Below are 72,089 nucleotides of genomic sequence, written 5' to 3'. Positions count from 1 at the left end.
TTTATAATGCATTATAAATATAGTTATAATGTGTTATAATTGGCTTATAAACGTGTATAACTATCATTATAAACACTCATAAATCACATAAGACTTTATAACAATAAGCATAACACATTATAGTGCATTATAACTCTATTATAATACTAAGACCTTATAAGTCATTATAAAATGCTCTATGATGTCGTATGCTTATTGTTATAAAGCCTTATGATTTATAATGCCCAATGACTATTTGAACATGAACAAACCTTTACATTTGATTAGCATTATTAATGTTAGAAAAAAGAAACATCTATAATAAATGAAACATCGCTGACAGCCCTGCTCTTAATCATTCAGCAGTAACATCAGGGGTGACAGTGTGTTTGTCCCTGTGTGAAATATTAAGAGCAATTTGATTGGTCCTCTGCAGCCTGTTGATCAGGATGTCGGCCACGAAGCTGAACTGTCACTTGAGCTGCTCTCTCTCCAGCAGCGCCACATCACGTCTGTTTTATTCAGCAGGCACTAAGTGAGCACTGGTTTTAACCACAGGTCTCTGAATGAGAAATCATTTCTTTACTCTCCTTTTAATGCAATTTTCGGCAGCTGGGGAATTTAACAAATTTGATTTCAAGTGTAATGTGTTGAGGTGTTTATTGTCTCTTTATTGAGGGCTGGCATCTTTTGTTGCTTCCCTTGAGTATTTGCTTCCTCATTCATTCATGCAGGAAGCCAAAGGAGCCCACACACTGCTGATGATTACCTGCATATTTCATCAGGGTGAGTGGGTTTGTGTTCTGTCTGTTTTTATGCACATTTACAATAAAAAGGTTCAAATATTGTTGAACAGTCTTTGCAAAAAGTTGGAGAGTTGATAAAATCCAAATTGAAAAAGTGTTTGTTTGAAGCGTTTGATTGGAGCTTCTTCATCTCATTGTGACCTTTGCTTCCTTCCTGTCGTGGTTTAACGCTGCCGACTAAATTAGCGCTACCTGCTAATTTCGATGCCCCGATGTTCAAGTGTGTCCATGAGAACTGGACGGATGGACGGACATCTTGAAGACAACACAACTCCAGCTCCAACTGTGGCCCGTGTACAGGCATCAAAGCCCAAAACATAATCAATAAAGAATGGTTCAGATGCTGAACAAAAGCAGGATCACTAAACAGACGTGTCAATATTGAGGCTCACCCTAACCCTAAAAACACAAAGTTGTTTATACTGTACACTATATGAGTTCAGTGGTGTGTCATAAGGATTTGAGTCATGTACCATAGATATCTGATTGTTTTTTGAGTGTTTGTTGTGGTTGAAAGAATTGCCCCCATGGATTAGTGTTGTCGCTATCCCTAGCGCCGTCTAGCCATGGTGTAACTCGGGTTTGCCTGCATCAATTTTAGTTGTGTTTTTTGCTCCAACCAACACTGGGGGACCATCAGGAAAATGATTTACACAGCAAAAACTCAAACTCTTACCAAGAACATTTGTCTTATTTCCAGTGAAAACAAATCTCATTATACTTAAAATAAGACTCATCACATTAAAAGTAGCTTGTTTTTAGACACTTTTTACTTCTTTCATGCATATATGCACTTGAAATAAGTAGAAAAATCTGATAGTGGAGCAAGTTTTTCTTCCTTATTACAAGCACAAAAAACTTCACTGGCAGATTTTTCTACTTATTTCAAGTGAAAATTTGTTTGAAACAAGTGAAAAGTATCTTAAAACAATATCATTTTTAGGTGATGAGTCTTATTTTAAGTGGAAAGAGGTTTGTATGGAGTAGAAATTAGACATTTTGACAAGAAATAGGACAAATATTCTTGGAAAGACTTTGGGTTTTTGCAGTGTACTGTAGGTGTCAAAAATGGACGTAATTCTCCTTTAAACCGACTCCCTGCGTGTCTATGTACCAACGACACACCGCTGTGAACCTACACCTGTACAGCTACACCTCCCTGCACAACAGCCAGTTTAAAATCAACCCAACACTAATCAATCCAAAAAAAGAAACACTACCTTTGACATGACAAACTGATACCGACACCATGTGCAGTAAATTAATTCTCCTAGACTAAGACAAATTACACCTCCAAACCTACACACATTCTCCTTTCCCCCCCTCCCTTTCTTTGATAAGTCAAAACTGTGACACTGAGGTAATTGAAAGCTTGAAGATTAACAGCGGGCCGGTGTGTAAGAGTCCACCAGCTCTAAATGAAAACACGCACTGGTTCACATTAGCTGATCCAGTGGCCTATCTCCCACCTCCAGTCGTGGCTGCGACAAACAAAGCCGGGCCGGGCCAGCGAGGAGACAGATTAAACAACTGTTTTTAATTAAACTGAAACAACTTGAAACGACTCGCACCTCGCAGCCCCGAGACTCGTTACGAAGCTGCAGAGGAAAAGAAAACCAAGAGGCCGACTGCAGGACTCTTCTGTGTTCATCATCTATCAACATCAGAGCTGCTTTCAAGTCCAACGCTGAAGAACATACATGTCTGGCGCTGCTGAACAAGACAAAGACAATGCATACACTTTACGTCTTTTGCTTTTGTTCCCCACTTTATGTGTATTTCTTTTAGCCGATAGGACACAGAAGCGATTCAACATCATCGACGCTTTCACTCGTGCCTCTTCCAGCGGCATGCATTGTGCAGTAGATTTGCCTTTGTGTGAGAAATGCTCCATGATGAACACATCTGCTGGTTCGCACCAACTCATCGGCTTTATGTTCCAACTGCACAGGCAGCTGTGGTTTGATTGTAAAGAGCAACACGAGTACTGCAAGTCCTGCTGCAGCTCTATATAGCTCCTATAGAAAGGTTTGTTCTGACACCACCACCACCACTCTTTTCACACACAGCATGGCCTCCTTTCACGCCGACCGAGGGGCTTAACAAACACGCTCCGGCTGCGATGGGGAGCTGTGATACCGGCAGGAAATGAAAGCCATCAGAGCTGACAGCAATCTGCCCCTCGGCCCGGCCGCCGCTCCGACTGAGTGAGAGGCCAGAAAATGTAATGTGCTGTTTAACTGAGCATGAGGTATCAATGGTACACTTCCTTTTCCATCATCTAAGTCCATATTTAATTTATACTCTTACCTGGAACACTGCAGTTTCAGCGTGATGATAAAAAAGAAATACGCACATACGAAAGTCTGGCTCTACTTGTAAGCTGAACAACCGACTTTGGATGGGTACCATTTTTTTATTGGGACTTTAACAGCACTGTAATTTTTTATTGTATTTTTGTGCAGTACAAAATAATCGCAGGAGAGGTTGGATTGACATGTTGAACTCCAAACACCACAACATCCCAGTACCAGGATTACCTAGGATTTTCATATAATGGCGGTGGATAGAGTTCACTTTTGAATCGTCCAAAACACACACTATGAAACATCCGGATACCTCCATACTGCTCGTCTGTACTGACCCAAGTGTCCTGAAGCCGCCACATGAAAAAGTTGTTAGGAAACAATTAATTTGATCTCTGTTTTTATCCTTATTGTAGCAGTAGCTCCCAGTGGCTCTGTTGATGTTTGTGCACATGCGCGAGATGTTGGTTCGTCATTGTAAACCATTGGATGTGTGATGTAAACACAGAACATCTGGCAGCAAATCTTGCGCAGCCACTAGGAGCTACTGCTACAACAAGGCTCAAATAAATTTGTCCCGAACAACTTTTTCATGTGGCGGTGGGTTCAGGACACTTGGGTCAGTACAGACGAGCAGTATGGAGGTATCTGGATGTTTCATAGTGTGTGTTTTGGACGATTCAAAAGTGAACTCTATCCGCCACCATTATATGAAAACCTGTTGCCTTGCAGCCAGACCCCCCCTGGAACTCCTAAAGCGTTTTGATGACTCTGAAAGTTCTCCAAACCCTTCCTTGGCATGACGGTGAGTAGAAATTCAGTGAATTATCGATTTTGGGTGAAGTATCCCTTTAAGTACCAGGCAGGAGCAGAAGCAATAATGCCAGGGAGAATCAACAGCACCAGGTTTGGGTTTCCATCCCTACCTCATTACATGGTCAAAATCACAAGGATAGTTAAGCTTTCTGCAGATGCATTTTAAAAAAATATATATATTTCACCACATTTATTAATCTACAGTATAAACCACATTTGTTGGGTAACAGTTTGAGTTAAGAGTGTGACACCAGGAACACGCTGCCTTGTGTTGCATGTGCATGGAGGTTGTGACATTTCACTGCTGCATCTCGCTCCATATAGAGTTCACTGTAGACGAAGGCCATCAGCATGTTGCTTGAATGTTGGGTTTATTTTTCATTATAAATTAATGTCTGGTTTTTTTTTGACAGAAAACATCTCTGAAGCACCATAAAATGGTATATAATTAATATCTAATATACTGTATACCCTATAATATTCAGATTCAGCCTAGACGTTGAAATTATAGGAGAAGGTACAATGGTAACAACTTGTTACCATGGGAACTGAAATAGAGAACAAGATGTTCTGCAGTGGCCACATCACACATGCAAGCAGCCATGTCTTTTCCCATTTTAAGATTTCAATGACTATAAAAAATATTCAACAAAAGTTAGCAAATCATATCCCATTTTCAGAGCTTCCCATCTGTGTGCAACAATCCTTCTCACCCCCTTTTTAAAATACATCATCACCCCACATATGGGATGCTCTGGCCTTGATGGTGCTTTATACGTGTGGTTCAGTCTGTACCGAGTCCAGTTTTCACACAACCCTCACACATCACTGTTTGAACGCTATGAATCTGTATTTTAGGATATCACACTCACACATCACTGCAGCAGCTGCTGAAACAGTCGGTTCAGTCTTGTGCTGGTGGCTCCAAACAGGCCGTAGAATATTTTATTTTTTATGCCAAAAAAACCATCTTAACTCTTCATGTTTACTATGTTTGTGCTTCCGAACTTTGGAGTTTTCGGCGGAAATGACAAAAAAAATAAAATATAAAAGTTTGCTTTGCTAAATTTATGTAAGAGGTTGAAATTGTGTGGAAACACTGGCTCTAGATGAGATGGTGGATGGCTTGATAGGGGAATCATAAACTCTACAGGCGAAGCTGGAGAAGAATGAAGGTGATAAACGTGGGGTGAACTCGAGGTGAAACACGGCTTCGCACTAAAACCTGGATTATGAAGATAACGGCTCCTCTGCCACTCATCTCCCAGCATGTCAGCTTCTCGTTTCCTTTGAGTTTTGTTGTTGACGCAAGAAGGCCGACATCCTAATCCCCGTCATAAATATCAAAATAAAAGCTCATGTAAATCTTTTTTTCTTTTGTTGTTTTGTGGGGGTTTTCTTCGTTCAAAGGCATCAGGCAAAGTTAGGTTTTACATAAATACACTGCATTAACACTTCACTGCTATTTGAGTGGCAATGAGAAATATAATAGGAGGCTTTTCACACATGTTGAAACCAACTCCACACTTACGCTCTGTATAATGGATCATTAACATAATTCAAGATGCACCTCCCGTATAATGTAAGTGCTTGAGAGAAACCTTGATATTTCTTTGCAGGTTTTCAGTCATGAGTGAATTCCAACAAACACCAAAGAGACAAAGCAACAAAATAAAAGGTTTTAACACCTACTGTGAGGAAGCCCTACAGGGGAAGCACCACCAAGCAGCAGACCAGACCGTGTGAAGCTGCATGGACTTTCTGTGTGTTTCTCATATCATGTGTGTGTTCTTGAGGAAACCACACACACATATACTGTACATGTTGTTGTTCATGTGAAGCTCAACAATCTTCATTAAAGGGATAGTTCAACATTTTGGCAAATTGGCCCATTGCCATAATCCCTATAGTCATAGCAGTAGGTTCGTTACCTTTAATTGTCGGTGCAAGCTGTTTTTAGAACAGTGGAGCAGAGCCATGAGCTGCTCAGAGCTACACTACGGAGGCTCATGGGATTTCTTGGTTACCATCATCAAACTCATCAAATACACAATCCAACAACTCCAAAACGCTCTGGTGGACAAGTTGTGACCTGCACATTCACCACGCTATGAGATAATAACAGAACGTTACCAGACAGAGTTGTTTTAGAGGTTAATTCATGCAAAACCGCTGATGCGTGTTCCCGTCGGGGGCAATTTTCCGGCAAGCAGTCTCTGAATTTACCTCTAAAACAACTCTGTCTGTCTGTCTGTTCTGTTATTATCTCATAGTGTGGTGAATGTGCAGGTCACAACTTGTCCACCAGAGCGTTGTGGAGTTGTTGGATTGTGTATTTGATGAGTTTGATGAGGGAAACCAAGAAATCCCATTAGCCTCCATAGTGTAACTCTGAGCAGCACCGACAATTAAAGGTATAACAAACCTACTGCTATGACTATAGGGATTATGGCAATGGGCCAATTTGCCAAAATGTTGAACTATCCCTTTGAAGGAAGACAAATAAGATCTCTCTATCCAGGTGCCTTGATTCATAGTCCATAATCCGCTGCCTCAACCAGCAATACTTATCTCTTGCCCTCAAACACTTACAATCAATAACACAGATGAAAACTAATTACCTGAAGAGGCTGCACATGCATGACAAGCAGGGCGACAACCCACAGCTTGTTTTCTCTCATGTATATCACAAGTAGAGAACATGAGCTTCTGCCACACTGCATTTATTCAGTTAATTAAGTTTCATCTGTTTTGTCGATCACATCTGTTTAGTCTCAGAGTGCTGGTCCGCTTCTCAGCGGCAAGCCTTTTTCACCGTGCACATTTTAACTTGTCATTAAAGGGAAATTACTGGTGATCTATTCAAGTGTTGCAGCGCGGCAAGGCAACGCAACCGAAGCAGCCACATGGAGCTCAACCATCAACCTTCTCATTAAGTGCTCTTGTGATTTTACTACCAGGAGAAAACCTACCTATATGGTTGTCAATATTATATACAATTTTAGCATGTGTTATCGGTTGTGATGCTGTAATCTTTTGTGCTTACATAAAACTTTTCATCTATTAAGACTTGAACCAATCAACCAACCAATCAACTTAAACCTAGTAACAGATTGTGCAGTCTTTATCTGACTCTGTTGAGTTTATTGATTTTAAAGAGGAAGAAGACTTTTTTTTTTACCTTAATTAACCATCTTCAGAGTAATAGTGATGGTTAATTGACTTGTTACAGGGAGAATGGAGGCTCTCTAGCTTCCATGTAGCGTCTCTTGGCTGAAAACCAACCTTGCAAGGGCGTAAAATGGGACCAAAACAGTGCAAAGTGACCAGACTTGCATAGTTCTCCTTTAAAGAGGAACTATGCAGGATTTTTATCTCAGCTATACTACAATTACACCTTCAGAGTAATTGTGATGGTTTAATAAATGACTTTTAACTTGTTATGGAGAGAATGGAGGCTCTCTGTCTTCCACCTATAGCGTCTCTTGGCTGAAAACCAGCTTTGCAAGATCAGAGCCTCCGACCCGGTGTCCCAGCTGTCTTATGTTTATGGCAGATAAGACTACACAAATATGCAAACATAACATTGTATATGATATATAACGTCAGTGACGGCTGGTATCAATGGGCTAGTGGGGCTAAGCCCTCCCTGCATTACACAACAAAAGATGAGGAAAAAATATTATATATAGCCTATATTATATTCTCTAAATAACATACAAAAGATTGTTCTAAGTCTTAGTAAAATCGGAACTGGCAACAATATTAAATAGCTTCAATAAAAACACAGGATATCTCTAAATGGGCTAATTTTAATCAGCCCCAGCTCACCGAGTCTGCTCTCATTCATTTTCCGACTGTGGATGATTGACAGGTGCCATGTCCCGCCCTCGCCATTGACCGACTGTTTGGGCTAATTTCATTCAGCCCACAGGCCGATCGGTTCTGACCAATCAGCAGCGGGCTGACGCAGGGTCAGTGATTGACAGGCGTCATGTCCCGCCCCCTTGGTTCACTTGTCATTGGGGCTAATTTCATTTAGCCCAACACCGCTGTTTTCAGACCAATGACAGGAACCGGAAGAAAAGTTGTGTTGTTGTGGGAGGGAGAAGACAGAAACAGCGGCGCTAGGCGCTAGCATCACAGGTAGCATTACTTTACTGCTCTAAACTGTCTTTGCTAACATGAACGAAGTGGAGAATCTAGTTTCTAAACTCACTGGGAGCACCAGACTTAATGACATGGCGATAACAGACCAGAAAGGCCGTCGATATGAGCTGCATATATCGTCTTTTTTATTTATTTATTTATTTTTTAATTGAGCAATATCGTCGGGTGTGTGCGTGCGTGTGTGTATAAGTGTTTGTGTGTGTGTGTGCGCGTGCGTAGGCTACGTGTCTGTGTGTGTGCGTGTGTGCGCGCGTGCGTGCGTGAGAGAGGGAGAGAGAGAGAGAGAGACTGTGTGTGTATGTGTGAGATAACCAGGTGAAGTTTTTTTTTTTTTTTGGACTAGACCCTTCTACTTAATGCAGTGTGTAGGCCTAGTTAGTTGCTATACTTTTGTGAGATGGGATAACCCTAACTTTTAGCTGTGTTAACCATTTAATGGGTATAATTTATTTATTAGCCCACCCAACTAATTTGACCACCAGCCGCCACTGTATAACGTTATGTACTACCGCTCTATTGATTGCTTTCTTGTCTGCTACGTTGTAAACAAATGCACATGGCCAGGAGGAGGGTTATAGCAACACAGCAGAAAAGCGAACGGACTTGCACAGTTCCCCTTTTTAAAGGAAGCTGGAAATCACAGGACATGTCTGTTCTGATGATACAGATCAGCAGTGTAAACGTCAAGCATGTGGGAGAGCAGTCGGTCATTATCTGACAGTGAATTCTCAGCTATTATGATGTCAGAATCCGCTTTCTTTCTTCTGTTTCTCCAGTCAACACTCAACTCTGTAATCTTTCTTTCTGAAACTGAATGACCCAAAACATTTCTCTCGAGATAATTTACACAATCTGAGGTCACGGTCTGCGCCTGTGAATATAAATTTAATTCAGAGACAAACACATCCTGGGAAAGTCAGCTGTCTCTTGGCACTTCACTCCTCCAGCAACGACACGTTGGTTGTCCCACATGTCTAGACTAAAAAAAAAATCAAAAGGTGACCGTGACTTTGCCACCAAGACTTCATGAAAGTGCTTCTTAGAAGTCGCATCTTTAAAATGTTTACATTTCTACAGACTGTTCACAGCTTCTTCTTTTGTTGTTGTTATTTTTTTTGCTTGTTCTTTTGTAACCAGATTTATTCAAGACTGACATTTTCATTATTCCCAAAATAAAGTTGGTGTTTGTCGACAGAAATAAAAAGACAGGCTTGTTTCTCTCTTATTATTTTGAGCACATGTGAGGGTCTAATCCGAGCTGCGCCCTGAAGAAGACATTGATGAATAACCCTCCTGCGGGGATCAGAGGTGAGAGAAGCAATAAGGCAAAAGGAAGAAGAGAGGGAGGGGGGTCTTTCCTATGGAACAACCTTTACTTAATAATTGGCCTCCTTGGTTTTATATTGATATTTGCATTTCAAAGCTTGCTAGCAGCTTGTGACTCCTGCTAGATAAACCGAGATCACCTGGATTGCAGCTGTGCAGCCATTAAACAGAAGCACTGCTGCTGCTGCTTTGTTCCTTTGCTCTTCTGGTTGTGAAATGAGCCTGTGTTGTTGTTGTTGTTGTTGTTTTTGCGTCAAAGACAGCAAAGACAGTAGCTGTGCATTTAATCTGTACTGTAGTAGCATATTTTACTTTGTTTACGCTGAATCAAAAATGGCATTGGAGTTATTTCGAGCTTCCTCCTTTCTTGTATCTCCAGATCTGAGAGACGTGTAATACAGACCTCATTGTGCTGCGCTACATTAGGCCTACTGTATCTGCAAGTAAAAGCCTGGTTCATGATGTAGGATTCGTAAAAGCTACAACTCCCACACTACATATTGAAAGCACTGACGTAATACACTATAATCTGAACTGTGTTATTTCCTTTTTGTGCACCTGTTAGTTTCATCTCACAGGAAATATCTTCCTGGCCTTAAGTGAAATGCATGATGAGCAGGTTCTGTGGTTATGGTACTTCTCAGAAACAAATAAGTGCATTAGCAGGTGACTGTTTTATTGATTTAGTAAATTCAATCAAGAAAATTATATTCTCTGTCCAAACCTGTCGACGTTAGGCTAATGTTTACTAAGCTACTTCTGGTTTCCTTGAAATGACCATTGCCATTTAACCTAAACAGACCTCAACCTCCATGACTTGCAGATTCTATAGCATTATTGCTACAGTGCATTTGCACGCGTGTAGCAAAAAATGAGGCGTGGTGTCAGATTTTGTATTAATAATTATATGACCATGAATTAAGAAGCAAAAAACTGATTATTTCAAATTAAAAAAACACATAATACATTAATGTCCCCATATTAAACAATACAGAAAGTAAGGCAGATTTTTCTTCTTTTTCTTCCTTTTCTCATATTCTAGGTCTAACGCTTTTGGCAAATTTATTATTAATATCGACTTAATTTTCCCCTGGGTTTTTATCACCATAGTCTCGAAAATGTATGTGGAAATGGGAAAAAAGTGTCAACTCTCAGGTGACTGTGTATTTTGTCTCTTTAAGCTTGAAGCCCTGAGGATGACTTAAGGAGCGTTCATCCACAAAACTAGTTCCTAGTAAGTTTGGTGCCGTTTCATATTTTTGTTACAGTCAACAAACTGACCAAAGCAAACAACGTATTGATCTTCATGTCAAATGTTGTTTGTGTAGCCGCAGCTCAATATATCTTATTCCCCTGAGTCTTACAGCTCCATTGTTGTGGTTTTAATAGTTTTTGAGCGTCACAGTGTTGCACTGGGTGACATTTCTTCATTACCATGAAAACAGCCACTGTCACTGTACTTTCTTCTCCCTTAATCCCACAGCTCCACATGTGAATCATTCTGCTGCCAAAAATAATCCGTCAAGAAATTCACTATTTCCTGTTTTAGTAAGACTGAAAGTACAATTTAAAAAAAAATCATTTTAGTAAAACGACCTTGATGTGACATGCACAGATAAAGCAGCGATGACATTAAGTACTGAGAATAATATACTGTACTTTTTCAGTGTTTAATACAGATAGAGATAACAATAGGCTGGAAATAGGATAGGCAATTAAAAATAATAATAATGATTGGTATCTTTATTAATAATGATTAACTGCATCCCTAAATACAAGCAATTTTTCTGCAATGACTCTGTAATTGCTGGACTTCTGTAACTATGATGTGAACTATAGTTTTGTTTGTTGATAAAAGACAACTATTGATCTGTCTGTCTAGTCCAGACAAACTTTTCAGCTCGACCCTGACGTCTGCTCCAATCAGGATCCAAGATTTAATCCTGCCGTGGCCTTTTGGTGACCTCACTGACTTGTTACTCTAACATTATGAAAATTATAATATTCTTAGGTTACTGATTGGCATGAACTTCTACAGTAGTTCTTATCTTTTATTTACAGACAGAAATGTTACATATATATAAAAATCTAGTAGGCTACTGTATGTCACCTATAAGTTAGATATGATCACATCTATACAGCCTCTGGATATAACAAGATGTGCATAATATTGGACATATGATGTATTTTTTGTTAAACTATACATTTAATCAGACATACAATTATTTAAAACCAACTCACATAACATGACAATTGTATGTGTTTATGTATAAGATGTTTGTTTTTTTTTTAATTTGGTCGAAAGACTCAAACCAGAAGTTTGAGTTTGTACACTTGAAGGCCTGAAGGCCATGAAGCATTTAATAAAACAACAGCAACAACATATTTCTTATTTTTTCGTGTTACTATTTCATGTCTTGGTGCACTGAGGACAGTTTCCCATGGCAAATATGTTTTCCTCTCTTCAATCTGAGGTTGCTGCTTGTTTCACGATTGTTGGCAGCAGCACATTCGTAGTGCGAATAAATCTGAGTTGTTTCTGCTTCACCAGTTTGTTTTGATTAATGATGCATGAGCAGGAGGGAGAAAAAACCTAAAAGTTACTAAAACAAAGACTCAAAGAGCGGGAATAAATGATCTTATGCTCCACATAATAATACCATGACATGGGGCGCCAAGTGGCACAGGAGGTTAAAGGAATAGTTCACCAAAAAATGAAATTCAGTCATTAATGACTCACATTCATGCTGATGAATACTCCGGAGTAGTTTTTTATTCCTCAAAGTGCATCTGGAGACCCGGGAGGCCGGTTCGTAGTCCAACGAAAACTTTATATGAGAGTCAATAGGGTCTGACACAAAAACGTCCATAAAACTACACAAAAACCATTTAATCTTCCTCCACACTACTCGTCCGCTGCAATCCAAGTGTCCTGAAGGGATATAGTCCAGAGTTTACTGGAAACAAAGTCATTTAGGACATTTTTACAGCCTAACGAGTCCTGTATTGAATTTGCCTGGGGCGCACTCCGCGTAGTCAAGCACGCCTGAGTTTGTGGGGGCATGGTTGAGCAGTGTTAGTTTTTGTGTAGTTTTATGGACCTTTTTGTGTCTGGCCCTATTAATCTCATATAAAGTTTTCGTTGGACTATACGAACCGGCCTCCCGGGTCTCCAGATGCACTTTGAGGAATAAAAAACTACTCCGGAGTATTCATCAGCATGAGGGTGAGTCACTAATGACTGAATTTCATTTTTTGGTGAACTATTCCTCTAAGCAGGCGCCACATGCGTTGAGGCTAAAAGTCCTCGCTGCAGGCAGCCCTTTACTGCATGTCATTCCCCCTCTCTCTGCCTCCCCATTTCCTGTCTCTCTCAGCTGTACTAGCAAATAAAGGCGTGAAAGAGCCAAAAATATATACTTTAAAATAAATAAATAAATAAATAATATATATGATATGATATAATTAATTGAAGAAATTTGTTTTTTGCCTTTAGCTTTGAGTCAATAGCAAAAGTTGATTAAAAAAGGCACATTCCTCTATAACGTTAGCAGCTAAGAAGCTTTGTGTTGACACCATCCTGCCAAACACTGAGGGGTTGTTGAGTCAATCTCCTGGAGTGACACCGTGGGCAGAGCAGCGGAGTCACTGTGATTATCACTGTCTGCTCCGTCACTGAGACACGAACACCCTGCTGAGTGGAGAAAGAGTCTGAAAGTTGCTTCAAACCACCCACCCACCCAGGAAAACACCATGCAGCCTCCACACTTTACTTTGATTGGTCCTTTGAGAACAAATACCAAACTACTGAGGTACAAAAACCTCCGACTTACTTTCAACAACAACATCCATAAAATAAAAGGCAGAAAATTAATCTCAGAGGTAACAAGAATTCAGAAACAGTGGGGAAGTAGGAATAAATCTAGGTTTCTTACTAACTTTTATATTTCTACCATATCACAGTTGTTTCCTTTAACATATTGTGAAAACTTTTTGAGGATGACACATTTTCAATTTATAGCCTACAAGTTTAGCCTCAGTATTTTCATTCAATATCATTTATGTTGCCTGAAGAGATTGAGAGTGGATGTGTAAAAAGCACAACAGCTTGAATAAATAAATACATTTCCAATATGAAAGAAAAATTGGCCTGTTGTGAAGATTTGAAACGCCACTTTGTGAAGCCACAACAATAAAAAGGAAACTTAAGAGAAAAACCAATTGAAACAACTATTTATTCCTGGGTTTTTATATAGAATAACTATGTATGTAGCTCAGCATGACAGACATTTACGACTGTGGCTAATAACAAACACAAAGAGCGTAAAGCCGATCCAGCGAGCAGATCTGTGGCAATAAAGTGAAATAAAAATCAACCTACTTCTCAGTCCGAACATACTGTATATAGCTTGAGGCATCGGCTGCTCACTGTGATTTTTATGTGACGTATATGGGGAGAGCGGGGTAAGATGAGCTACTTCCTGCTAGAGGCGTCTTCAAAGCAAAGAGAGCATAGTCATGTAACACACACACCATAACAGGAGGTCATACACAACTGAACATCCTCAGATTAGAGATTTGAGACACGGTGTCACAAAAATACTGTTTCTAAGTATTTAAAGTATTTGTGAGTGACTGTAAAGAAGCCACAGTCACAGTTTGCATTAAAGTCCTTGTAACTGCCATTAGGGTAAACATGAAATTACTCTGCATGTCATATTTTCAGTCCGGATGATCGGACATTACATTTCCACTCCTTTTTTTTTTTTCAACCACATTTTTAACTTTTATCACACACACAATGTAGGAAGTTCACGTCTCTCCCGTCTCACTCCTCTCCACACAAGTCGAGCAGTAAAGCCTCTGAGAGGGATTTACGGTGCTGGAAATCTATCCAACTCTGTTTTAAGTTAATTCCCCGGTTTAGTGACAGCGAGGCACAATACTAAAATGTGACAGTCGATTTTGGTTGATTTAGTACAGTAGGTCTGAAGACAGCTTCAGTTTTCAATTTAGTTCTTAATTTTGTGGCACCAAATCGTATTACATGTTATCTCAAGGTGCTTTACAGAAGCAAACAGAAGAACATAAAGGTCAAGACTGTATTATGGAGAGAAACGTGACTGTTCCCACAAAGAGCAAGGTTAAACTCCAACTCCCTTTTACTGTAACAGGAAGAAACCACCAGCAGATGCTCAGGCTGCGTAATGAGAAACTTAAGACTCAACAAGTCGAGGCTTTACAGGGTTAAAACCTACAAACACTTTGTTATACTGTCAGTTTATTCTGGTCCTGCTCTGATTTTATAAAATCCTTTGACTCTGTGCTGAAGTGACGGCAGAGAAGACCTGAAAACCAGACTAATTCACGTGGCTGACACACGTCGACACTCGGGAGGGGAGGAAGATTTATGGACGACTGAACAATGATCTGACAGGACTGCGCGGGAGGGAGCGAGGCGTGGAGACGTGTGTCAGGATCTAAATACATGGCTGGGAATCTTTGGAAGTCTCACTATTTCATCCCGAACTCGATTTTTGATTCGCTGAACATTTTGATTATATAGAAAGACTCTTAGCTATTCTTAGGCACGTAGCTACTCCATTACACAGTGTGTGAACCAAAAAATGGAAAAATGCCCGTGCACAGCGACAGTAGAGATGCCGGTAGTGTGGCTAAGTGATAAGATACCCTTCAGCCATGATGAATATTATTATCATGTTGTATTATTATAAAAATTTAAAAAAAGTTGTTGAATGCACTTGAATATGTGATTAATCCATTTTATATGGTATAATATAAAAATAAAAAAAAATTATATAATATAAATAACTACTCAGCCATTGATATTTGATTGTTAAATTCTTTCCTCCCTGTTCAATTATTTATGTGAATTGACTGAGTACCGTTTTCTATAAAAACCTCTGACTTCCTGGGCTCAGTATGAGCCGCGAAACGCGTTGCTCTGAAATAAATTTAAAAAAAGATCCTCACAATCCAGTTCAGTGTGCGGTAGTTTGTGGTTCTCTTAGACAGTGTTTGTCACAAATCATATAGTGCACGGAAACGCAACATGAGACATACGTATGGCCCTTCAGCTACACCGTAACAGCTCCACTCAGACTCAACTCGATGCAGTTTTTGTCATTTTCCATTACAACTGAGTACTTCATAGTACCTCCTCAACGTGAGCAGGGTCGTCATACTGTAGCACGGCTGCAAATTCGCCTGTTGCCATAATCCCTCTAGTCTTAGTGGAGGTTCATTACCTCGTGTCTGACTGACTATTGTTGTTGGATTGTGTATTTGATGAGGTTGATGAGGGACAGGGGACCTGTACCGTTCACCTCCAGTGTGTTCGCTGAGCAGCTCACATCTCTGCCCCGCTGATCTCAAGACAACACCCACCGATAATTAAAGGGACACTTCACCCAAAATCGATAATTCACCAATTATCTACTCTCCGTCATGCCAAGGAAGGGTTTAGAGAACTTTCAGAGTCACCAAAATGCTTTCGGAGTTCCAGGAGGGGTCCGGCTGGCAACGGGTTTTCATATAGCCTAATGACGGCGGATAGAGTTCACTTTTGAATCGTCAAAAAAAAAAAAAAAAAAAGTTTACATCATACATCCAATGGTTTACAATGACGACTGAATATCTCGTAGCAAATCTCAACACAAACATCAACAGAGCCTCTGGGAGCGACTGCTACAACAAGGATAAAAACAGAGATCACATTAAGTTTTTCTGAACAACTTTTTCATGTGGCGGCTTCAGGACACTTGGGTCAGTACAGACGAGCAGTATGGAGGTATTTGGATGTTTCATAGTGTGTGTTTTGGACGATTCAAAAGTGAACTCTATCCGCCGCCATTATATGAAAATCCGTTTCCAGCTGGACCCCCCCTGGAACTCCTAAAGCGTTTTGACGACTTTGAAAGTTCTCCAAACCCTTTCTTGGCATGACGGTGAGCAGAAAATTGGTGAATTATCAATTTTGGGTGAAGTATCCCTTTGAACTGACTATAGGGATTTTTATGAAATGTTATGTAATAGGCGAATTTGCCAAAATGTTGAACTATCCCCTCGCTTGAAAGCAGTACAAATCAGTGGGCGCTGTTGCTGGTGTGTACTGTATTTAAAAATAGCGTGTTTGATTGTTGTTGTACTGGCTCAGCTCGCTTGGAACCTCACCAGAGGCGATACCAAAAAAAGTACCAGGTACCAGGTAGCAAAAAAACGAGTAGAGTCGAGTCGACCTGCGTAGTGCCAGCGGAAAAGGGCCAATAAAAAACATCTTCATCCTATTGAGGCAGTTGTTTTGTGCTGTGAAGTGTTTGAAGTGGAACCACAAGAGCTCTCCTCCTGAGGATGTGATGGTGAACTGACGCTTTCACTTCAGTTTATAAATATGTTAACTATGTTGTTGGTGAAACTGAGCATTAGGCCTCTTCAAAAGGTTATGTTATGCAGAAAGGACACAACTGAAAGTTAATCTAATGAGAATACAAATCAACCTTGACCTGATTGTTGTGTGTTCAGACTGAACGAGGAGCTGAGTTTCTTTTCTTTTTTTCTGTCTGTCTGTTGACACAAATTTGATGCTGGATAGTTTTTGCAGAGGCTGTTTGAGGGGCAGATTCAGAGATGTATATTTAAATCAGTTTCCTTCTGCTGCTTTTCCTCAGATGCTCTCATTCCTGCTTCTCTTTGTACATTCATTAAGTGAAATCATCCATGGTTAATGTTTTTCACAACTGATCTGCCAGTTATATTTGTTAATTAACAGATGAGTTTTATGTTAATAAAGTGAGAATTGTTCTCCCGGTTGGTGTCGTTAGATTTTAACTTCTCTCTTAGTTTCTGGTGCATTTGTAAACAGCGTGTTTTAGAGTTTAACTTGTTATCATCATAGAGAATGACAAAATAATTCCCGTGACAACAGATTTCCAGAGTTGACATAAATCTGTGATCAGTGTTGAATCTTGTTGGTTTTGCCTCAATTAAATTGCTTCCATATCAGCGAGGAAGAGTCGTTATGACAGAAGCATCAACATCTAATGAAGCCGACATACCAAACGCTGCACTTCTTCTAAAGGCCACCAAATCATTAACTCAGTGTGTTTCCATGCACAGCTAAATCCAGCTCTGCTCATAGCTCGATCTGAGCGTCTCGTTGCAGTTCTGTCCTTGTCCCAGTTTACATGCAACGGGGAAAATATATACAGTACAAATACAAAGGCTTCCCTTTTTTCACTGTGTGAAATGCACTGACGCATCAGCAGGCGCAGCTTCTATGCTACATGTACACTTTGTGCCGTCTCTACTGTTGTAAAACATGTGAATATCATGCATTGTCCAGTTTCAGTCTGATTAATGCGAATACATGCAGAAGAAAACCGGTTTCCAAACGCATTATCTGGGTGTTTTACTCGGATTTGGACAAGTCTGGTATTAGCTGGACTATTGCGTTTTCAGTACATGCATTTCAGTTGTCCAGTTATAGTCAGATTATGGCAGTTATTCAGTTATTTCAACTGTCATGTAAACGTACTGAGTGATTCAAGGCTTTAAGATGAGATGAGAATAGGACATGTTGTGTGTCTGTGTCTACTGTAGAGTCTGGGGACTGAACCAGTTAGCTCGTACACACAGCCCCGTTCTAAAGTAAACACTATCCCGACGAGGATGGGATTCGAACCCACGCGTGCAGAGCACAATGGATTAGCAGTCCATCGCCTTAACCACTCGGCCACCTCGTCTCTCTCTGCACTCACATAAAGGAGAAATTTGATGTGTGTGGTGAATCTGTGCTGAACAGGAGCTAAATTTAGACGTTAAATCTGGAAAATGGACAGTGAAATTCTGGATTATCAGAATTGTTGCACATTCATTTCCTGTTAATCAGCTAATCGACTCATCATTTAAGCAGGAGATAGTACCACACTGGCAAATGTGACCAGGAGTCAAACTGTGTACATGTGGTGTGCAAGAGACCCGGACTGGATTTTGTCTGAAGTGAAGTTAAAGCGCTGACTCACAGCTTTAATACGAAACAGTTTGAAAATCATGATGATAATGATTATGTGTTAAACTTAATGGAGCTCCGACTCCGCGGGGGAGCGCTGCATCTGTGATTTACCAGCTTAAAACAAGGACAAAAACATTTCACATTCAGCAGCAGCAGCAGACTGAGCTCCTTCACTGTCTTAAAGTTCAACAGTTCAAGTTCCAGGTTGTTTTTCTTTTTATTTGGTGTTCACTTTTTATTTCTAAAGACAGGATTTGTTTGTCTTTTTCCTTTCATTTCCCTATTTCCCATATTAGCATATATATTATTCTAGTCTTTTATGTGTTCCACAGCACGACTGTGGATATAAGGTGCACATTACGGTGCACAGAGGGTTCACAGCAAACTTTACTTTTACATATATATATATATAATATATATATATATATATATAATATATATATATATATATAATATATATATATATATATATATACATACTTTGGAAATCAAATAACAAGTTTGTCATTGGACAAAGTGAAGATGCTGTAAGAAAAGTTTAGGTACATCCAGGACACCAGGAAGGATGAGGGAACCAAACAAGACTGAAACTTTCCCCATCGTCTATCTCTTAAATTCAGTTAATTACTAATTAACTCTTCTTGAATTTGTGCTTAAAACTTGGCCCGCTGAAATCCCAGAGCTCATCCACTGCAAATTGTGTGTTTATCTGCAAACACAGACACTGAGAGCGACAGTAGAGCTGTCATACGTTTTTGACAGTTTTCAAGCAGCTCCAGCCTCTGCAGACAGAGCAACACTGCTGCTGGGCTCCGTGCTGCGTTCACTGACAGGGGGGCAAAGCTGGAAGGAGGACCCTTTTTGCATTACAGGATGTCTGCCATCTTGTTACCATGGAGACTTTCATCAGTGCTTGGATTGGATTAATAACAAAAAAAGGTGTCTCAAGAAGTAGCATAAACATATACAAACACACACCTTGACTTTCCTGAGAAGGTTTAAATTTGGCTTACAGTACATTTCCAATTTGGATTTCAGGGCTGATGTCTAATCTCCATATACATTAATACAACGTACGTTTGTTAAATAGCTGTTTTAGAAAAACCAGAGGGATTAAAAGATTTAATTATGTCCGTTTACCTCAGGAAAATACACGATAGGCTACATAATACTGTACAATGCATAATACAAAGAGGGTGATAACATTGAATATATGAATATATGTGATGCTGGTAACATACATATTTAATTGCATTTTAATGATCAAATAATACGGTATATTGGCCAATTGGGATTTCCTCCCTGTAGTCACAAATTGTTGTTTTTCCCATCATTGCTCGGCTGTTTGTTATTCAGTGCAACTCATCTAAATCTGATTCCTATGGTTAAACACAGTCCCAAGGTCGTTTCCATTGCGCCTCGAGTAGTACTGTTTCCTTTCGATCAAACTTTATTCAAACTTTAAGATAATACGCCTGCAGAGCCGGGCTTCAAAGCGTTGCTTTAGTCGTGGCAGCTTCAAAAAGCAAGATATTCATTTATGTAGCAACCTTTTAGACTCAGAGGTAATTAAAGACATAAAAGACACAAGGTAAGTGAAGAAGTTCAACACAGAGAACAAACGTCAAAGGAGGAAAAACAAAAAGAAAGATAATTTGTTATTCTTAAGAAAATTTGAAAGACGAACTATAAAAAACTATACAACAAAGACCTTCCTTTTATAGTTCAGAGGAGACTTGTCCATGAAAACTGCATAAAGCCAGCTGCCCGGTGTAAACCCCCCTCTAGGTGGCCCCGTCAACACATCAGAAGTCTCAAATCCCTGTTTGCTTGTCTGTCCCTGTGTATTTCTGTCTTCTGTCTTCTCCAATCCACAAAGGGCCACAAAAGAGCCGAGTCTGACATTTAGAAACAACAAAGACAGGTGAACCCATGTACAGAACACATGTTGTGGTATTCAGTAAGAAGCGCCAGTACACAGCTGTCCAATAATCACAAATACCAAAACTCCACAACTGAGAGGTCTGAGAGGTCTGCTGATGGCGATAAATCTCGTTATGTCACATTAGTTTTGTCTGCTCCGTACGTGAGCTAAAGAAATAACTGTTGACATTGGTCCTTAACGTGCACAAAAATGTGAAGCTCTATAATTCCACAAGTGGGAACAAATCTGCTGCTGAAGATCATGTGATATGATTGAAAGCTCCATGTGGTGAGATTACTTGGTCGAAGAAAAGGCGCTTTGTTGCTCTCACTCTGTGGTTTTATGTTTGTGTTTGGTTTACACAACGAAAAGCTAACAGATTAAGTCAACAAAACCGACCTTTTCAGGCAGAGACGGAGCCGACACCTTCAACTGATCCAAGAACTGTTCAGAAAGGATGAGGAAGTGAGTGGGATGCTGCGTTGAGACTCTTTATCCACGCACTATGTTTTATTTTGTTTCATTTTATTTTATTTTTCGAGCACTTGTCTCCAAGGTCAAGACTGAACCTTTGGGCTTAATTGTCAATTTGCAATTTTATTTGGATAAATCAAAATCGTGAAGCACATATTTGCCTGCAGTGGCTTTACAGTCTGTTCAGCCTTTGATAAACTCTCCCTGTTGCAGGTTTGACCTCTTTGTGAAAGCACCGTGTGGAATCGCTTTGCAAGTCTACTGAAATTAATTCTTTTATATTTCCTTATTACAGATGCAGACACTGACAAGCCCTGAGAGTTAAAAAAAAAAAAAATAGTATTTAAGCGCTGTAATTCAATGAAGAAGGTCATTCAAAACATTGTTTGAAGTGTCTATCAAAAAGAGTCTCAACACTCTTAAAGCACTGATTTTGAAATTCAAAGTTCAATTATTATATCTAATACAAACAAGATGAAAAGCACGATTGACTGCTATTTGTGCAATTTCAAAAAGACCAAAAATGGCGCCCCACCAGGTGGTGTTCACTGATTCTTACAACAAAACAAGAAAAACAAAGAGTCTGGGACATTACACCTGGATCCAGCTGTGTAGATTTGATCTGACAACAACATGAAAGTCGTCTGCGGTGGAGGCTCTTTATTTTGTTGTTGTGTGTTGCTACTATTTTGGTTGATCACAAGCCGAACAATTGTAGTAGAAAGTAGCAGCAGAAATATTAAAAAGAGACTTCTGGCAAATATTAAAGGGACAACGAGGACTTTCGGAAAGCAACGTTTTTTCACACTACATTTCCCATGAGCCTCCGCGCGCACAGTGAAATTCTTGGACCGGTATAAGACGGATGAAACATTTGCCAAGAATGTTTTCATTAATCAACAATGAAAGTCGGAGGTTCGAAGACGATCAGATACCGTCGTAGTTCCGACCATAAACGATGCCAACTAGCGATCAGGCGGCGTTATTCCCATGACTCGCCGGGCAGCGTCTGGGAAACCGAAACTAGGAAATGCTGGGCGAGTCGACTACTAAATAATAATATCAAAACAACTATAAAGACAAAACAATATATTTATCGAAAATGGACCAATTAACAAGTGGGTAACGTAGATTCATCCACATTAATATGAGACTCTTTTATAACCAAAAGCAAACCCCTCTGGGTCTCTTTACCACTTTTCATTTTGTTGCTTGGCGACATCTAGTGGTTGTAGTGATTATGGCAGACGCAAAGAGAAAAGTGCAGCAACGTAGTAAAGTAGAGCAACTTACTGTATGTTGTTTCTATTATCTAAACTGTTGTTATTATAACAACGTAACAACAATGATTGTCTAGTATGGAGGAAGCACTTATATGAACCCAAATCCCAATCTCTTCCAAAGCCATACCAAACTGTGGATGTTTATTATAGATCAAATTTAGTATACGCCGCTCCTGGTATAGTCTGTGTTCAAGAGACACCCCTACGGATAATGACACAGTCAACCAAGGCAGATTAACCACTAATCATTAGTTGCAGCCCTGCATTGATCACTGGAAGGATGCTGCATGTGAATGTAGCCGATGTCAATCTGGCTCTCTACGTTGTGTTTTGGTACAGACTGCAAACCGTTGTGCCAAGAGGTCAATGACCGCTTGGCAGTGAGGTTTGCGTGTCCTTTATGTGCAACATTTGACCTCTATACTAAAATCTATTGCGAGGATTCAGGTGTAAGGCAGAGCCAACAGGATTTCACTCAACATTAACATTCAAAACACAGATAATAAGTAAAAACAGCAGCAAACGGAGCAGAACAAAAGCAGTGAAAGGTCAGTGAAGAACTGTCAAGGTAATTAAAGAAGCAGAGAAAAAAAAATCAACAAACTGTTAGAAGCTACGTGTCTTTTTTTTCTTGCACTCTGAGGAACTGTCTATTTACCGTCTCCATTAAACAACACTAAAAGAGCAAGAAAACCACCAAACCTGCCTGCATCCTCTTTGCTTCACTCACATTTTGTATTCAGATCCATGAAGAAAGTTGGAAAACTCAACCTTCCTCAGCTGTGCCTGTAGGCGTAGTATCACATCCTTTACTTCAAACAACACAAAACAAAACATCCCCTGAATGTGAATGCATTATGTTCTCAACAAACAACTGCTGGTAACAATTAAATACCAGAGCTGACAGAAATCACTGTTTTTGACTTTCAGCTTCTTAATTGCAGAGCATAAATCCCGCTCCTGGCGCAACAGTTTCATAAGTACACACTTGACTCAACTCCTTAGGGGGCGAGCTGCTCTGAGAGCTCGTCTAAGAGGCTGTTCACTTGTTCTGCTCACTTTGTGAAATTACACAAACCTAAAAAGAGCAGGACCCAGACCTCCATCTGCACTTCGGCCTCAATTGCCCTCTTACACTTTTGTTCTAGATGTCACCAAAGCAAAGCAAAGTAAAGTGAACTTCTTCAAACAAAGTCTAGAGTTAATACTGTTACACCACTGTTATGCTTTCCTAATAGTTTTAGAAAAGTGTTTAATGTTGTATTACATTCTCTTTCTGTCAACATAACAATATTGTCGCAGTAAATCAAATTTTTGGCAGGAGAACCGTTGCAACTCAGCTGTTCACATTCATATTCTCAGATTCAATTAGCCTACAAACACAAAGTTCTCGGTGGGTTTTGGAGCTGTTGTCTCTTCTGAAAAGTTATTAAGCAAAAAGAAAGTCAATAACAACCTTGTACGTGGACTTCGGGCCATGTTTTGCTGAAGTCGTTCTGATGAAATTACAGGTTTATGTGAAGATGCACATTTTTCCCCCCTCAAATCAATTCTGTTGCAGAGGTAACAAACTAGTAGCCTGGCTCTCGCCAGACCCTTGTAGTTCCGCAAAGCTACGCTGAGCTCCACACAAGGGTCTGGGACTGCTCCATAGGCGATTCATTTCAGAAGGCGGGGCCTTGTAAAAAAATCTTGTATGTGATTGGATAAACCACTTGTCCGTTATCTTGAATGACGTGCTACTTCAGCCACTCACTGCGAGCCGCCATTGTTGTTTGACTCAAACAGTCGCTTCAGCGCTACGTCACACCTCAGAAAGTCCCGCCCGGCGATCCTGATTGGTTCATTATTTTTTGCTCCGGGGAAGAAGTTTGCATTGGCCTCGAGTCCAGACCCTTGTGTGAAGCTGAGCGTAGCGCCTTTGGTGGAGCTTTGCGGAACTACAAGGGTCTGGCGAGAGCCAGGCTAACAAACTAGATGGTTCACATCACAAGTTCAATTTCAACATATCATTTACGGAAAAGAGATGCCCATGTTAAACGCTGTTGCTCTGGAGCACTGAAAACGTATTTTTTTGCTGTCAAATTATTGTTACTTGCAACATCTTGCAACATCATTTTCATGGATAAGGCATAAAGAGAACCAATGATTCCTTCAAACAAAACATTTACAACAGCAGATGTGTTTTTTTTTTTTCCAATCTGGCCCCACCGTCAGCAGGAAAATATCATTGTCTGTGTGTTTTACAAAACTGAGACAAATCATTGGGGAACAAACTGTTATGGTGTGAAAACACTATGATTAGGGTTTGGTCAGGTTCAGGCACAAAACACATTTGGTTATGTTTCGGGAAAACGTCCTAGTAAAAATGGTAAAAATGACTTTTTCTGTTGCAAGGTCAGGGGCTTTCACGGCTACAATAACATTACTTTTAAATGATGAATCCTCCTTCTGACATAGGAGGATGGAGTGAGGAGACAAGGATACAGTAGAAGGTAAGTTTCTGTAAGTGAGTTCATTGAGCACTGTTGTGTACAAGTTCTCCTACATTAACCACATTTATGGTTGGTAAGATGGTTAAGTAGTTGAGTGGTTACGGTGCTGGCCTATCAAATCATTGAGCTTTACACATATAGGTTCAAATCCCATAAAGTTCACTTTAATTTGCCATGTTTAGATGTCCACGTGCCAACTGGTTCAATCAGAACAACACAACATATACTACTCACAAAAAGTTAGGGATATTTGACAGGAATATCCCTATAAAAAGTTCATGCTATAGTGATATTCTACCATGAGAGCCTTTTAAGTAGAAGGATGCAATGGTCATTTCTTTATCTCAAACAAAAGCTAACAACAGTGGTGGCTATAGCACAACAAAAATCTCAATGTCTCAATAACTTGATCAGTTTGATCAAAGTGTTGTCTTGGTCTCATGATGTCAAAATGTAAAGAGAGAGAAGAGGACTGTATACAAATTGTCAGTGAACCAGAACATTTAGTGGTTCAATGACAACTGAAGCATTCAAAAGTTTAGAGAAGGTTAAATTAAGTTCACCTGTAAAGGTTATAGTGCATTTTAGGTGCATTATGAAATTTAATCCAAAAGCCAAACATCCCTAACTTTTTGTGAGTAGTGTATGTTATCTTCTGAAAGCTGCTTGAGGAACCTGAAAGTAAAGGTTGGAAATGGAAGGGTCCATTTCTGTTGATCTACTTCTCCAGGTTTTAGGAGTAAGAACCAAATCCAGCTCCTGTACGTCGCTGCATCAATGTGATCAACATGGTAGGATACTATAGCCTCTACTACTGTAGCATCACATTTCTGATTGATCACATGACTACACTGGTACAGGATGAGGTGGCCGAGTGGTTAAGGCGATGGATTGCTAATCCATTGTGCTCTGCACGCGTGGGTTCGAATCCCATCCTCGTTGTAACTTCTTCCTTTATGACAACTTACTGTCAAATTAAGATCGACGTCCATCACTAATGTTCTCTACCTCGTCAACATTAAGTGTCATGGATTAGCTGCAGATCAATGTACTCTACACACGTTGGTTCAATTCCCATTGAGTTTATTTCAGTGTGCCATGAATTTATGTCAATATGCTAACGTCATTATAACAACTCTCTCTGGAACAGGGTCATTTATGAACACAAATGTTCTCCTCAGTGATTTGACAATGAAACTTATTGAGAAAGAACCTGGTAAAATCAATGTCTTCTAGTTCTTCACAGGGAACTGAACGTACTGTATGTCCGCTTGATGAGCGTTGTTGTGAATACGTTCATTCTGGCGTTTGTGAACGGCGCTCTCTCTCAGTATAACTTCATCTAAGAGTGTGTCAGATTTCTATAGAGCCTTCCAAGTGAAACCCCAGCTAAAACACACCGTAAACAGACCTTAATGTAGCGGAAAACCACCCGATCTGGCAACACCAGCCACCACAGTGTTGCACCGCTAATGTAAAGCCTGCTTGGATAAGGATTCAAAATTGGATATGAAGATGAAATCTGACACATAGTTTCCGTGTTAAAACTGATAAAATAATTGCTGTCTGTGGTTTTTATGGGCTGTGTTGGCAATATATATTTTTTAATAATAGCTAGCAGCAATGTATTGAAATAAAAAAAAGAACTATGAACTAGTTCATTTTTGGAGCCGTGAACTGAGTTCAAAAATTGAAATGATGAACTATGAACTGAACTAGTTCATTTTATAATTTGTGAACTGAACTTTCAACTAGTTCATGTAGGAAGTGAACCTTCCCAACACTGTCCAACACTCTCCAGTGAACTTTAGCTTCTGTTTGTGAAGATGAGGTATTGTGTGGAAGGCAGTGAATCTCTCTACAACAGCCCAGTGGACAAAACAAGTGTTTTAACTCAGATACTTGTGAGACAATGAAATCAAGGAAGACCAGATTGAGTTTCAGTCCGGCTGCCTCCTTCAGGCCAAGTGCGTGGGCAGCCCATGTGTCTCTATTAAAGACTTTCTCCTCTAAATTGCTCACAGACCAATAAATGGTACCTGAGAAATCAAACCGTCCTCCTCCATCATCTTCTTGAAGTCTTTGTTCCCCACCAGTAAGATTGCACTGTTTCTTTTGCTGATCCCTTTTCAGTTTTTAACCTGATGCTGCCTGAAATGAGTACATTTGCTTCCAGCATGCCGGCTGGAAAGTTAAAAAATGAGCACTAACTCCACACTGCTACCAAACGAGTCTATTACCGCACTCGGCTCTACTCTGCCTCACACGTCTCTGTCGGTGAAAGTCAGTCATTTCGGGTGCAGCTGAGGTAAAATGAGAGTCTGGATCATCAAACCCTCTCATCCGTTGCTCAAACTGCCACCCTGGTCTGATTTTCAAAAGCTTTGACCTCTCTCGCTCAGGCATTTCTTCTAACACAGAATGAAATTAAAAAAAGCCATAAAAACCTCACAGAGCAGTGGAGGTTCATTTAAGAACCTGGAGCTATGTGGGGTGAATAAAAAGTGAAATCCACTGAACCTACTGTATGAATCACCCATCATCCATTATCCTCTAATGCAAGCTGAGCTAATAAAAAAACTAACATGTAGTTCAGTTCTTGCCTGAAAGACTGAGTTTCATAATGCAGCGTTCTTTTAGAGCAAACTTTCTCATGATTAAAGGTGTTCAGAAAAGAAAATTGAATTTGATTCCACTATGGGTCTTAAAATTAGTGTAATAACTCATCTATCAATTGATGTAGCCCAAACTTTGTGCAAAATAACTATTTTTGAGTAAATCCATGGTGAAAGTGGGGTAGTTTTCTTTTCGCATTGGATAACGTTGCTCACGATTCATCAGTCAATGATATCAGGATCTGTAATCTGTCAATCAAACGTCTGAGAAAAACTAGGAGACTCGTCCACCACCACCGACACAAACTCTCCTCCATCCCTACTCCACTCTCCTCCTCAGCATCCCTGCGCTCCATCACTTAGCCTAGCAAGCTAAGTTAGCAAGTAGTCCGCAGTCCTGCACCTGCCATGTTGGGGACTGTGGGTCCCCAACATGGCAGGTGTACTGTAGGACTGTACATTTGAAACTCATGGATAACGTAGCAAGCCTACTAGCTAACAGTTAGCTACATTAGCTAAACACACTCCCACCCCAAACATCGGATATCCCTCCCGCTCGATAACACCCAATCAAATTTGTTTTCCTTACTCTGGTAAACTCGTGGAAACAGGACAAACGGCCATTTCTGAACACCTTTAAAACTTTTACTTGCATTAGCCTAGATTAGCCTAGCCTACTTACTAACCGTAATCATAGACTGTAAAAAGAATGGACGTAGCGTCCGTGATGTCACCCATTGGTTTTGGGGAGTCGTTTTTGTGACTCAAATATGGCGGCCTGGACAGCGCCATGTTGGATTGGCCGGCCGAGAACCCGCCCACTGGCCTCGAAGCAGCTGTCCACGGAGCTGCTCGGACCTGTCACTCAACGTTTCCGCGCCCTGATTGGCTAGAGTTTTAACCTAATAACAGTAAAACTGTAGAGTTAAAAAAAAATTCACCCCCCTCAGAGTGTGTGCGGGGGTAGAAACTATCGATTGAGACGAAAAAACGTTCTGACACCAGGCTTTTAACATGTTTACTGAGGATGTAAAGTCGGCGATTTTAACACGGGGGTCTATGGGGAATGCTCCCTTCTGACACCAGCCCCCAGAGGAATCCGAGGGGATTGCAGTTTTTTGAATGCGGAAGTGAGCTTCACTTCTCAGACCGACAACTGCCCCCTTGACCGTAATCAAAGTTTTACTCATCTGATGCTGCCTGCTAGACACTCCACCACAGTCAGCTCTGGATGGATTAATATGAAATACAAATAATCTTTTCACTGATAATATCTAATCATGTTTTTTTCCACTCTGGTGACTAATTCTCATGGACACTGTGTCTCAGGAAAGCTTTGACAGAGCTCAAGGATGAACTAATTCGATTTTTGGGGGTCAGACGTCAAATGTCAAGGATTTGGTGACTTGACAAAACAAAAATAAAACAAATTTCTGTAAAAACAGATCATGAAGGTCTTGGGACCAAAATGTTGTTTTCTTAATGAATCTATAACCCATTGCAAGTGTAAACCGTGTGCAGGAGTATTTTCTGTTTCACTTTGTCAGCATTGGTTTTCTCCTATGCACCTGTCCATTTTAAAAAGGTCAAGGTCACTGTGGCACAAATGGCCACAAGGAGGTGATTATGGTTTTTTAAATACAATAGAGTCATGACAGAGGACAGGAACTGAGGAACCCCTTTATTGGGACAGCAGACAGCGAGTACAAGATGACTCATAAGCTGTTAATCATAAGCTCTCTTTGAACTTCTCTGTGCTTCAGCGCACTGTGCTGTTGTCTAATGTTTGACAAACACTGCAGCAGCTACTAAAGCTCTGAGCTGAACCACATTCAGCAGCAATACTGCTCAACAACTTTCAATAATAATTTTTGCCTTTGAGGCATCAATTCAAATTTAATTGATCATGGTCATCCAAACAGCCAATGACAAAACTCAGCTATCAGTAAAGTTGTATGACTACAAATTAAAAATCTCATGGACGCTGCATACTAAGTAAATTCAACATGCTTTTTCAACTGCTTTAGGCTATACCTTTACATTAATGAAGGTTAAATTATGTAGGCAAGAACAATACACATACATACAGTATATTGGCTAAATTTAATTGCTCACTTTCATTTCCCATTTAATAAATCAACTCAACTGGCATTTGGGGGGTTTTGTGTAAACACAGACTATGACGTGGTTCAGAGGGGATTTATTTGCACATTTCAGACTGTAGTGTCTATTTGTCCTCAGTGTCAATGATCTAGATAGCCTGTATGCAACTCATACCATGCCACCATAAATTACAACTTAGTAAAGGCTTGCCATAACATTCAAAAAGTACTGCACAGGGAATCATTTATTGTGCTTACCATTCTTGTTTATTTGTCCTAAACAGCCAACGCGTGTCACTGCTTACCTAAGTGTTAGTAAATCATAATTTTGCGGGTCTCGGGCATGTAATGTCTACTCACGTTCTTATTTTTCGCCCCCCTATGACCTTCCCAGATCCCCAATTCTTCTTACCATATTCCTTTTCTCCCATTGTATGGGACTACTTTATGCATGGTTAATTGATGGATGGTTGGCTGAATATCAAGATTTGAAGCCCTAACCAATTGTGTAAACTAACTGATCATGTTTTTACAATGCCAGTTATGCTGTCTGAAAATACATTTGTTCAAATTTAAATCAAAAATTAGGGTATTTTTATTGGGGGGGACAATTCATGTTTTTCAAAAATTGGGGGGGACATGGGATCTGCACCCATGAATACAAAAGTAACAAATAGCTCCGACACAGACAGAGGTGAGGAACAATCCTCAGCAGCGTGTGTTGACGTTTATTCTGATTGTTTACACTAGACAGTAACTGTGCAGCAGCGCGGTGCACCATGTCACATCCATCTGTGACCTGCTGCACTCTCACCATCACGTCAGACTTTTTAAAAGCCGTACACAGTCTTGACATTTCATAGATGGCAGCTGGAAGAGATCAGAGGGGATATCACTCAACCATTAGCCTGTACATCTCTCTCTCATCCCACCCCTCTCCCCCCCCTCACTCCCGACGTCACGCGTCAAATACGGACGGCTCGGGCTGCGAGTCGCTCACTCGCGCTCAGAGCGGCTGAGCGCATGAAGCGCTGCACAGCGACGCACATGAACCCGGACTGATACTGTTCACAGTATCACACATCCATACAGTACACACCTGACTTTTTATTTTTACTCTCCCCAATGCTGGTCTATGTTTTTTTTTTCCCTCTCTCTCTCTTTGATCTACGTATGCCTTATCCAGAGGAAAGTGGACCGTTTTTACTTTTCTTTTCCTCACAGCAGCACACAGTTCGTCCTCAGCTTGATTTGAAACAAAAGGTAAGAGAAGTTGTTTTACTGGCGTTATTTAATGAGAAAAAAAAAACTATTTGTGCATGTATGAGAATGTCAGGGATCTCAGGTGTGTCTACAGGTCATTTATTATTTTGTTGAAAATAATTTAGAAGAACAAATGTCATCCTTTGATGGAGATCTGAAGTTGGAGACTTGTAGACTTGGTTACGGTAAAAGGATCGTCTGGTGCTTGTTCAGTAGCAGCTGCCGGAGCTCGCAGCTCTCAGGTCAGTCACAGTGTTTTAGGGTTTCAGAGGGATGAGGGCGCCTTGTCATCCTCTCCACGCTACCAGGTCTCTCCGCTTTGGTGCACCGACATCCATGTGTGCACACACTGGAGCATCTGTGTCCAGGAGCGGACAGTCATGAGTGCTTTTTTCTTTCTTTCTTTTTTTGCACCACTAGTCTCCTCTTCCAGGCTGCCTCCACTTCAAACTCGCGCACCACGACGCGTAAAGTTGCCAGATATATGTAAAGACGAACCCTCGTTTCAGTTTTCTGTCATGCTTTTTTGAAGTGGCTGCAAACTGTGCACCGTTGGCACACAATGAGATGTGCATCTTTTTTTTTTTTTTTTTTGGCTCGGTTGGTTCACACGGGGGAGGCTGCAGCCGGTTTCAATCCGTGTTTGCGTGCGTCTCCCTCGGTGTAGCTGAGGAGGAATCAGGGGCGTAGCTACAGCTGCTGGATGGAGGCTGGATGTGACTGAAAGGAGCCTGGGGGGGGGGGGGGGCAGGAAATTAATACTGAGACACTCACCTTCCTCGGTGGCCACAGGTCAACTCTTGAATGAGGTTTTGATTGTGCGTGGCAAAGCAAAGAGCAGCACAGCATCTCCAATATGTCATGCAGACTGTTGATATGGGCATAATGTCCAACTGAGCTGACTGTGCAGCAGATTTGTGTACTTATTGTCTTATGTCCATGATCTCATTGCTTGCATTGTTTGAAAAAAAGAAAACGAAAAAAGGCTGATTAGGTGGAAGTAAAGTGAGAAAATTGGTTTAAACATGAAAATCTTTTGGATTTCTCTGCTTTCTTTCTTTCTTTCTTTCTTCCTTTTTTGTTATTTTGACGCTGATTTGCACTTTATTTTCCGGGTATTCTTGGTATTTTGAACACTGTTGGTCGAATTGCCTCGACAATTCCTGTAAAAATAACTAAACAAAGCTGATGAAAACTGATGATTATGATTAATATCTGGTTAAGGTCAGCATATGCATTTAGCTTTTAGCACACCAGAGCTGCATGCTGCCATAGCGCAAAAGCCAAGTTCTCTTACGATTCTTATTTTTTCATTCTTGAGAAAAATTCCTAGAAGTTTAAATGTTTGAATGATTTCCAAAGCAGAAAATGTTCAAATATGAATATCTGCTGGTGAGAGATGATATGTGCTGTGAGGTTTCTTAGAGAGGACGTTTAAGAGATGTATGGTATGTATGAAAGCGATGGACAGTGTTTGCCTCCAGCCCTGTTGTAGGTGCTGTAACCTGCCAAATATCAGAGAGACCGTGCGACTGTGCGATGACGTGAGACGTGTGTGGCTGACAGAGGGAGATCCTCTGCTGTTGTGTTGTTTTGATTGTTGGTATTACTCAACCCGAGTCAGACGGGAAGTCCCTGAGGGCTGCAGTGACGAACTCGGTCAGATGACTAATAATGAAAGGGGGTGTGCTGGTTGGTTAATGAGGTTAAACAACAAGGTTTAAATCGTTGGGTTGATTAGTTTCAGTTCCTGTACGGTTTGTCCTGGGCAGCCAATTGTTTTTTAGTTTTAATAAGAAATCATCCAAACTGCATTTTCATTTTCTTCTCTAGGTCGCACATTTTATGACATAATTAAAAAGAAAAACCAAACAGGGAATTACTCCTTTGTTTTCATGCTTGACTCTCAAAAAGTGTTCCATAATTAGATTAATAATCAATAAGCTAAACTCCATTTTCATTTTCTTCTTCAAGACTGCTCATTCTGTGACTTAATTGAAATAATAAAGAAAAGGACATTTAAGATTTAATTTTCAAAACGACATTATGTAGGCTATCACTTTGTCACTTTAAAAAAAATATATTTTTCATCCTCTGTGGACCAATTAGCTGTTTAATTTTCAAATGGCTTGGTAACCTCTCATAGTGGTGGCTGGCTAACATTTTGACATGACATATGGTGAATCTTTCATTCATTAAGAGAAACTGAGACAAATCTCACCACAGATCACATCTGAATCATTGAATTTCTGGATCAATATGTAATTTTCCAGTAGATTACATTGCCACAATAATGTGATCTCCAACATGTGGTGGTGCTCAGTCACGATGCTCCTCCACCATTCCCCCTCCAGACTTGTGCTACAAATGATTCCTACACTGATAAAAAAAAGACGGTAACACTTTATTTGACGCCTATCATTATAACCATACTTATAATGAGTTATAATGCAGTTATAGCACTGTATAACTATAGTTATAAACACTCATAAATGATCATAATGCTTTATAACAATAATCATATCACTCTATAAAGTATTTTATCACGATTTATAAGGTCAGGTATTATAATACGTTATAATTGTTAGTAACTCGCTGACAACGCCCACATCGATAATGCATTATAGATGATTCATGAGTGTTTATAATGATAGTTATACACGTTTATAAGTCAATTATAACACATTATAACTATATTTATAATGCATTATCGATGTGGGCATTGTCAGCGAGTTACTAACAGTTATAACCTATTATAATACCTGACCTTATAAGTCATGATAAAATGATTTATAGTGTGTTATTCTTATTGTTGATTATAACTATAGTTATACAGTGATATAAGTGCATTATAACTCATTATAAGTATGGTTATAATGCATTATAGAGATAGGCGTCAAGTATAGTGTTACCAAAAATACAGTATAATTTAATCTGTACATCTGATCATACATTATGATGCACCATGGGTAAAAGTGCTGAAGTTCTGATGCTTTAATTCTAAGCATGAATGATTCAGGCAGGAGGAATTTCTGCATGTCTCCTTAGAAATTGTAATCCTCATAGAGAGGGGAAAAAGAAAGAAAAGCACCACATCATATTTCATTCTCTGCTGGACACAATGATTGCCATTAAGAACCACACACAAAGCGAAGGTAACTGAACAAAATGGGCCGACACCTGAAAGCAGGGTCTGACATTGTAAGAGAGATCGAGTGCCACACTGCAATAATTCCTCCATGGTCAAACAGCTGTAATAAAAAAAACACCAGCTGTGGGTGAGAAAGGGACCTCCATCAGCTCCACTCTTCGCCATTCACCGAATGTGGTGAATAAAAAATGGATGAGGAGAAAGCAGCTATTTCTAGTCGTTAGCCAGTTATGGCTGATACGATCAATGCACAGATTCTGCCATAATTACTATGCATTCATGCACACGTCCTGCATTAACACAGAAATAGTGCAGCGCATCGCCTCAGGACGCTCGTCACCACCAATCTGGCTCTCCACACCCAGTCTCTCTAAAACTGTAAATTGATGAGTATGTGCGAAACTTTCCATTTGCTAATCATAAAAATGCAGCACAAGCATCTACAGATAAACTGAAAGCGACAGATTTTAATTATTTAAAGACTTTCTAAAGGCCGTTCAACCAAATAACTTTCAGTAAAAAAAAAAAAAAAGAAGAAAAGAAGTAAGACATCATCATGAAACACGTTTTCCTCGTAGCAATCTCAAATCAGATGGATCAACAAAGATTAAGGCAAATAACTGGAGTGCAATTCCTCAACTTCACAGTCATTGCAGCCTTAAACTACACTCACTGCCTTGTAAAGACTTTGAAAGACTTTAGTAAAAACAGTCAGATAAGTGTATTGTGTCACGTTAGCATAAAGAACCCAACATGTTTTCAGGTCATGGTGACACTGACCTTTAAAATCTGAGCAGCTCCCATACGCTGAAGTTTCCAAAAGATGTAAAGAAATGTAGGCATTTCCTTACAACACATTCACATTCTTCCGGAGTGACCTTTGACTAATCAGTTCCAAATCTGAAGAAATTCCCTCAAGACTTTCCCGAGATGCTGCCTTCATGATCATGGCACAGATGGACAGATGGACATACATCCATATACATATATATGAGCTGCTGGAGAACGTAATGTATTCAACCGCGGCCGTGGCATAGAAACTTCCTCCAGGGGAACATGTGGTCCTACCAGATCCTTGGGGGTTGCACAAATCACATTGTGACCATCCACTGGTCTTCAGTTTTCTTTCCCAGATGACTCATGCATGACCTTTGTCTGGTATTTTTTTGCCCATCTTTGCAGGAAACAGAAAGTGTCAGCATAAAATTGCTTTCTGAACATTAGGCTAATTTAGATCCTCAGTGCAGAGAAGTCAGAAAGCTTTTTGCAAATAGCTTTTTGTCAGGGTCCTTGCTTCTGTAGATTTCACTCCAAGGCCATATAGATTCTATATTATGTCTAGTGGATTTCAAATCCTTGAAAGTCTAATTAGCTGGATTTAATTTCACCTCAGTCCTTCTGAAACAGCTTCAATTACTAAAAATATGCTCTCCACCATCAGAACACACCTACGTTGTGATAAATGTCATTCCAACTGCATCTGGGTTGGGTGAAGATTAAAGAGCTTTCCGAGTCCATTCTTCCTCAGTTCCTTCAATTAGCCCGCTGTGCCCTTTATATGCTCAGTCATGTTTTATTCATATTTATTTTTTATTCAATGATTCACACAGAGAAAGCATCAGAAAGCCTACAGAGCAATTTTAACCATCTGTGGTCTATCACTGCTGGTGAGCACTGCTGAAACCAAACTGCCTATTTCTTGAGGGATTTCCATTGGCACAGGAAGGACTGCTCGATTATCAACAAGGAAATATTCTACAGCACAGACCTCAACAAATCCCAGAACACCATGCAGCTTGATGGCAAATTATTGATTTTTCAGACATAATGAGCAGGATTCATAATCACAAAATAGACACTTCATGTGATTCGGATCTGTACTTTACCAAATGATGCGTAGTCACAGCTGTTTATTTGTTGTCGACTAGAGGAGAAGAATCTACTTCAAAAACCCCTTGCCAGCCGAAGAAACAGCTGTTAGTGGCTGAGCTGGAATTAACTGTGGCCCATTGTGTTGTTCACTTGTCTAATTTCTCTGGGATGTGTCAGTTTCCCCACAATGGATAATTTTTTTTACAAGGATTGCAGAGAATACTTTGACTTTGTAATTGTTACACAGCCTTTTCAGAATCATGGATAAAACAAAACGTTCACTTTTTAAATCTGAATCACGATGACGAAAGAAATTGTAGAAACAAGTAGAGTTTGTAAACTTTGAGTGCTGGACAGTGCATACCAAACACTCCAGGGATAAGCAGAAAAACCCAATTAAAACAAGCTTTTGACGAAACTTTGCCATCACTCATTTAATGAGTTCTGGTCTATGGAAGCAGGAACATGAATATTTATATAAAAGCAAATGACTACTGGAATTAGTTTGGCAGGATCAATAGTTTAACTTGGGGCTACAAAAGATCAATGTGTGAATTTGAATCCTGATGCCAGTTCATCACCATTTCAAAAGTTCAAGGTGACAAAGTGACACAGCAGTCCAAAATATACTACAGTGTATTGGTATTTGACTTTAAAAGTAGCAAACATTTGACATCAAAATGTCATCTTCTCTAGTAGTTCATTTTAGGGTTTCAACCAAATTTGAAACTATTTGTTTAACTATCAGAAATCCCCTTGTTCTCACTTATTACACTGCAAAAACTCAAAATCTTACAAAGAATATTTGTCTTATTTCTAGTCAGAATGTCACTTCTAGTCAAAACTAATGAAATTATACTCAAAATAAGACTCGTCACATAAAAATTAGCTTGTTTTTTGACACGTTTTACTTCTTTCAAGCATATTTTCACTTGAAATAAGTAGAAAGATCTAAAAGTAGAGCAAGTTTTTCTTTCTCATTACAAGGACAAAAAACTTGCTTTCACTGGCAGATTTTTCTACTTATTTCAAGTGAAAATTTGTTTGAAACAAGTGAAAATGATCTAAAAACAAGTTAAGTGGGAAGAGATTAGTTTTGACTAGAAATTATACATTTTGACAAGAAATAAGACAAATTTTCTTGGAAAGATTTTGCGTTTTTGCAGTGCAGCTGTAAGGGCTACTTGCTTATTTGACCTATGATCAATAAGAATAAAATTGACAGGGTATCTCTGGACAAAACAAACAACTAGATGTTTCACATTGAGCTCAGAGGCAATGTCAAAGGTCTCAGCTGTTTGTTGGATCAATTCATGGAACATTATTTCTTAATTTGAATTTCTCAGTTTCTTTATTCTCATTTCAGATGTTCATTCATATGAAACGAGGCTCAGCAATAACAGTTACCGTCCTCTCAAACATCAAGTCACCAGTTTACAGTAATATCACCTTTAGAGGCCCCCAGCTTTGGAGTGAATTAGGTTTATCACTGAGGTCCATGTCTTCTTACTATATTCAAAAAGGATCTGAAGGAAGTTTTACTGTCCTCATAAACTCTCCAAGCACTTACCTTAATCCTCTCTATCAGATTTTCTCTCTGTCTGTTTTTTTGTCTTCTATCTTCTGCTTCAATTTGCATGAAATATCCCAATTTCTGCTGTTCCTTATTTTTGTTTTGTTTTTTAGTTTTTAAGTTTTGTCTTAAGTTAGAGTTTTTCATTTTTAATTGTATTTATTTATTTATTTTTGTGTGTGTTTCTTTGTTTAGGTCATGTACTGAGCCTGCATGTCATTTGTTTGTTTTTTGGCTAACTAGCCCACAAGGGCTTTGTTCCCTCCTTGCACAAGTGCTCAATGCAATTTTGTGCTAAATAATAAACTAGACTAAACTAATTATATTATGAAAGTAATTGTGTGTTTCAGCTCTATCCTCTGTAAACATTAAGTTTTGGTTGCAAACCAAAAGAGTCAAGGAACATACAGTAGATTTCTGTCTAAACTGGCCATTTTCTATTGATGGTCATTAATGAACCAGGAGATCTGACTGTGCTGCTCTCTCGCCTGCACTTTTTTTCTGAAGGGAAAAAATGGCGATAATGATAAAAAAATTTTTTTTAAAAAGCCTAATTCTGCTATTGTTTTTGTTCTCCATCCACAATCATGTGTGTACAGAACACAGCAAAGAAAGTCTCTGAGTCTGAGGGAGGGTGATCAAAGTCTTTTGAGAAAATTTGGAAAAGCACTAACACAGGAGAAGGAAGATCAGGGCAGATGAAAGTAAAGTTGGCACATGAACAGCACTTTGTGGTGAGATACAGCCAGAAACTGTGAAACACCACGAACATCACAGACTGATGTTACAGCAGAAAGACTGGTTCATTCTCTGGCTTCCTCTGAACTTCATCATTATACGTAGCACAAAGCTTGCACTGTTCTTCATGTATCACTGAAGAGAGTTCAATGTAATGTCACTTGTTAAAAACCATTACTAGGCCCAGTTCTGTTTCTTTTTCCTCTAGTATGAGAGTGCTACTGTAGTCTCATTGATCTGAGTGTGTGCTCCTCATCTTATCACATTAATTTTGCTTATGCCATAGTCCGAGATCTCCCTGGATCACTTCATTTTAGTTCTCATGCATCAAGTAAAGTACTTACAGTGGAAGTAGTACATGAGGGGAAGCGGCTGTGTCTGATTTCCATCGAGTGGGAACGGCTTACAATCATTAATTCTACTTTTTCTTCATTTCTAATGCATATCACCATCTAACCCAGTAGTGGGCTCAGGAGACACAATGAGTTTTGAAAAATTGACGGATGCGCTGGGCAAGTATCAGATGGATGGAGAGAGTTGGAGTGAAGTAATATCAATCACATTTAAAAATCATGGCCTTAAAGTAGAAGGAATCTTATATTTAAAAAAAAATTACAGTCAGTTTCAGTGGGAGCAGTGTTGTTGGTCACCCTTTTTTGCCAGGGCATTCGTGGTCTTTGTGGAAAAACTGCCCCCGACGGGAACGCGCATCAGCAATTTTGCATGAATTTACCTCTAAAACAACTCTGTCTGGTAACGTTCTGTCATTATCTCATAGCGTAGTGAATGTGCAGGTCACAACTTGTCCACCAGAGCGTTGTGGAGTTGTTGGATTGTGAATTTGATGAGTTTGATGAGGGAAAGAAGGACACGATTCAAGAAATCCCATTAGCCTCTGTAGCATAGCTCTGAGCAGCTCGCGGCTCTGCTCCGCCGTTCTAAAAATAGCTTGCACCGACAATTAAAGGTAATGAACCTACTGCTAATGGATTATGTGTTCGTGGTCTTTGCTATAACCCTCTGCTGTTGCAGGCCTTTTCTAAGTGGTCAGGACGTTAGTATGAAACTCCACTCAAGTATTTTTTTCTTTGTTCGTTCTTATAGGGATTAAATGTCTTAAATACTTCTCTTCTTTCCTGTTTCAGTTTTAAAATGAACGAAGAACTGGAAACCAACTTGACTCAACCCTACGACAACTGGACTTTCTACAACTCCTCCTTGGGGTCCTTCATTCCCCGGAACAACATCACCTATGTTGGATTTTACCTGCATCAGCCGTCCACAGCAGCCATCTTCATCGTGTCCTACCTGCTCATCTTCCTCGTCTGCATGGTGGGCAACGGAGTGGTGTGCTTCATCGTACTGAGGAGCAAAAACATGCGGACCGTCACTAACTTGTTCATTCTGAACCTCGCTGTGAGTGACCTGCTGGTTGGGATTTTCTGCATGCCCACCACACTCCTTGACAACATAATTACAGGTGAGCAGGCCAGTGATTTCAAAGCCTTCATTATGTTGTTTGATTCCAATTGCAACTTGTGTCAAAACAAGGAAGTTTTGGCCAAGCTGGCTGGGTGGTCGCACGGAAAATGATGTCAAGTCAGTTGGACAGTTCAACACTTTGGTCTGAACTGAAAAAGCAGCTGCTATTACATTTGTTTGAGATATCTCTGATAAAAACGTGTCTATTCAACTAACAATTCAAGAACAAAAAGTCATCCGTGAGTAGACCTGCTGCTCCTTTGCGAAGGAGCCAGTTGAGGTGGTTTGGGCATCTGGAAAGGTTGCCTCCAGGGCGCCTCCCTAGCCCTCCTGTTACCCCTGGACATTTTCGTCCAACTCTCACACTTTCCCAACTCCCCACGGTCAAATGAAAGGTCACTGGGGCCTGATTTTTGGCAAGGAGGTGTATTTTGGGGTATACTCTGGATGTCCCGAATTTCAGAATGAAAGTCCAATTTTTGGACCACACCCATGACCCTTTGCTGGACAAAAATGTCAAATGGGTTTTTTTTTTATGTAAAATTAAAGTAAAAATGTTAACTAACAGATATCACCATGAAACTTCCCAAGTTTATTATTCACATTAAGACAAATATTTTTGTTTTGTCAAATTTAGCTAAATATGTAAATGAGGCAATATCTAATGAAATATGCACTAATTTCCAGAACTGAAATCTGAACAATGGCTAAAGCAAAATCCAAAATTCTTGTTTTATTTTGTTGACATATTATAGTCAGAAGTTTTCACTGAGGGGATTTTGGATATCTCTTTTTTTTTAATCACTAAAATACTGTCACCAGCCAAAAACCCCATAGAGCCCCATAGAAATTTTGTGTTTTTGCAGCAAAAACAACTGGCCAGGAAGGGGTTAAAAAAAATCTCCCACCTGGCCTGTGAACGCCTCAGGATCCCCAGGCCAATGTATCCCGGGAAAGGGAAGTCTGGGGCTTGTTGGTGGATCTGCTGCTCCGTGACCCTATCCCGGGTAAGCAGTCTAGGGTTTATGGATTTAGTGAATTTCCACGAAATGCCATCTAGTCCCACCAACAATGGATTTTCCATTTGTTAAATCGTCAACATGACAAGTCAACAAGATATTATACTCGAAATTGAGAAACGGGAGATTGCCCTGCACAGCAGAGATTAGATCCTCACATCGGTGCCGGTGGTGTCAGGAAAGGAGTCCATGGAGAAAGGAAGGAGTTCCACCGCACACAATGTGGTCACTTAAATATTGATTTATCGTTTTAAAAGGAATAGTTCACCCAAAATTCAAATTTCACTCATTTTCTACTCAACCTCATGTCGACTAAGGGTTGGGAGAAGTTTCAGAGTCCTCCGTGCCTTTTTGGAGTTACAGCGGGGCTCGGCGCAGCACTGCACTGCCATATGACGGTGGCGAATGGGGCTCACTTTTCTTCGTCTAAAAAGGCACACCAAAAAACATCCAAATACCTCCATAGTGCTCGTCTGTAATGTCCCTCTTGTATTGAAGCCCCAACATGAGAAATTGTTCCAAAAAAAATGAAATAAGTCTATATTTTAAGCTAGCGGAAGCTCCCAGTGTTCCAAGTTCACTGCTCTTCCTGTGTCAGTGCAAATCCTCATGGGGGTCCTGGACCCCTCCATATTTCTGATCTCTCCTGTAGCCTGGCCGGGTCTGGCTCCAAGTTTGAGCAAATTGTCTCATATCTATTTTCTGCAAGTTCTCGTGAATGTAACAATCCACTCATAGCCCACGATCGCTCGTTTAAACAGTTTCTAAGCTGCTTCGTCAGTCAATCAGGCATTGCCCATTGGGCGAAACACATTGCTTAAAGTGACCACATTGTGTGCGGTGGAACTCCTTCCTTTCTCCAAGATATAAAACCCAGCAGCCGCGGTTGTATTTTGTGTTTAATGCTTACAAAACTGGCCAACAAGACAAATATGTTACCTGTATGTTGGTGTGCTTTGGGGGCGTAGGTTAGCCCAGAGGATGGTCCTATCAAAATGTTCTCGTTAATAGCGACATGCTGATGTTGTTGGTTTCAGACCATTTCTCCTCGGTCTTTATGCAAAGTCACACTGAGCAGCTGCTGGCTATAATTGTGGCATTTGTTGTGCAGACTTGCCTCCACCTCATACATTCCCCGCTGTTATTTTAATATGGTAACAATGTCAGTTGGTATATCATGAACATTAAAGCATTAACGCTGAAGCGCAGCTGAGACTAAAAACAGCTGGCGGTGATGGATTAATGTGACGGTCAGGCTTAGACTGCTGAGAGCTGAGCCAAGTTTTACAATGTAAATGACCTAAAATGACCACCATGGCTTATTTATTCCTTTATTTTTCCTCAATCGTGTCCTGCAAATGAATGTGCTGTGGGTCTGTTATGTATTTATTTGTTCCTGATCTTGGGAGACCGGGAATTACAATGGATTTATTTCATATGCTTACTTTATGATTTGTAAATTATACAATGTCAGTAACCAGATGTCCCTAAATGGCCACTCTGTAGAAGACAGACCCTTTTACATTTTTCTATAGTGTCATCCTCAGACATTGCTGTACATTTTGCCCCACTTCTGATAAAGAACTATGTGGCAAAGTTTTCAAACCATTTTTCTTTCGGTCAATAATATGTTGTTTGCTGTTTAATGAAGCATTAGAGTTTCATAGGGATGCTATCCTTGATAATCCTTTGATTAACCCTGATCCTTAATCCCTAACCACTGATACGATTTCATTTGCTCTTGGGTTGCCTCTGTTTTTCAGTTTGGCCTTATATTAGTATCGGTAACAATTAAAGTGTGAGAACCTTGTGAAAATCGTGACCAATGCTCAAAAACACAGATGACTTGGAGGCTGTAATTGTGATTTACTGTATCATGGAGGCGATAGTCTTCCCTGCATGCATAAATAAGACCAGGGCTTTTTTTTTCTCTCAATATTGTGCTGATTTAACTTGACAGTTGGCTCGAGATGACATAAATCTCACATGAGCGACTCTCAAGGCGAATGATGGCTGAGAGTTCAGTTCTTCATGCAGTGGCTGCAAACAGTAGCTGCATGTGCTTTTTCTAAAGGAAAAGGCTTGAACTCTTCTGCTTTAAAACAAAAACAATAAGCCACAGCTCCTCTCAACGGACTGAAACCAAGGCCATTGAATATTTAAAAGATGATCAAGCTGAATAAATATTTATTAAACACTTCTCGGGCTTTTTAAAATGACCTTGATTAGGACATAACATCTTACAAACATGTTTCTGTAATTACAGTAAGAGCAAGAATTGTAATTGCATAACAAATATTCATGTGTCTGTGGAAACGTATTGTTATTCTGATGTGTAAAATACAAACAAAAGTTTACAATTCAGCTGTGTTATAGAGGAGGTGATAGTACTCATACTGTATGTTGTAGTAACAACTATAGTGCTAATGTAATAATGTAGAAATAACAACAAAGTACTTCTGCAATAATTAGTACTGTATAACTACCAAATACTCAGTGGTGTAGTTATGACTAGTACTGATGAAATAATATGAGTTGATATTGTTTATTTAAGTGTAATGCACCAATTAAGGGGCCCAGCCTATAAGGGCTTACAACAAACAAATCATCAGAGTACAAACAAAACAAAAACCACATGAAATTCACATTAATAATTCACTTTTTCTTAGCGTCCAGGCACTTTTTTTTTTTTTTTTGAAAGTAGCTATAGTAAAGACTTATTTTCTGAAAAACCATTCCAAAAAGTAATTAATAGCACTATAATACTCTTGTAATAATGTAATAACTACCAAGTCAGGTACTTGTAGTAATAAGTACTAATGAACTGTAATAAATATACTATTCACTACTTATTGGTGAGCACTCAAAGTGGTACTGTAATAATAATGACTGAATTGTAATGTAAGACTACGGGGATAACTGAATACTGTGAATACTGAACACTCGTGGGTTTGGGCCGTCAACATGTTGACGGTGTTGTGTCTGGTGTGATCCCATCAGGATGGTTTTTAGTCATTGTATAAACCAGGCACAGGTCAGAGCCCGACATGGAGTTTGGGGAAATCCAGCTGGCAGAGGGCTTTGTATGATTAAATCCCTGCTGCAATGACATAACTCTGAATTAAATCCTCAAAAAATAATGGACAGCTTGCAACTACCAGCTGCAAATAAGAATGAACGCTCCTCTGTTCCTTCACAATTCATTTCAGCCACTTTGTCATTTGGTTTTCAGACAGCAGCATTTATCTACTGAATCAAATGCGGCCTGTGCAAGTGCTGCCAAAATCAACTGATGGTCACGACTCAATTCAAAAATACAGCAGGTGCCAGAGCTCATTGATGCTGAAACTGTCCACAGACATCAGAGAAACATCGACCTGAAGGAGTCTAAAACTTTTCCTGAGGCAGCCAGTACTTTAACAGGAGGAAATTTTAAATCATATTTGCGTCCGGTTGCTGATATGATTATAGTTGGGTGGAAGCTGCATGCTGATAGATTGCATTGTGCTGAGAATTGCTACTTCCGAGATTGTGAAATGATCGAATTAGAAACTTTGCTTTGAAGCCAACATTACCACCACGGCGAATAAGCGGTATCGAAATGTTTGTGTTGTCACAAAGAGGAAAAAAAGATGCAATGACAGTATAATTTAGGAAGCAATCAAAAAACATCCAATGGTAAATGGAAAAAAAATACCAAAACCTTGTCTGGATCCCAGCTTTCATGATTGATGCACTTATTGTAAGTTGCTTTGGACAAAACATATGCAAAATGAATGTGATGTCATGTAATGTAGTGCACGGCAAGACAAGAATAGCACCACAGGACATCTTAAGTCCCTCCCCACTCCGAGATGTATCCATCCACGTGTTACTTTATGAGGATGTTTGACCAGAGCTGGCTGTGCAGAACGCTGTATGTGTTGAGGGTCTGTAAGGTTGTTATGCAACTTGCGCAAATACAGTGTGGGAATACATCCCCTCCACCCACACACTGGGAATAAAGACATCTTGTGCAAGAGAATTTGCATATTCAGTTTTCATGTGGATGAGCTTTTAACAATATTGAACTAGCCACCCATTTATCTTCTTCTTTTGGTAAAAAGAAAATACTATTAAAAAGAGTATTTTTTATATAAGAATGTATCTTAAAGAGTACTAAAAGGAATATTGACCAAATGGTTGTGTTTGTTTGTTGCGTTTTCTAGTGGATTGGCAGAAATTACAGGAGGGGGAGGGAGAGAGTTAACTGTTATTACAGTTTTTCTTAGGGCTAACCATCTGACGGAAGTGAGAAGAAAAAGACCTTCCCGCAAGGAGGAGATGAAGGAGCCAAGGATCATAGATAAAGAAGCATTCTTTGATTGCGATGGCAGATCCTCCTAGAGGCACAACATTCAGTATAGGACCTGTCAAATCTGAGAGGTTGGGAAAAAAAAAAAAAACAGGTCAAGTCGAGTCAGTCTGCAGTTTTCAGCAAGGCACATGAAAGACTTTTTGGTGTCACGGAGATGAAAACTGAAACCACTGAGCTGTAACGCAAAAAGCACTGTGTCAATCACAAACTGGGTTGGGGGGGCCGGGCGTCTTAGCCTCTCTCTATCCACATCCCCATGGCTTTGTGACGACAGCCCCATGCTGTGCAGTGTTCTCCAGTGGCGGGGAGATAAGGGACACTCAGGGAGCCAATGACGTTTGAGTGGCTGATGAATCCCACCAATGGGACAGCGATGCAGAGTGAGTGGTCAAGCCAGAATACAGGACACCGGTCAGAGCAGCCGGTGTTTATTCGTGGTAGATTGTCGAGACTTCGGTGTCTTAAAGTTTGAAATATCCTCCTGATGTGACTTTGTCTGTGTTGAACCGAACCATTACAAATCTGCAAATGTCTGTCAGGGAAAGCGTCCATCTCCTGCACCATTCGGATGTTTACAGTGCATGACAGTGTGTGGTAGGGGGGGGTAGGGCTTTTGTTGTCTGCATCACTGGTTATTGGCTCCTTGCAAATGTGTGAATCACATGAATGGAGCTAAAAGCATCAGTGTTACCCAAGTGTATTCAAAAATCTATCAAACTGCTTTTACACCCGATATCATGAATAATGGTATTGAATATAGGACTGTTTATTTTTGCAGGGCTGCCATTTTCTAATCGATGAAATCTATTGTACAAAGTAGTCTTTACACCTCTTTGCTCAGTGATCATTTTAAGTACTCCCATAGATATTACAATTCTGACTCTGCTTCAGGTGCCATGTAGACCATTATGCAAACTGAAGATGATCAATGACAAAACCCAACAACTCATGTCATGGCATAACAGCTACATTGTGATAATGAAGAAAACAAGTGAATTTAAACATTCGTTTAAACGAGTTCAACATTTTGGCAAATTGGCCCTTTGCCATAATCCCTATAGTCATAGCAGTAGGTTCATTACCTTTAATTGTCGGTGCAAGCTGTTTTTAGAACGGTGGAGCAGAGCCGCAAGCTGCTCAGAGCTACGCTACGGAGGCTCATGGGATTTCTTGGTTTCCCTCATCAAACTCATCAAATACACAATCCAACAACTCCACAAAACTCTCTGGTGGACAAGTTGTGACCTGCACATTCACCACGCTATGAGATAATAACAGAACGATACCAGACAAGAGTTGTTTTAGAGGGAAATGCAGAGACTGCTTGATGAAAAACTGCCCCCTAAAGGGAACGCGCATCAGTGGTTTTGCATGAATTTACCTATAAAACAACTCTGTCTGGTAACGTTCTGTTATTATCTCATAGCGTGGTGAATGTGCAGGTCACAACTTGTCCACCAGAGCGTTTTGGAGTTGTTGGATTGTGTATTTGATCAGTTTGATGAGGGAAACCAAGAAATCCCATTAGCCTCCGTAGCGTAGTTCTGAGCAGCTCACTCCGCTGTTCTAAAAATAGCTTGCCTTGCAACGACAAATAAAGGTAACAAACCTACTACTAAGGGATTATGGCAGTGGGCCAATTTGCCAAAATGTTGAACTATCCCTTTAAGTCTTTTTGTCAATTTGCCGACATTGATGGTCTCCACTATTTTATATGCTTGCTGTTGCTGTCTGCTGGTAGATTCTACCACTCATCTACTGCTAAGTGGATAAGCTCTTTTCAACTTGCAGGACTTCAAAAGGTTTCCTATATGATGGGATTTGAATCTAGACTCGTTACTGGCCAATTTATCTTTTTCCAGCAGCCATTGTGTTTCCGGCTGAGAGCTTTGAGCTGTTGAGCTGTTGTGCAGCTGAACAACCTGAGACCTTTGCCTTAAACGTAGTGATCTGATGGTGGGTACAGCACTCCCCTCTAGAAAGACTCACTATTCTTCTCGATTTCATCATCCCTTTTTACAAATTCATGCCCACAACATCAGAGGCAGCAGAGCAGCCAATCTCTTCCTTATGGGCTTCATTTCCTCACCTGTGCACTGCTTCACTGCATTCCCATATAGAGCTCTACCTTTGGTGTCGTCTGTCTGTTCACACAATGTTTTCCCAGAAAGACTTTGGCTTTTTGATGAAAGTGTTAGACTTAGTTTTGGCTTTGTTTGGGGGTAGGTAACCCTTGCCTGTACAATTTACAACTTGTTGCCATAGTTGTGGAAGTCAAATATTGCTAAGTGATCTACTAATGGCTACTTTACTACTTCAGTAGACCAAGGTCGCTCTGAACAGCGCTACAATATGTTTCTGAAAATGATCTGAGAACTTGATAATTTCCTTAGAGACAACTTAATATCTGAGAAGGAGTTTGTATAAATCTGTCTGTTAACTTCAGCACCATGGACAGCGTCAGGATTATCAATACACAGAGGATGTAGGCAAGGAAGGAGGTTAGGTTTATAATTCAATATGAATGAAATAACAGAATCTAATATGACTAAAAAGGCAAACATTCTTCAATATATCACAGGGTACGCTGAAGCAACCCCATCCCATCATTTAAAGCCTCGCTTTTTCAAATACATAGTTTTACATAGTTACCAGGAACAGGGAGAAAAAACATTCATATACTTGCTATTATTTACTAACATTACAGTATAATGTCAATAAAACAGAGTATAATGAGTTTTATTATGATTGTAAAAACCAAGGAGGATAAGAACTCACAGTTTTCACTTTTTTCCCTAGCTGGTCAAATAGAGGGTATGCGTTTACGTCACATTTCCCTCTGCAACGTCCCGTTCGATCGGACTGAGTGGCAAAACAAGCGTCCCTCAACATGCTGACGGATAGCGGTGGACTCATAAACTGGATAAAATATCTTATATCAAAACAAATTGATGTCAAAAGGAATCGACAACCAGCTCCCCAAAACCGTCTGCTCCACGGACACTTCCTGTAACACGCAGTGTGACCGCAGTACCTGCAGAGTGACTGACAGGCTCACTGTTACTGTGCAGAGGGACGAGATTACAGCTGTTACTGTCGTCCTGACAGTGACTCCCGACACTAAAACACGAGCTGCTTTTATTCTGAAAAACTCTGACCAGTCAAACTGTAGGATGTGTTAGAGGACTAATTTATCTGTCTAAACATCATAACTATGACACCTGAAACTGTAAACACAGCTGATCGATCGAAAAAAATGACCGCTCCAGTGAATTTACTTTCCGTCATTGAGAACAGGTTCTTGAATGTAACTCGGTCAAAGTGAGACGTATCCTCAAGATTTTTAGCAGCTCTGTTAAGTCATGCATGCTTTACATGTTGGCAAAGCTAGACATGTCAGACTTGTATGGGCTCCGAGAAAATCGCTTCGTTACTTTGGCGGCTCTGCCACTCGTCTTTTTGCCACTCAGTGGATGTTCCACAACGACTTCCAAGTACCGTGACGTCATGTGCATACCCTTTATACTTGGTGTTGTGAATAAAGCTAGATATCTGGGCCACATAATCAGAGAAGACCTATGTGATGAATATGACGTTCAACATCAGTGCTGCAGACTCTATGCACAAGCCAATATGCTTCAAAGTGTACCAAGGATGTAAAGATAGCTTTGTTTAGATCAGGGGTCTTCAGCGTTTTTCAGGCCAAGGACCCCCAAACTACTGGAGAGATGGAGCAGCTAAATATATTACATTTTGCATTTCTTTCATCTACTTTTTATAATGGACTCGAGTCTGTAATAAAGACATCTAATGGCCACATTATGACTTCCTCTCCATTATCTCTCGTCCTGCTTCTATTCCCACCAGATCCGGCTTTTACATGGGTGGTCCATTAATTTACAATCACAAGCTCATGAAGCTGTGGGACTCAAAACTTTAGCAGCAGAGGCCGGGATATTCACAAGATGGGTTCAGGCTTTGAAAATAATAGGTCATACTTTTCCCATAATGCAACTCTATAGCTTTTTGCTGGTGTAAACATGTGTTTAGTTATCAATCAGGCCTATAGTTCTAGGAACCGACCAATGCTGCACTAATTGGTGCATCTCTGACCTGAACTTCAAAAAGCCTTTCATCCCCAAGTCAACCTTTACCATAAAAGTGTGTGACAATTAGTCACAAGTAGAGGTTACAGAGGCCAGTGGGTGTACCGATGGCAGCCTGCAGTCTGTGCTTATTTGAGTCAACCACTACAAAACACCTACGCTGTCAGCAGCAGAAGGAATTGTTCCCTCCTTAGACATTCAGATGTGACATTATGGCAAATCCGCTGAGCTCACCCAGTACACTAATGCATTTGTGAGTGTGACTCATTCTGAATCCATGCACATGCTCTACACTACAGATATTAATCCGTGGCATATAGTAAGGTCATCGTGCTGTTTGTCTACTCTAGACTCAATGATAAATCTGCTGAATGCATCTTTTCCTGTCCACAGGGTGGCCTTTTGGGAGCTTGGTCTGCAAAATGAGCGGCATGGTTCAAGGGATCTCTGTGTCAGCATCCGTCTTCACTCTGGTCGCTATTGCTGTTGACAGGTACGGTGCAGGACTGTTGTTAACCATTATTACTTCATACAATTAACAGTACACTTCCATTTCCATGCACCATACTTGAACTACAACTCATGAAGAGCCCAAGTGCAAAAGAAAATACTCGATCTACAGACTCAAAGGTTAAGCTTAATGTCTCTTCATGTCATCTATATCTAACAGACCAGCAAATGATTTGGATGTCAAAAAATAATACAAATTTTAACAATTGACTTTTTCTGTGATGTATTATCTTATGGATATACCCTCATTTGGCAGTTTATTAGGAATATCAAGCTCAAACTAGTAGTCCAACACAATAGTACTGCAATGAATCCTCCTTCATTAAAAGAATAGTTCACCCAAAATTCAAATTTCACTCATTATCTACTCACCCTCATGTCGACTAAGGGCTGGGAGAAGTTTCAGAGTTATCCGTGGCTTCTCTGAGTTACAGCGGGGCTCCGTGCAGCACTGCATGTCCATATGACGGTTGCGAACGGAGCTCACTTTTCTTCGTCCAAAAAACATCCAAATACCTCCATAGTGCTCGTCTGTAATGTCCCTCTTGTATTGAAGCCTCAACGTGAGAAACTGTTCCGAAAAAAATTCAAATCGCGTGAGATTTGGACGGACCAGGAAGAGCAGTGCTGGGAGCTTCCGCTACAAACAAGCTTAAAACATATACTTATTTAATTTTTTTGGAACAATTTCTCATGTTGGGGCTTCAATACAAGAGGGACATTACAGACGAGCACTATGGAGGTATTTGGATGTTTTTTGGTGTGTCCTTTTGGACGAAGAAAAGTGAGCTCCGTTCGCAAACCGTCATATGGACATGCAGTGCTGCACGGAGCCCCGCTGTAACCCAGAGAAGCCACAGATAACTCTGAAACTTCTCCCAACCCTTAGTCCACATGAGGGGGAGTAGATAATGAGTGAAATTTGAATTTTGGGTGAACTATCCCTTTAATGTCTCTTTCTGACTTTTCATCTATATCTAACAGACCAGCAAATGATTTGGATGTCAAAAAATAATTCAACTTTTATCAATTGACTTTTTCTGTGATGTATTATCTTATGGATATACCCTCATTTAGCAGTTTATCAGGAATATCAAGCTCAAACTAGTAGTCCAACACAATAGTACTGCAATGAATCCTCCTTCATTAAGGTTATAATCTTGAGTTATTATTGAAACTTGCTAAGAAAATCAAACATTGTTTTCTTTTAAACAAACAAGCTGAATTGCCTCATAGCTGTTAATGACAACTGAAATCCTGGCTTAATTTCTTCCTAAACCGCTGGACAAGGCCACAGAGACTCCCAATGGGGACGTGGTCGGCTCCCAACGCTGTAGAGCCCAACAAACAGGCACATGCAGCAGAGTTAGAGGACGTTGTGGGGGATTAGCGGATGGCAACAAGTCTCGGAGCTGTAAATGTGACAGAGCTGGTATTTTGACATGGCCCGGTCCTCAGACGCTAGACGGTCAGAGACGTCAGTTTGAAAAATCACTGCAGGGTTGTCTGTGCCTCTGGAAAGGACAGATGGAAGTTTGAAATGCTTTGACATCCTAAAGTCAGAGTCACCTCACATACAGTATCTATTAGCTATGTGATTAGAATCTGTTTTGAAAGGATAAAGAGATAAAGAGCTCTTTGTGTACCCCTCCAGCTAGTGTATTCATACTCAGATCGCTTTGCAGTCTAATTCCCGTATTTATCCCAATGTGACTGCAGCTATCACACCATTATAAACCATCGCCTCCAAACACATTACAATGTGATGGCAGCAGAGAGACTTAATACCTATTCTCATTTTTATTTTCTAAACATCCCCAGCTAGTCATTCAGAATGATTGATGATCATTTGGGTATGGAAGCGTCTGCTCGCCTCTAATTATTACAAAGATTATTTTGTAAGCAAGCATCTCTTGTCTCACTTGTGCTTCCTGCTTGTTACTTATCACTCATACTTAATCAGTAGTAATAAGATTGAGACGTTGTGTACCGTTGCAGTGTATTTACAAAGTCTGTCAAAGTTAATGCGACAATAATGTGTTAACCTTTGAGAAAATGTGATTAATTTGCAATTCATTGTGTTTAACTATAGACACTCATGACATAAATCATTATTAAATAATATGATCGGTTGACAGCCCTAGTATTTACACTTGTAGCAAACTGCTGTTTCCTGTTTCAAGATCAGTTAACAGGATAACTTCATTGTCTGAAGATGCTTTTGACTGGTTACTGGAAGGACAATGAGTTCAGTCCCACAATCCGTTGTTAAAGGGATAGCTCAACATTTTGGCAAATTGGCCCATTGCCATAATCCCTATAGTTTTAGCAGTAGGTTCGTTACCTTTAATTGTCGGTGCAAGCTATTTTAAGAACGGCGGAGCAGAGCCGCGAGCTGTTCAGAGCTATGCTACGGAGGCTGATGGGATTTCTTGGTTTCCTTCATCAAACTCATCAAATACACAATCCAACAACTCCAAAACGCTCTAGTGGACAAGTTGTGACCTGCACATTCACCACACTGTGAGATAATAACAGAACGTTACCAGACAGAGTTGTTTTAGAGGTAAATGCAGAGACTGCTTGATGAAAAACTGTCCCTGAAGGCAACGCGCATCAGCGGTTTTGCATGAATTTACCACCACAGCGTTTTGGAGTTGTTGGATTGTGTATTTGATGAGTTTGATGAGGGAAACCAAGAAATCCCATTAGCTTCCGTAGCGTAGCTCTGAGCAGCTCACGGCTCTGCTCCGCTGTTCTAAAAATAGCTTTCACCGACAATTACAGGTAACGAACCTACTGCTATGACTATAGCGATTATGGCAATGGGCCAGTTTGCCAAAAATGTTGAACCATCCCTTTAAATGTTTATTATATACGTACATACTAGGGGTGGGAGAAAAAATCGATTCACATAGATATCGCGATATCTTTTTTGACGATTTTTAAATCGATTTTTTTTTTCAAAAATCGATTTTTTTTTTTTTGAAAAAAAATTTTTTTTTTTGAATTTTTTTAAATATTGTGCAATGTGTATTTGTTAGCCTCTTTTACATACAGAGAGTACAGGCTTTGAAAAGGGTTTAAGTTCATTTTATAATGGAGTATGTTAATTTATAGGCTCCTACAGTGTTTGTGTGCAGATAAATGTTAAAAATGCGACTAAAAATCGAGAGAATCGGCAATATCGTAGAATCGCAATTTAAATCGAATCGGCATCCAAAAAATCGTAGAAGAATCGAATCGGGAGAAAAGCATATCGTCCCAGCCCTAGTACATACATATACATACTGTACATATACATCTATTCTACACATGTACAAAATATGTCTCCTCATTTCACAGTTTTTATTCACTTATTCAGTGCCTGAAAGTGATAACTGACTCACAGATGGATAGACATCAGTGTCATGAAGGAAGCTCCCATAAGTCTTTTTCACAGTCCAGTAGTCATAAATATGAATTATCTGTAGAGCATGACGCGCACACACATTCTCCAGCGTTTTCTAGTGAAGCTTTTGTTTGTGTCGCAATGATATTTGTGTGCAATTGTGTGCATGTAAGTGTGAAAGCCACACAATAGCTGGAGAAAATAGACCCCCAAGAAGTATGGTCGGGTTTTTTAAGGTCTCGGCAGTGGGTGGGTTGATTATGGCTCTCCGATTTGGACATTGATCTGCAGGACAGATTGCACCACAGAGCACGAAGAAAGGGAAATTATACCCAACAGTAATGTGAGTGTTGTGTTCAGAACATTAGTCAATCACACAGTGAGACACACCGCAGTTGCACATAATTTGTTCTTCTCAAGCCAAGACAAAATTCAATTTGGCATGTGTTTTTCTGTTTTGTTTTGTTTCAGAAATACTGATTCGCACTTCTACTTCCAGCATATTCATCTCTTGCATCTATGATTTCAGGTTTTGGATTTTAGCCTGGATTTTTTCCCTCATAACTTACATTAACTCTAAATACCGGCAACAAGGATGTTATGTTTTCACCTGTGTCTGGTTGTTTGTCTGTCAGCAAGATTATGCAGAAAGTGCTAAACTGCCTCCACAGGGCCCTAAGCTAAATTTAATTTTGGGGCCACATACTCCTGCCAGTAATACTTATTATTGATTATTGACACACCTACTATGAATTGAATTCATTTTTCTAATCTGTCATTATGAATCACCATCTTAACCTGGCATGTTTTTTTTTACCCATTGATGGTTTTTAATCTGAAATGGCAACAAATTCTGCTAAATGTGCAGCCTGGGGTTGATTTACATTTAATATTCAAAGTGTGGGATACTGAATGTCACCTAGGCCTATTAAAAGTCACAAAATAAACCAATAGGCCGAATCGCTTTGTTGTTTACATTCTACTTCCGGGTAGAAAACCAGCACGTAATTTGAATGAGAACAGTAGTAACGAACGAGAGCTATATATATCATATTTTTCACGCCCTGTCACCGTTTAGATAAATCTGAAATGATTGAAGAAACATTACTATTTCTGTGTGTGTGTTTTGTGCTGCTATGTGTTGTATTTATTCAGTTTGGGGGAATCAAGGTGTCTAGGAAGCATCAGTGGCTCAGCTAACGGCGGTAGCTAAGCTAACACCAGGAAGTCAGCTGTTAAAAACCTCTCGTTGTCGGACACGACATGAAACTACTCCAGTTAGCTCAGTCATGTTGTAACTCAGATATCCGCTGGAGAAAATATTTTTTCATGGACCGTTTATTGAGTTATTAAAGTTAAACAGGTAACCGTTAGCCCAGCTAATCTCTGATAACCATGACTGATTACAAAAATGTGCACACGTAAATAGTAATGTTTGTCCAATCATTGGTTTTATAGACTTTACAAACATCAGATTAGTCTAAACGACGATATAGTGACATGAAAAAGTAGATATATATAGCGAAACTCTCGTCCGTCACTATTGCTCGAATGCTGGTTTTCTACCCGGAAGTAGTTGTAAACAACAACAACAAGGCGATTCGTCCTATAGACAATGCACTAACTGTAAACGCATCATCTGATTTGTTTTTTGTTTTTTAAATAAACTGCAACAACAATGTGAAGTCAGCAATTAAAGATTTTTGCAATTGCAGAATTTCTCTAAAGTTAGATCACTTATACCTTGGATTCGGCTCTGACTGCCTTAGACCAAACCTGGTGGAGGGATGGGACATGGGCCGGAGATGAACCTAATAAAATTTGGTGCAGATATCTAAAGCCATGCATTCAGCAAACTATTGTCATTCCCACTTTTCCCATTACTGTGTGAAAGGACACTCAAGAAATATCATACAACATATTTACAGCACAAACCTCTATAGTAGGATTGTTTGGCCTTGGTGGAGGTATACTGTACATGCCACTGGATGCCATTCAGGTTATATAATGTTGTGCTGTTTAAAGTGAATGTTCTTTACTGTCACTCAAATTCCAGAAGAAAAGCTTCTTTTTTCTTTTAAATAATCTGGTTGAATGTCTACATACATCTGCCTTATTCAGTCTCTTTTAATCCTTTTACAGATTCAGATGCATCGTCTACCCCTTCAAGCAGAAGCTGACCATATCCACAGCCACCTTGATAATAGTCATTATCTGGGTTCTGGCCATATCCATCATGTGTCCCTCTGGGGTGATGCTACAAGTGACCAAGGAGCAAACCATTCGGGTGTTACTGGGCTACGACAACAAGACGAGCCCCTTCTATTGGTGTCGAGAGAACTGGCCGAACCAGGAGATGAGGAAGATCTACACCACCGTTCTGTTTGCCAATATCTACCTTGCCCCGCTCTCCCTCATCGTCATCATGTACGCTCGGATCGGCATTACGCTTTTCAAGACGGCGGTCCCGACGGGAGGGAAGCCGGGCCACGACAACCGCCACACTGTGTCCAAGAAAAAGCAAAGGGTGATTAAAATGCTTCTAATAGTTGCTTTGCTTTTCATCCTCTCCTGGCTGCCTCTGTGGACCCTCATGATGTTGAGCGACTATGCCAGCCTGACTGAGCAACAGTACAGAATCATCAACATTTACATTTACCCCTTTGCCCACTGGCTAGCTTTCTTCAACAGCAGTGTCAACCCCATCATCTACGGTTTCTTTAACGAGAACTTCCGCAGCGGATTTCGAGCCGTGTTCAAGTTCAGCCTGTGCGCGGCGGACGGACAGCGGAGGAAACCGTACTCGCACAGGCTGCAGGGAAACTCTGTGCTGCCAGCCAACAATGTACAAACCACTCTGGAGCCTATTTCCCTCAACAGTCTGGATAAGAGCACTTCCAGGCGACACAACCACGTCGCTCAGCAGGACTTGGTCATGGAGGACCTGGAAAAGGCGTCTTGCAGTAGCGGCGGAGTGACTGCTGTGTCTATTTGAGGAGACACATAGAAACATTCTTCAAGGTGATAAGCAAAGGTGTTCCCATTTCAAGAAAATTGCCAGCGCGGCTCAATGAGTACAAGTAAACTGCCATCTGGATTGGTTTTTAGATGCTGGTGTTTATATGTAATTTATGCCAGGCAATTTTAATACTGTCAAGAAAAACACACCATGAAAAGAAAACTGCAAAATGAGCTGGAAAATAACATACACTTAAAGCTTTTATCAACGAAACAAGATACTTCAGTGTTTACTCACACACTTGCATACATGTCTAAACTGAAAATCTACTGTATAGATAGCCAATCTGAAAAGAGAAGACTCAATTTGGTTGTTAATCTTTATTTATCACCTTCAAGGCACACGGTGTACGTTGCGCATATTGTGCCATGTTTAAGATGGAAGCAGGTTTTCTACACAGGGAAAAGAAAACTTAAAGCTCTTACAAATCAATCAGGATTGGTTGATACTGCATTGGTAAAATTGCATGTAAAAATGTATAAATATGCATCAGTAATACAGTACAGTGACGTTTGCAGAGCAGATTTCAACAGTAACGTAACTCTTTACAACAAATTTGATGTCAGATGCTGCCTCCGCACGAACAAAAAAACCCTCTGTGGCCTGCAAAATTACATCAGTCCACCTAATCGGCTAATGACGAGCCGAAGCAACTGATCAAGTCCTTTAACTTGGTGAAAGACCATTATCGAAGCAGCCTGTCACACTGATTATGAAGCAGTGGTCCACCTACCTCTGAATGCAAACTGAGCCTCATCATTAGACGGGATTTTGGTCATTTTTTAGTGGTTTTTTTTGTTTGTTTTTTGGTAGGTGGCCTGTACTAAGTCCCAGATGCAACTCACACTATTGACTTCCCAACTCATTAGTAATTTGAATAGCTGAGAAAATAATGACTATATGGAAAGTAATGCTAAAGGTTTGGCACCAAAATAAATGAAGTGATCCAGTATGAATCATTTGAAAGCAGCAGATGTCTTTCCATTGACATTGACTCTGCTTATGGTAATGCCAAATGATGATATTATGATGAAGGTAATGACATGTTGGTATGAAAATGCTATACAGCCTTGAATTATGCAGCTGTAAAACAGTGCAATCTGAGGGAAGGTTAGTTTGTCTCAGTTAAAATATTCACCTTAGCCATTAAAATCTAAGTTATTTAATAATAGAATAGACAATGTACAGTAAACTTTATTATATGATTTGCACACGAATGGGGAAGGCCAACTGATGCAGGCGTCAACCCACATCAACACTGTTTAGGAGATTTTGGATTTTATTATATTTTTCTTGGAAGTCCAGTTTGTGAGAGAATAGAGAGGAAAGATATGATTATGATTGTATGTGAACCATCTACTTACAGATAACATGCTTTTACTCTGAAATCTGCACTGTAAACAAGTACATGAAAGTGTAACGATGCTGGATTCAACATCATTTATTCATGAATATCTCATGAGCCTGTAATGAATGTGCCATGTGAATCTCAGACAACGTGTTTTGCTGTAATTTTGTTTTTCTCTCTCTATAAACAGTCTTGCGCAGTTAAGATGTACAGTCAATGGGAAAAACTACAGTACGAGCCTGCACCGGCCCCCAAGACCTGCACTGTCTGCTGTAAATACGTGTTATTGAGTCAAATGCTTAGATTACAAGTGATCCTGTGAATCTGTTTGTCTGTGTGAAATACTGTCGCTATTAGGAAAAAGTCTTGCAGGGTAGTGTACTAAAAAAATGTTTGGTTCAGAGGTGTTTTACATACTTTAAGTCTCTACTATTGATGGTGTCAAATTTTTTTAAAAGGGGCCCAAAATTTGTATTTCAACGATGTAAGAACTAATATATATATATATATCTATATATCATCAGCTAATGTCTTAAACCATGCATAATATAACAGCTGTATGTGATATGGAGCATCCTCTGGCAGCCATGTTGGAGGTCCTTACCTCTGCTACCTGTATGTAGTATATGTACCATGACAATGTACTGGTGATCCTGTGTTCATAAGGACATTTATATTCAGGGTCTGATGGATTTCATGCTGAGGAAACTCTACTGCATCAGAGAGGACAGGTTTAATGTTTTTAAAGAGCAGCAGAAGCTTGTTGTTGCGCTTACTTATTGCAAACACCAACACTATGCATGAACAGAACTCAGCATCTCATCAATTCAAGGAAACTGACTGATGTGATCAAATGTGCAGCACAAGGCCTTTAGACAATGCTGACAATGTGCCTTACAATTGGGCATTTAAGTTTAAAAGTGGAGTTCTAGAAACTACGATGCATTAAAATCAATTATTCCTTGCATGGACCTTTACCTTTAGTCTGCTTTGGGCGCATGTTGAAGGCTCTGTCGCAAAATTTGGCAAGAATGAAGTGAACTGTTAGTGTTTCACTGGCTGGTTTTAGCCGGTTCCCGCTGAGAGCAGGTCTGCACTGCCAGCACTAATGATTTTGACACTTGTCACAAACAGGCGCCTTTGTTTCTTGACAAGCTGTCTGCAGAGACTCTCAATCACCCAGGTCTATGGATATCTATGCAGACTAGTATACCAAGAGTGATTGGACTTTGTTTTTGCATCATTTATCCAAAATGGCGACATCTCTTTTGCTGACCCTAACCTTGCTGACACCACGTTCTGTCATATGAGAGTCAAGAGTCACATAAATTAGATTATGAGCCATTAGACCAATGTACTGTAAGTCTGGATACTTAGATTTAAAGATACTGTACATATAAGTGCATTTTAAAACGCAGGGATCACAAAATGTACTGCTGTCTCTAGCGGAGCCTCCAAGATGGCACCAGACGTACAGATGGGAGACAACTTAAAGGAAAAACCTTTATCTGAAGTGTCTTAGTATGGTGATGGGTTGTCAGTCGCTGCTAGCACAGCTTCTGTGCAATTGATTCTACAAGCCTCCGGATAAATTAAGGAACACCATGCCCCCAAGAGATACATCTACATTTGGTGGTTTGGACTCCAAAATCTATTCCCTGACTCTGCGTGCAATATAGATGGGGGTATTCTCGTCCTGTCTCCACTTAATGACCAGGTTTCTCCTTTGATTTGTCACCCGTCTGTATCTGCCAAGAGTTTTCTCGCACCCTCTATGCTGAACTCACACCTTCGCTCTACAGGCTCATAACTCATTCTGCCATGCAATGTTAATGCATCCAGCAGCGAGCCCTCCACCTCTCTGGTGAATAGGGTTCATGCCCCCCTTTTGGGTATATGGCTGGCTGTGTGTTATGTTAACACATTCAGCAGAAAGGCCCCATTGCAACTCTGATTTGACCCCTTTTTGTGGAGCCAGTTAACATGTCCTCAGCGTGAACCGGCTAGCTGTTGCTACTGTAGCTTGGACTGAGAGCTATAATCTATTATACATTCAGACAGAATTTATTATACTGTGATTTTCTGGTTGACCGATCATCTGGAGACCTTGTTTATATATCCAGTTATAATTGGATGCAATTCCTACAGGCTACAGAACATACTGAGTGCATCTGTGAGTGTTATATACAATATAGGCTACAAAGCATTGGGAGCAATGTGTCATGGTTTTGATGGGATAGCTGAATCAATATTCAATTTGAATTATTTTGATTCCTTCAAATACTGTTTGGCTTGGCTCTCTCAAATCTGAACTTAAAGCCGGAGAGCGATACGTTATAGATGAATGTCTGTTACATTCAAGCTCCGACAAAATATACACATGGTATACTGGATGGTATACACCTAAATGTCCAGTTTGAAAGTTCTGGGTATTTTTCAAACTCAGACTCTTGGCTCCAAAGTGGGAAACAACAATCATCTACTGTAATCTAACTTTATTTTGAAGTCTTATTTAGGAATGAGCTCTTTACTTTTGGTACCAATTCCAAACGAACAACTTTTTCTATAACTTATCTGGGTAAATGTAAACAAAACCTTGTTATATTTTGATGGCATAATGCAAAATTGCTCAATGCAGTCCTTTTTGAAACAAGAAATACACTGGTATATAATCTTCAGTTACCTGATTTGCATCTCATTAGATAAAGTGAGTAAACACACCTAAGAATTAAACCAACCATCTGATGGCAAGTATCAATATTTTACACTAAGATGTATTGAGGATCAATACCCAGCTCCATTTTGGAAGTTCATCTTGTGATTCAGCATAGGAGTGTCAAAAATAGAAAATGTTGTCACAATGTTCAGTTGTTTGATGTTCTTTTGAGTTGAAGCAGCCATTTCAAAGTATTTGCTCCTGCCTAAGAAGCCAGGGTTTCCCATGATCCTTCTCTTTTGACGGCATTTGCTTGCTACAATACAAACATTTGGTACAAACAAGTTGTTAAGTGTGACACTCAAACATTGAATGTAATGAATTTGTACTCTATGGTGCCTGTGGTTTAAAAAAAATCTGTTCTGTTTCAGTTAAAAAACAAACAAAAAAAAGAAGTGTGAATGAAATCGTGTGAATTTTTTGTTGTTTTTTTGGTCTGTTTTTTTTTAATTGAGACTCTTGGTACCTTTGTATAGTCTGCATGTGAGTAGCTTGTGTACTAGTACGCGTGATCTTTGTGTCGGCACCTACACGTTCTTAAATGATGTTTAATAACAGTTCTAAAGATTTATTTGTTGGGACACGAATTCGGAAGGTTTTTATAGGAAGTAATGACGTTGACGGTGTCCTATTAAATTGTGAAGGGCTATTCATCACATGATCTATTACCTCTGTGATTGTCTGCACAAACTATGGCCGCAAGGTTTATGGTGGAGGTTCTGGCTTAGGTTTGCTGTAGATAAAGAGGATTGAAGATCTAATTACTAGAAGATTTGAAATGATAAAACTTCTGTGCCTCTGGGAAAAAGCTACTTCCCTTAATTAAATAAAATCAAACAGAATGCGTAATGCAAAGTTGGCTTAGTGAAAATAATTATGTACAACATGGACTTCAGTATTATATTTGCCGAGTAGAGGCAATGCACAATTACTACTGTACAAAATCAAGTACTGACTACGTTAATGCTAAATACACGGGTATCTTTTATAGCTAATCAGAGATTTAAACTGAAAGCAGCTCCGTGTTAAACAAAAAAATCCTGTGAGCTGCATCGGCGGTGGCATGACGTTATAGTTAGCAGCGCCACGGTGACACATGAACACATTTAAAGGCAATCAGTCATTCAAAACCCACACTGGTAGCAGTGGACAGACGGTATTCAAACACAAGCTAATCTACCAGAAACGTGCACTTGCATGAATTGACTGGCCAACAGAATTGAGATTTCTTACTCTTTCTTACCAAACATCATAACTTAAAGAGCTTATGAGGTTAAAAAAAACACTGGAGGTAACTGCGACTTTGCAATGAAATGTAGACAGGCCATGATCCAGTATAAGCAGTGCTTATTAATGAGGTGTTCTGATTCATTGACATGGTATCATTTCCTGTTATGTTTATGTATCAGAGCAGCTCAGTGGATTTCCGCTCTCATACCGTGTGGCCAGTGACCAAAGAAAAAAAAAAGTAGGCAGTTTTCAGTTCACTTTTATTTTGTTCTTTTTAATTATAAAAGTGTTTAGTAGTTGGCTTAATGTCGGTCTCACCATTGAGAGTTAGCTTGTTGTGTAGTGTGAGCATAGTTTTGGAGGAGCATCTGCAGTTTTAAATTCCTTGTACACCGATTTAAACTCAACCAGTATCACACAATTTACATATCATAGCGCATAAACTGGAATATTAATGGAATAAATCCACTAGCGGACCATGTAACCAGTTTAATAAAAGACGGTATTAATCCAGAATAATTTCATTTCAGTTCATATGGTTGATTCGCCTAAGAACCCTCAGACTTAAGGACTAAATCCTTGTAGTCTACCCCCAGTAGGAGAACAGCTCTGGAAATGAAGCACTTGATAAACTATAGGATCTATTTTGAGGATGACCGCCTCTATAAAAAACTTATATTGCCTCTACTTCATGGACATTTCTTATGGTTTTACAGAAACCACTAGATTTACCTTAATGCTTGTTGTAAATTACTGTAGTTTTGCTAAGAGATGTGGGATAAACATGTTGTCCCACTGTGATAATAAGGAAGGTGAGAATTATGAGCACTATCTATAAGTGCTCAATTCATCCTGGCCTGGTGCTTTTCCTGTTTGAGAGTAATTTCTTTCAAGATGTGTGAACTGGTGAGCGCTGTTCCATCATATGAGTCACTTCTATTGCAGTTGTATTGTTTTGTTTGTTTCAAAAAAACACAGGGTTGTCATTAACTTTGTTTTCATTCTTCTGTCTATGAGAAAAGATGCAAGGTTTTCATTTATCTCCACGGGAGGAAGTCCAACAATGAGGCTGCATCTGAAGACATTCATGATATACAGTATATAGTCTACGTATTTGTGTTTTGCCATTTTATGCTGCGCCGTTGTCCAGCTGTGTGGTGGGAATTAAATGTACTGAAGCTATCCCACAGCACAACGTGAAAACTGAGGGACGGTTGCTGTCAAACTGCCAAACAGAAAAGGACTTTCCACAGAGCCATGACCAGAACAATATCTGTTTTGTTTTATGACTAACTAACTATACAGCTTGTATTGCAAATGTGCATTTTCTGACAAAATGTTTCGATGCTTTGACTCATTTTCTGCTGTATTGGTCGACCTTGCAGAAAAAAAACTTCATGCTTGCCTTCTGTCTTTCTGCTCTTTCCACCTTCAGTGACCAGAAAAAAAAGACTGTTTTGTACAACCTTGAACCACTTTGGGCCCTTAGGAAACCTTAGGAAACCTTGAACGCATTGTGGCAGAGAAAACTAGGTTCCTGCAGCAACCTTGTGTTCAAAATGTTAAGCTTTATATGTCATGCAGAGACATGTCTTAGTATTATTTCATATGAGTGCTCCTTGAAGCAATACATTGGCGGCTGTGTATTGTAAGAAGAATCTCCACTTTTAGTGCATGCAGTATTTAAACTAAAGTTGAAATGACAAATGCTCTTTGCTGTTTGTTTTGTTGCAACAAAGTCATTTTTTATTGCCTTATCATGCGTACATTGATATTTTTCATCTTATATTTCATCACGCAAAATGTCTTAAGGGGAAGTGAAAGTCATTCCTTTATCCAATTCCTTTAGGGATGTATAACATCCAAATCCGTCAGAAGACAAGGGTTATGAGAGAATCTTTGTCAAGGCCAAACTGAAATAGAAAGTCGACCCTATGGAGGCTATAGTACAAATCATCACTCCGATTGCCTCGCAACCTTGACAACTCATAATCAAAAGTGTTAAAGGGATAGTTCAACATTTGGCAAATTGTCCCATTGCCATAATCCGTATAGTCATAGCAGTAGGTTCGTTACCTTTAATTATCGGTGCAAGCTATTTTTAGAACAGCGGAGCAGAGCCGTGAGCTGCTCAGAGCTACACTACGGAGGCTAATGGGATTTCTTGGTTTCCCTCATCAAACTCATCAAATACACAATCCAACAACTCCAAAACGCTCTGGTGGACAAGTTGTGACCTGCACATTCACCACGCTATGAGATAATAACAGAACGTTACCAGACAGAGTTGTTTTAGAGGTAAATTCATGCAAAACCGCTGATGTGCGTTCCCGTCGGAGGCAGTTTTTCATCAAGCAGTCTCTGTATTTACCTCTAAAACAACAAAGATCTTCCATTTGGAGCTTTAATTGCCTTGGAAAAGAAGGACACATTTCTCTGGCAGATTTTAAGACGCCACTCCGAAGCCTCTGAGCTCAGCTATTATCAAGAAATGAATGAAGCTGGACTCTGGCATTAACATTTTGAACCCCAGGTAGTAAAGGGCCTAAACAGGGCAGCCTCTCACTCTGCCTCCTTCAACGTCTGCTCACACATTTTTCTAAAATAAATCCCTTCACAAATTATCCAGGAATAGTTGCAGGGATGGAGGCTCCATTTTTCTGGTCACTGGGTGTTTACCTCTTTATAAACGACCCTTTTTTTTTGTTGTGTATTGAATTCAATGGAGAAAAAAAAAAAGTTGTGGTTGTGTTGATGCTTTTTAAAATTGTCAAGCTCATTTCTGTCTTGCCTTTGTATCAAGAGATATTTCAATGTGCCCAAACTGTGAGAGGGTGCATTCATGTTCTTGTGAAGAACAAAATGTCCAAATGTTCTTTGATGAAGATATTGGTCTTAACTCATTAACAATAAAGTACTAAAATCTCTCTCTCTGGCCCAGCGATTGATTCAGTGAGGAGAAAAGGAGAACGATTCAAAGAAAAGTATGCAACACGCTGCATTTCAGAGTCATTAACCCAATTCTTTTGCCAATAAGCGTTTGGCGCCTGCTGAAATATCTGTGATGAATCTTTGATCACCGTGAAACTCTTTTGAATCCCGCTGACATGAGACATTCAGGGACACAGAGACTTGCTGTCCACATTATAAGCGTCTTTGTGAAGGTCATGTAGCCTACTTTCAGATTTACTAAGGTTCAATTTGTTGAGTGAAAAGTGAATTGAATTCCCACCCTACAAATAATTTAACTGTGTCCTTGTAGTTTTTGAATTGACAGTGATAATCTAATTCAAAGGCTTTTTATTTTAAAGTATTTGCAGCACAAATACTCTGTAAAAAAAATACTGCATATAGCTTCAACTGAAACAGTTAATTCCACACTTCTTACTTGTGAGACTTATTTTTCTGTAGATGGAAGTAACATTATGTACTGACTTGCTCACCAGGATTATCAACAGGACATGAGAGACGTTGACTGGCGTTAACAAAACAAAAATAGAAAAGTGGTTTAGGTTTGAACTGTGCAACGACGAGCACATCCAGATGGATCTTATGCAGAGGACCAGGAAGGAAGGGATTGTTGGTAAAGCAGCTCCCTGAGGGATGAGGCTTGAATGAAAGGGGGCTTCAGTAGAGTACGGCATCTGCTGCAGAGTAGAAATATATAAATAAATACAAATCAATATAATCTTTTTTTTCCTTTTTTTTTTTCCTTTGTAAATCTGTAGAGCACTTCAGACTTCCCATGGATTTCTGGAAGAGTCCCGAGAGCCTTCTTTTTCACTGACGGCTAAGTTTTAGTATAAGATCATTAAAGTCCCACTAAAAAGGACTTCATAAACCTGATTATGACATTATTCAAGACTGGATTTTTTTTTTTTTTAATCATAGAGGAATAGGAATAGGGCTAGTGTGTGGAGGATCATCTGATTTAAAACCTGGCTCCCTGGCTGCCAAGGTGCAGCCGGAGATAAGGAGGTGTCAATATGCCAATATTAATCTCTCTCACATGCAGGTTTGGAAGTTTTGAAAGTGCTGCTGTCACATATTCATTATATCAGACATTTATGCATTATAATCATTGTGAAAGTTAGCTTAAAGGAATAGTTCACCAAAAAATGAAATTCAGTCATTAGTCATGACTCACCCTCATGCTGATGAATACTCCGGAGTAGTTTTTTATGCATGTTTTGTGCATCTGGAGACCCGGGAGGCCGGTTCGTAGTCCAATGAAAACTTTATATGAGAGTCAATAGGGCCCGACACAAAAACGTCCATAAAACTACACAAAAACCATTTAATATTCCTCCATACTGCTCGTCCACTGCAATCCAAGTGTCCTGAAGGGATATAGTCCAGAGTTTACTGGAAACAACGTCATTTAGGAGATTTTTACAGCCTAAACAGTCTTGTATTGCATTTGCCTGGGGCGCACTCTTGCGTTCACACGTGACTGGACTTGCCTAAATGACGTTGTTTCCAGTAAACTCTGGACTATATCCCTTCAGGACTCTTGGATTGCAGTGAACGAGCAGTGTGGAGGAATATTAAATGGTTTTTGTGTAGTTTTATGGACGTTTTTGTGTCGGGCCCTATTGACTCTCATATAAAGTTTTCATTGGACTATACGAACTGGCCTCCCGGGTCTCCAGATGCACTTTGAGGAATAAAAAACTACTCTGGAGTATTCATCAGCATGAGGGTGAGTCAATAATGATTGAATTTCATTTTTTTGGTGAGCTATTCCTTTAACATGATGACGCAAAAGAGAGATTTCTTTTTGACAATAACAGCCAAAGACAAAGCATCTGTATAACATCCAATACAGTGAATCCCCCCCCCCCCCCACCATTCACTAAAAGATGAATCATACACATCACACACGTCAACAATAAGGTCTTTAAAACCTACCAGCCTTGAGAGACACTCAGCCTTAGTACGTTTAGGATTTGTGAATCTGAGTTAAATCTACTGTTTGCAGACAGACAGTAGCTTATATAAAAACACGCAGCTCATGCCACAGGATTATTATGAAGAGACACGGTGGCGTTCGCAGCGCCCACATGAGCTGGTAATCAGCTGGTTTCAGCAGCCGCACACGTGACCACGCAACATGGTGATGAAAAACAGGGCAGCCAACTCCTATTCAGCTGCTGCAGCGCAAAACGAAAACAACCCGCCCACTGCTTTTTAAAACGGGTTAGGGTTACATATCCAAGTTCATGCGCTATTATTTAAGCTCATTAGACGCTTTGCTTAATCAGGATCCACTTCTTGTACAGCAGCAAATGATGCACAGGAGAAAAACGGTGCTGAAATTATCAGCTTCTAGACCATAATTAACTGTTAATTGTGTTTATTCTTTTTTTTGTCGCTAGCTGCTACATCCGGCTACACTAAACCCGCTAACATGCTGCTGATGTGTAGTAGTAGTAGGGTTATGTTTACCATGTCTTACTGTAGATTAGCATATTAACAGGCAAACATTGACGTTTGCATCAGCCCCAGCTGTTCTTTAGTTGTTTTACTTTCAAGAGTGTTGTGGTTGTGTTGATGCTTTTTAAAATTGTCAAGCTCATTTCTGTCTTGCCTTTGTATCAAGAGATATTTCAATGTGCCCAAACTGTGAGAGGGAGCATTCATGTTCTTGTGAAGAACAAAATGTCCAAATGTTCTTTGATGAAGATATTGGTCTTAACTCATTAACAATAAAGTACTAAAATCTCTCTCTCTGGCCCAGCGATTGATTCAGTGAGGAGGAAAGAGAAACGATTCAAAGAAAAGTATGCAACACGCTGCATTTCAGAGTCATTAACGCAATTCTTTAGTTGTTTTACTTTCAAGAGGAATTATAAAAGTACGGACCGGTCACTGCTGCTCATGAATAAATTCCGAAAAAATACTGTAAAAACGAACTAGAAATAATAAATATTTTCACTTTAAAAGGAAATAATCTTTTGTCACAGCCCCCTGTTGCCATGCCTGCACATACTGTACAGTACAGTGACACTCTTGGGTCTTGATTGCCGGCCCATCAGAGCTTTGTCACCCTGCCTGATGTCCATCTGGGTATAGAAGCTGTGGTGAATAGAGCCATTACAGAGTGTCCTAATTACCATAATTCACATGCTCTCTGAAACACGTTGAGGACAACTTGGTCAGATGGAACAAATTGCCCCTGTCCCTCTCAGGATGTTGCTGTATATACCATGAAAGGAAATATAATGACTCTCCGATAACAACATATTTTGCACATGTTCTCTTCAAAGCAAGCGTTGAGATTGCTTCTCTACAGCTTAGACAGTGACATGCTTGGAGAGTGTGTATATAAAAGTAAAGCTCATAAACATCCAAGTGCATGTTCATGGACGCCAGCAGGTGAAAATCTATAGGCTGCATGTTGAAGATCTCCTCCTGAGAAACTGTGATGGGTATTTCTCAGTATCACTTTAAAGGGAAAGTTCAACATTTTGGCAAATTGGCCCATTGCCATAATCCCTATAGTCATAGCAGTAGGTTTGTTACCTTTATTTGTAGGTGCAAGCTATTTTTAGAACGGCGGAGCAGAGCTGTGAGCTGCTCAGAGCTACGCTACAGAGGCTCATGGGATTTCTTCAAAACTCATCAAACTCATCAAATACACAATCCAACAACTCCAAAACGCTCTCGTGGACAAGTTGTGACCTGCACATTCACCACGCTATGAGATAATAACAGAATGTTACGGAACAGAGTTGTTTTAGAGGTAAATGCAGAGACTGCTTGCTGAAAAGCTGAAGGCAATGCGCATCAGTGGTTTTGCATGAATTTCCCTCTAAAACAACTCAGTCTGGTAACGTTCTGTTATTATCTCATAGCGTGGTGAATGTGCAGGTCACAACTTGTCCACCAGAGCGTTTTGGAGTTGTTGGATTGTGTATTTGATGAGTTTGATGAGGAAAACCAAGAAATTCCATTAGCCTCCATAGCGTAGCTCTGAGCAGCACGTGGCTCTGCTCCGCCGTTCTAAAAATAGCTTGCACCGACAAATAAAGGTAACAAACCTACTGCTATCACTATAGGGATTACGGCAATGGGCCAATTTGCCAAAATGTTGAACTATCCCTTTAAATACTGAAAATATTCATTGGGTAATTAAGTGTTGATGAAAGGCAGCCCTTGTCGCCGTGTGCACTGATGAAGAGGCGCCGAGCCACAATGGAAAGCTTTTGGGTCTCTCCTCCCAGATGGGATGTGGAGGTTGTGTGTCTGGGCCACGAGATCTGTGTTGAATAGAGCCATTACACTCTAATTACCAGGACAGTCTGACTGAAACAACATTATTCTGCCTTGGTGGACTTAAAATCCCCGGACACAGCGAATACAGCGGTGTGTGTGTGTGGCCTTTGCCCACCTGGTGCCTCAGTTACAAAGACAGCTGCCGTTTGTTAGGAGCAGGAGAATGGAATCAATCTGGATTTGTTTTTCTGTGGCGACTTCACGTGTCAGGTTCTCTCTTGCACAGGTTTTTTCTCTCCCGCTTTGGTCTTATATTAGTGCAAAGTGGGCAATTGTTGATGGTAAATGAACACAGAGGACACGTTTTGGCCTTCGTGACCCTGGACAAGAAAAGAAAATACTACGGAGGATAAAAACGGACAGATCCTTGACATCAGATGTTCAGTTAAGTTAAGAGTGTACGTACGGGAACACTCACAACAACATTTTCGCAGAATTACTCACCGCCTTTTATGAAAAACATCGTATTTCTTCACAAAGGAGCTTCTGAGGATTCGTCTTCTTTGATTATGTTCAACAGAAATGTTCAGTTACACCACTAGGTTTTGATATAGAAGTACAACAATCATGGTTTTTGTTATAAATACATGTTATTGAATCATGAGGAAGCAGACAGACACACAGTGCGTAACCATATAACACAGAATAAGAAAAAAAAACTACTGTGATACGATGATATGATATTGAAGGAGAAAAGCTTATTTCCACAGGACTGAGTCACAGTTTAACCTCTGGCTCTGTTACTAACAGAGAAGAGGAGCAGCTGAGTATGATAGAAGTGTCAGTCAGGGACAAATCAGATGGAAAAACAGGGAAAGGAAAGTAGATATCTGTTCATCCTGAGGAGAACAAGGATTGTCTAGGGGAAAAAGTGGAAAACAAGCACGTTTTCGTTTATTTAAATACGCAGATGACATGGCGTTGGTTGCTCTACTGCAGGAGGGTGATATCGAAAGAGAGAATCTGTATTTCAATCATGTACTGAGCTTTCAAAAATGGTGTTCAGCCATGCAGCTCCTTGGAAATTAATGTTCTAAAGACCAAGGAGCTGGTCCTACAGAATAACAAAGATATTAGGAGGCCAGTAAATATACTGTCGATGGACAAATGGTTGAAATGGTCGATGATTTTAAATATTTGGGCACATACATCGACAGTAGTCTTACCTTTCAAATCAATACGGATCATGTTTTTAAAAAATGTTCACAACGCCTCCACTTGTCTTGAGTGTTTGTGATGTGTTTCTATTGTTCTTATTCACCCGCCCAGGGACTACGGATGCAAAGTAGCTAGTAAGCTAAATCCGGTACAAGGCACCTCTTCTCATTTCGTGACTAATGTTATCTTGTACATTGTCCCTAATACAAATAAACGTATTAAACTAAACTAAACTACGCAAGCTTAACAGCTTTGGAGTGAGTTTTTCCGACCATTGATGAACTGAAATAATGTGTACATAACGTACACTTTAACGGGTGTATTATTTTGTGATGGAACTTCTTGAGTCAAGTAACGGCGCATTTTATTGTCAGTAATGGTAATCGTTACTGCAAAAAGCAGCGGCGTTAGTAACAGAGTCACAAGTCTTTTTTTGCAAGTCCAAGTCAAGTCTCAAGTCTTTGGTCACGAGTCCAAGTCAAGTCTCAAGTCTTCATCAAGTCTCAAGTCTTTGGTCACGAGTCCAAGTCAAGTCTCAAGTCTCTAAAAAATAAAAGTCTCCTGTCTCTTCTGGTTGTAATGACCCTTCTATCATCTGCTGCTATCCGGTCTACTAAGGATACTGCACAGTTATATCTAAGAGATTCAAAGCATTTACTGTAGGTTATTATCACTCCTTTATCTATATAGTATTGATTAGTTGTTTATTATATGATCACTTTAAACAGGATATTGCAATGCAATATGAAGAAAACACACAATGAAAGCTTTCCTTTAAAGGAAACTGTATTCTGAGTCAAGAAAGAATCAAGGCTGCTCTGTCCCTCTGCACTGGCCTTTTCTCTTTTTTTTGCTTTGTTGAATTCAGAAAACCCAGATGAACAACATGGAACATGATTTAGGCTGTTAATTATAAGTAATTAGATCTGGATGGTACCTATTGCTCACATCTTTATGTGCAGCAAAACCTTTCTGGAACCGCATGTTCCTGACAGAAGAACTGGTTGTTATTATTTTTTTAATTAGCTCCGTCAACTCATGGGGGCGTGTCAACACGTCCAGACTTCCATACGGGCCTTCAGTCATATTTCGCAGCAAAAACATAAATAAACAGGAGGATTTAGCCTACAATAGCCTGATATGTGCCAGTTATGCAGCAGCTAGTCCCCGTGAAGGAAGGTCTGACAACAAACGGACGTTGTACTGTACCTTACATGTAGGCTACGGACGGTGCCGCTATTAAAAAAAAAAAAAAAAGCCAGTTCACAGTCACCTGTCACTCACCCGCAGCAGCTGACTGCGCTGTCAGAGGAGCTCTGCTGTTCCTCTCTCTTTAGACACTGGTGTTTGGCTGCACTCTGTAGGAGTTCAATATGAAGATCTAACCTCCATCTGAATAACGTTACCGGCCATGTGGCGCTGCTCCGCTAGTGGTGTGTTAACGGCAAAAAGAAAAAAAAAAAGAAAAAGAAAAAGATTGTCGGTCGTCCTGTCAGGAGGGAGGCACGAGCCAAAAAAAATAATGATTGTTCACGAGTCCGAGTCGAGTCTGAAGTCTTTTGGGCACGAGTCCAAGTCAAGTCTGAAGTCTCTGTGGCTGCGACTTAAGTGCAACTCGAGTTCGAGTCGCAAACTCGAGTCCCCATCTCTGGTTAGTAACACCATTATTTTATAACTATAAATAAGAACTTGTCCTTAATTGATTCCGCCTGGTTAAATAAAGGTTAAATAAAAATAACGTTGTTATTCCCATCACTGTTGGTGGCTGAGAAGAGGGTTGAAAAAATAGAGCTACTGTGCGTTCACACCAATGTCCAAAGCTTCAAAAACACCAGAAGTCATTCATTTTCAATAAGAACCTGGCAACCTGAGCAACCAAAGCGTCAACTGCAGCCAGCCGCGCTTCCACAGCTTCACCAGACGAGAAGTTGAGTCTCAGTTAACTTTATGGTAAATTAGCTATGACGCGGTTTGGTGGCAACCAGTCAGAATAGAGACGTCCCACGTGAAGAGCGACCAAAGCAGCTAAAAATATTTTGCCTCTTTGGAAGATTTTGGTTCCCACGTTGAGGAGGCGCTATGAAACACTCAGTTGTGATTGGCGAGGCAAGTCGAGTCGAGCCGAGCTGTAACAGTGCAGTGGAAAAAAAGAGCCATTCATAACTAAAACTACATAATAGGTTTAATAATAATAATAATATTACCTCTGTGATGTTGGATGGGTTGGTGGTAGCTCACCTGTTGGAGCGTGCACCATGTGCTGAAGGCAAAGTCCTCTCCTGCAGGTAATCATCTCCCTCTCTCCTCTGACTTCCATCTCTGCTGCCACTGTAACATGAAGCGGAAAATGACATAAAATATTATCATCATCAGTGTGGCACAAGAGGAGAAGTCTGTGTGTGGTTTCTGTGGACCAGATCTTGTACTGTAGGTCCCTGCAGTCACACCGGCAGCTGATTTTCTTGATCCTATTCTCATTAGTGCGTCTTGGCCTGAATCGCCTACAGAGCAACACTGGTGGCTTAACACAACTGATTCATTATACAGAGCA

The 72,089-nt window shown here is 40.0% G+C and overlaps 1 protein-coding gene and 2 non-coding genes across 3 annotated transcripts; 2 read left to right on the top strand and 1 right to left on the bottom strand.

The window, feature by feature from the left end:
- Positions 1-18,083: 18,083 nt before the first annotated feature.
- trnas-gcu (transfer RNA serine (anticodon GCU)) lies at positions 18,084-18,165 on the bottom strand. Its single transcript has one exon. It is a non-coding gene; the product is annotated as a tRNA-Ser (tRNA).
- Positions 18,166-25,470: 7,305 nt separating this feature from the next.
- On the top strand, positions 25,471-25,552 carry trnas-gcu (transfer RNA serine (anticodon GCU)). The gene has a single exon. It is a non-coding gene; the product is annotated as a tRNA-Ser (tRNA).
- Positions 25,553-30,349: 4,797 nt separating this feature from the next.
- Positions 30,350-55,967, top strand: npffr2a (neuropeptide FF receptor 2a). The gene is made up of 4 exons (XM_085788095.1): positions 30,350-30,590; positions 39,070-39,404; positions 49,282-49,381; positions 54,932-55,967. Exons 2-4 carry the CDS (start codon positions 39,077-39,079, stop codon positions 55,782-55,784), a joined length of 1,281 nt encoding a protein of 426 aa, XP_085644221.1. The 5' UTR covers positions 30,350-30,590; positions 39,070-39,076; the 3' UTR covers positions 55,785-55,967.
- Positions 55,968-72,089: the final 16,122 nt, after the last annotated feature.

This window comes from Trachurus japonicus, chromosome 9, assembly GCF_045865225.1.
Source record: "Trachurus japonicus isolate A0001 chromosome 9, Traja_1.0".
Lineage (NCBI taxonomy): Eukaryota > Metazoa > Chordata > Actinopteri > Carangiformes > Carangidae > Trachurus > Trachurus japonicus.
Note: the sequence above shows the minus strand (reverse complement) of the source record. Positions and strands in the feature narration are given on the sequence as shown.

Coding starts and splice junctions, on each gene's coding strand:
- npffr2a (XM_085788095.1), top strand. CDS start 39,077: ATGAACGAAGAACTGGAAACCAACTTGACTCAACCCTACGACAACTGG. Junction 39,405..49,281: donor CCTTGACAACATAATTACAG/GTGAGCAGGCCA, acceptor TCCTGTCCACAG/GGTGGCCTTTTGGGAGCTTG. Junction 49,382..54,931: donor GTCGCTATTGCTGTTGACAG/GTACGGTGCAGG, acceptor ATCCTTTTACAG/ATTCAGATGCATCGTCTACC.